The 72,089-nt window shown below is 36.7% G+C and overlaps 1 protein-coding gene and 1 long non-coding RNA gene across 9 annotated transcripts; both read right to left on the bottom strand.

Moving 5' to 3' along the window:
* Window positions 1-41,708: 41,708 nt before the first annotated feature.
* LOC145087552 (uncharacterized) lies at window positions 41,709-44,855 on the bottom strand. Of its 8 annotated transcripts, none has more exons than XR_013700836.1 (4): window positions 44,426-44,855; window positions 42,547-44,257; window positions 42,040-42,477; window positions 41,709-41,906 (listed from the first exon to the last, which is right to left on the bottom strand). It is a non-coding gene; the product is annotated as an uncharacterized LOC145087552 (long non-coding RNA). The 8 variants fall into 8 exon arrangements; XR_013700838.1 differs by having other exon boundaries at window positions 43,057-44,257; XR_013700837.1 differs by having other exon boundaries at window positions 42,040-42,155; window positions 42,289-44,257; window positions 44,426-44,854.
* Window positions 44,856-56,114: 11,259 nt separating this feature from the next.
* Window positions 56,115-57,715, bottom strand: LOC145089825 (uncharacterized). Its single transcript, XM_079028219.1, has 5 exons — window positions 57,609-57,715; window positions 57,292-57,544; window positions 57,048-57,227; window positions 56,365-56,520; window positions 56,115-56,282 (listed from the first exon to the last, which is right to left on the bottom strand). Exons 1-5 carry the CDS (start codon window positions 57,713-57,715, stop codon window positions 56,115-56,117), a joined length of 864 nt encoding a protein of 287 aa, XP_078884345.1.
* Between the last annotated feature and the right edge of the window lie 14,374 nt (window positions 57,716-72,089).

The raw sequence follows: 72,089 nt of genomic DNA, 5'->3' as shown, positions 1-72,089 counted from the left end.
GACCTACTGGCCTCACACAACCCAACCTTGAAACTTCCACCAACCCTGCAACACTAGTGTATGCTAGTCATACATAACGTTGGACCCTATATACATCCGAATACTCAGTCCTACTCTAAGCCCACAACCAAACAAGGAATAGGAAATAAAGTTGAATCAAACATTCCCAGGCTATAAGATCTTAATTATGTACAACCGTGATGCATACACTAAGCAACTACAATAATGATGCCAATCTCATATAAGGAAAACCCTAGGCAATCAGGCATCATACAATCAGGCAATTCTATCATGCAATTCCTGAATATCCCTAGCCTCGTACTAGCATGTTGTTCTAACATATCGCATAATCAAATAACTGCATGGTATTTTGGGGTCTACTTACTGGCTCCGATTGATTGTACACTCTGCATCCTCCTTTACTTATTTTGAAAACCATTTAAAAATCATTTTGAAAATATTTCCTTGATTTGAGATTGGATGCACACGAGTGTTCCTCAAATTCACTCAAACCAAGGCTCTGATACCAACTAGTAACAACCATAAAATTCAAGCCAACTTAAAACTTTTTAAAACATTTCAAAACCATTAATCATTACAAATATGTTTTCAAAATAGTTCCATATAAAAGTATCTCAGTGTAACACCCATAAAAATCAAGCAAATTTTAAGCTTTTAAAATGCATTCCAAATTTAATAGTTATTACAAAACAAGTTTCCAAAAGTATTTTATATCAGAGTATCCCAGAACAAAATCATCCAAACAAGGAGCGGTATGATCACGCCTTCGCCTTGCCACAATCCCCTGATGTACCTGAAACAATAAACTGAAACTGTAAGCCCGAAAGCTGAGTGAGTTCCCCCAAAATACCGATACACATACAATCCACATAACCAAGTCAGCAATATCATAACAAACTGAACATCATGTAATGGGTCCACAACTTTACAGACTGGATTACCCCTCCCCGGGACCACAGTGTGAGTTTGGATTGCTTTCGGCCCACAGCTCACATCTGGCTTGCCATCGAGCCTACAATACGAGTCTCCTTCAGCTCGTAACTGGAATGCTCCCGGGTATGTTGGTTTACTGCACGGAGCAGTCTCACCTAAACCCATCCCACAACATATCAACATATAACATAACCACTGAGCATGCAGATAATCATGTAACAACATAGGTAGTCCTACAGATCTACCTAACTGGCATAAACACTAGCATGCAACACTAACTTCATAGTCAACCTACTAACACTGCAAGGATAGCATATCCAATGGGCCGGCCTTGGTGCCTTAGACCCCTTAGCATAGTGAGGATAACTCACCTTGCAAATGTCATCTCGGTAGATAATCTCCAACTCTCGGATCACTGCCACGAACTCCACCACCTATTATCATAATATAACCATACTCGTAAGTTTTCAACCTTTCAAGGTACCCCATAAGTCAACTAGTCAAACCCTGGTCAAAGTAAAAGTCAACAGTCCATGTTGACCCTAACTCGTCGAATATCCTCAGCTACTCACCGATTTCCTTGAGATACTCGTCCACTCGCCGAGTCACCAAAGTGACTCGTCGAGTTCCTAAGGTTCGTGATCGAAACTCTAAGGTCACTCGTCGAGTTTCCTTCTTGCAACTCGACAAGTTCACACGCATCCATCAATTGGGGAATCCTTAACCGACTCGCCGAGTTGTTCATACAACTCGTCGAGTCTACGACAATCTTCATCGTACTCGCCGAGTTGTTCATCCAACTCGTCGGGTTCATGACCATTTTCATATGACTCGTCGAGTCGATTATGCGACTCGCCGAGTCCCTTCAACCCTTTAACCATGCAGACACTTTTTAAGCCATGCCAAGGCCCCAAATTGCAGATCCAACTTCCTTAGGCATGTTTATCACGTAAAGTTGCAAACTTTACGTGCATGCAAGGCTTTAAGACACTAAAATGACAAAACTAAGCTTGCAATGAGGTCACATCCTTGAGGGAAAGCTCATACTAGGCAAAACTGATGACTTTATAAATCTAGAAGCCAAGGGGAGTCCAGATCTGAAGTTACAACTTCAGATCTTGGCTTAAGCACGAGAAACCTTTCTTAAAACCTCATGTACAAAGGGGTTTAGGAGAAAATGGGCCAATGAAAACGATCTAGTACCTTTAAGAGAGTGCTTACTGATGCAGAACTTGAATCCCACAAACTCTTGCTTCAACTAGCTTGTTTTCCCAAGTGACTCATCCCCTAAATCCTTCCTCCAAACTTAAACTCTCCAAAGAACACACACAAACACACACACACACACACTCGATTTAGGGTTAAAGAGAGACAAGAGGCTATAAAAGGGAGGCTGGGGGAGGCCAATGATCCTTTAAATAGGGTGAAATGCCCCGGAATTTAGGGTTTCATCTGCCAGCTCCTACTCGTCGAGTCCCTTCTTGGACTCGAAGAGTAGGTCACTAAAACGCGTGGACCATCCCGCTACTACTCGAAGAGTAGGGCGGCCAACTCGTCGAGTAGCCCCAAAGACCAAAAAGATTCAACATAAATCAATACCTAAGAATCGAGGCGTTACACTCAGAAACAAAGTCATAAAATGTGAGGAGTTGTACGATCACGCCTTTCCCTTCCTGCGATCATCTGAGGTATTTGAAACCAAAACTGAAACTGTAAGCCCAAAGCTTAGTGAGTTCCCCTAAAATACTCATACACACAACAATGTACATATAATCATGAACAACATACTATGGGTCCAGTCAACCATTGGGTTGGAATACCCAAGGCCATCAACCATCTAGTTAGAATGCCAACATACTATGGGTCCAATCATCCTCGGGATGGAATACCCCAGGCCCACAACCAAAAAGTTGGAATTCCCACATACTACGTGTCCAATCATCTTCGGGATGGAATACTCACAACCCACAACCATCGGGTTGGAATGCCCAAGTCTATTGGCTTTCGCACAAAGCAGATAAGCCTCAACCACCAATCAAACATGTGCACATATATCGGCTAATCACATAATAGTCTATAGACAGACAAACCGATCTAACAGATCATAGCAACATATAACATCCTATCTACCAGGATACTGATCTAACATATCATAACAAAATATAACATCATATCTACCAGGATACTGATCTAACGGATCGTAACATTATATAACGTCCTATCCACCACGATACTGATCTAATGGATCATAACAATACTCGAGCATATAACATATCAGTATAGCAATCCAAAAGGCCGACCTTGGTGCCTTAGACCCTTGAGTATAGTGAGCAAAACTCACCTCTCAACTGTAGAATCGAAGTGATGATCTCAAACTCTCGAACCACGACCATGAACTCCACCATCTATATTTACCATAGGACCATTCCAATGAATTTCCAATTTACCAAAATACCCCATAAATCAACTAGTCAACCCTTGGTCAAATTCCCAGTCAATGGTCAAGGTCAACAGTCCATGTTGACCCGACTTGTCGAGTGCAGTTCACTTACTCGTCGAGTCCTTCCTAAACTCGAGAAGTCATGAAATCCCCCGTTGACTCGTCGAGTTTCCCTGCAACTCGCCGAGTTCATGCATGTCTAAATGTCGGGAAAACCCTAACTGACTTGTCGAGTCCATGTAGAAATCCTTGCACGACTATCTTCATCGGACTCGCCGAGTTAGCCATGCAACTCGTCGAGTCCCTTCAGTCCTTTCTCCATCCAGAAAATTTTAAGCTACTACAAAGATCCATATTGCAGATCAAGCTTCCTAAGGCATGTTTATCACGTAAAGTTGCAAACTTTACGTGCATGCAAGGTCTTAAGAGTCAAAACCAAGCTAAAGAAGAGATTCTAGGCAAGGGAAATGCACTACCATTCTAAAGGCTGAAACTTATGATTATAAGGACCAAGATGAGCCTAGATTTGAAGCTGCAACTTCAGATCTTGGTTTATCACCCGAAATGAAACACCAACATGCTAAAACGGCCCCAAAACTAAAATATAGAAGGGTCTAGCTAGAAGGAGATCAAGGTAATGATGTGATACCTTCAAATGATGCTAAACTGGGGTAGACTTCAGTTCCACACACGTTCCTTGCCTCAAACTTCTTGATCTTCAAGCTCTTTGCAACAAGATCTACCTTCCAAGCTTAAAACACACAAATATGGAGAGTAATCATGAATTAGGGTTTCTGGGCTCAAGGGGGTTGTAAGGGAGGCTAAGGACCCTTTAAATAGGGTGTAATATCCTGGAAATGAGGATTTCATCCACCAGCTCCAATTCGTCGAGTCGTGTCCTCCGACTCGTCGAGTTGGCCCCTTAAAACACGCAGCTGATTTCGTTCCTACTCGATGAGTCAGGGCATCCGACTCGTCAAGTAGACTCTTTAAGATGTAAATAAAACTGTAAATTTTTTTATACCTGAGAGTCGGGGTGTTACACTCCGGTTAAATTTTCTTATTTTATATTACTGAATTTGTTTATATCAATGCTTTTAGTTTCAAAATCACCATTAGAGTACAAGACTTTAGTAGTGTGATGTCACTTACGTTATTTGATTGTGACGCAAAGAAACTTTTGGAAAAAACCGCACAAGAGTTGCTTCAAAAGCTTAATGAGGTTATCAATATTAACTTCATTTACATAAAACTAATTTTTACTTTTTGTCTATTGCTTTTTATAACCATTCATTTTTTTTATTTTTTTTATTTTTAGGAGGGTAATATATAGATTTATCCATCTACTTTGAATGTAGTTTTGGATAAAAAATTTACGTTCAAAATTCAAATTTCAAATGATAATTTTAAGAACAAAATTGATGGTTTTGCAATCTCAAAGTTCACTACTGATAATACAAGAACTGGAAAAAAATTAACATCAAACATGTAAAATTCTTTTATGAAGAATACTATAAACAATACACTTATTAAATTTTAGTTTTCAGTTGAGTAACTAACATATTTCTATGTATTACAAATTTAGGCGCTAGAATCCGATTCGTTTAATGTTTTTTCGGCAGAATTCGTATCCCAAGGCACATTAAATTTGAAGGTTTTAAATATAATATAACTAAATCTAATATTTTAAATACTTTAAAATATTATTAACCTTTAGATTGACATACCAATTTCTTTTCTACATTTAGGATACTCTTTCATTGACTGGTGATAACGTCACGCTCGCTTCGAATCTTGATAAAAGTATTGCAACAAATTCACTAAAAAAAGGTTTATGGACACGAAGAATTAAAACACAACCTAGAATATGTTTACGATGTTGATAATCCGACGACATTGTCCTCAACCAAACGATCATCATCATCAATGACAGATCATACTTCTGAAGAAGGCAAGTTAAATCTGTTAATTCTAATGCAAGAAAAATAATATATGATTTTCATGATTTTGTTTAGTTAGTTGGGTGATTTGAGTACTATTGATTTCATATTATGTTTACATGTTATTTCATTTTTCGGTTTGGTTTTTGATGACTTTGTTTAAGACTATTCGTTTTTGGGTTAGAAGTTAGATCATTTAAATACATTTTGGGTTTTATGAAATGTTTAATTATTTATCTATTTTCCTTTTGTCCAATAAAATAAGATTTCTTAACTTTGAAAAAAATCATAAATGGTGAAAATGTTTTTTTTTTAAATAACTACTATAAACTTAAGATTTGGAAAAAAAAAAATGTTAAAGAATTAGATAACATAAAAGTCCAGGTTTCAAATATCCAAAGAATAATTATACCTTGTATGTAGTCTTTTCACTTTTGTTCTATATTGGAATAGTGCAACTAGTGAACCTCACCATGAGGAAGCTAAAATAGGTGGGGGCACATGTTAAATTTTTCTAATGAGGTGAGTTACTATATTGGTTGCAAGCTTAAATTAAAGTACATTGCTACTTTTTGCAAATTGCAAACATGAAATTCCCAAAATTGTAGAAATCAACATGATAAGACCAAAAGATGATATGTTAAAGTGTGATAGCTTAATACAACAAAAAACATGACTGCAACGTTTTAGAAGTTTGAATTTGAAAGCAATACAGTTTTAAGACAATTTAAAGCAATAAGATGTCATTTTAAATCAAAGAGAACGACGTAACTCAATTAAAAAAAACAATTTAAATCATATTCCTTTTACTCTAAAAATGAAAAATAGAAACCTATAATCCACTTAAATTTCAAAGTTTAATGTTTTTTTTATAAGTTTCTAAAACTATAAGTCGGATGCCATAATACACAAAATAAAGTGTGTTTTTTTTTTAAAATCGGCAACATAAGCCTCACACACATTGTGTGTGATTAATATCAAATAATCAAGAAAACAACTTTTTTTTAAGAAATTTAAAGTAACATGCTATAATACAAAGTAGACTTCTATAATTCTATAATCCATGAGAAATTCAAAGTACATTGGTTTTTAATAATTTTTAGAAAATGAAAATATAAGATGCATCAATACACTAACCAACAAAGTACACTGTAAATGAGACTTGTCTAACTGAAGTGGATATAGAATTGACAATCATTATCACAACAAACACGCAACAAAAGTGAATCAGCAAACCTTCTGAAAAACCTCCTGGAGCTTCAGCAAACCAAGACAAAAACATGGTACTCTATTTTTGGATTTTGACTTTTGTTTTATTTTTGTAGACATTTCAATATAATCAATAACATGAAGTCTCTTTATGTTATTTTATCTTTTTTTTTTATTATGCCGGCTTTGTTATAACTTTATATATATTTTTTTATATGTTCATTCACGTTTTACGCAAGTCATAATCTAGTTATGGAATGATCGACTAACAACTTGTGACTCTTATGGTTATATCATTTCTCGTTTTCGTCTATATACACTATTTATTATTATTATTATCATAAAAGACAATATATATATATATATATATATATATATATATATATATATATTTCAAATTAAACCTTAATTAATTTTCTTTTCCAAAAACAACCTTATATTTTTCTATTGGGCAAATGCCATATTAGCTCAACAAACTTGTAATGTTTGTTTTAAAAGATCACCTAACTTTTTTTGTATATTAAGGGGATGAACTCTCGTTTAACCTGTTAAAAAGGTCATTTAACCCAATATAACAAGTTTTAATCTCATTTTAGCCTTATCTCCTCCAACATCCTCTCTATAGTTATGTGTGTCCTCCATTGCAAATTACAAAATAGAATAAAACGGATAACACTACTAATCTAATCAAAGAACAGTCTTTAGAAAAATGCTCATTTGGTGTTAAACTCCCCGTAATTGTTGGTAATTTTCCGTAAAAAGATCTTGATTTGATAGATGGTGGGAAGTTGGAGTTGAGATCACCAACGTTGGTGATGGAATCTGGTAGGTGTTTATGGCGGAGGTGGGTGGCACCAATTTGGGTCTTAAAAAAAAACTCAGAATACTTAATGAAGATGAATAGACCCTACATTTAGGATTATAGGTTTGTCTCATGAATCTCTGTGTGAAATCACCAACTACTTCACATTCGAAAATCTTGAATCTAGAGTGCAAGAATGCAAGGGACGTGTTCGGCAAAATTAGTTATTAGCGGGTAGCTTGTAGCGGGAGTGGGTATGTAACATCCCAAAAATCATGACTAAAAATTTCTTTAAAAAACATTACTAAACCATAGCATTAAATCATTTCAACATACTAAAAGGGTTATATGACAAATCAGAGTATTTTTCCCAAAACACTTATTCATTTTATCAGAGTAAACATCCCAGGCTAAACTTCTTGGTGTGTGCCATGCGATCATCCCGAGCTCTTCATTCCACTATCGGAAACACCTAAAACCAAAACTGAAAACTGTAAGCACGAAGCTTAGTGAGTTCCCCAACGTACCACATACCATACATATCTACTGATCCAAACATGCCATACATAATTCTGAGCACATAACCACATACTAAGCACCCGCCCGCTGCATTGGGCCACGCCCACCATCGGACCCCGTCTGTCATCAGGCCCCGCCTGGCATCAGGTCCCACCTGGCATCGAGCCCCGCTCGGTATACAAATCTGTCTCCCTTAGGCCCCGCCTGTCTCCGGGCCTCCCCCGTTACATGCATACATACAATCGAATGGCATACTAGAACATACATAAACATACTCTAACGGTACCCTGATCTAAGGCCTCGCCTAACTCGGGCCCCACCCCTGTTCTGCTACTGAAGTAGTGGAACCCCGTCCATACTCCTACCAATAATGAGATACGGGCCCCCACCCACACTCACATCCTTCCTATCACGGGCCTCGCCCCTAGTCTGCTCATATCGAGACATGATGTAGCATCTGGTTCTTGGTACGTATTCTTTGTAATTAACTATTTAATATTTGCATTTTTGGCCTTGGACTCGGCGAGTTGAAGGACCAACGCACCGAGTAGAAGCGGGATAAGACGTGGGACTTAAGTGATGGACTCGGTGAGTCGGGTCCCGGACTTGGCGAGTGGGTATTGTTCGGACAAAAACCCTAATCCGAGGGTTTGCACCCTACTTAAGCAATGTTATGACGGCCATATTGTCCCTTATGCTCCCCAAAACATTTCTCATTGAAACCCTAGCTGTTTGTGCTTTGTTGAGGCCATTTTTGGTGTTCTTGTGTGGTTGTTAAGCTTGGAAGGAAAGGAAGGAACTTGGAATTTGAGTTGGGACCAGTAGATCCAGGGATTTTACTTCATTTTCAGCAGCTTCAAGGTATAATGCCCCTGTCTTGACTCATCCATGTGGTTATTCATCTTTAACTTGGGATCTCTTTGGATTTCTAAGTCACATTTCGGATTTGGAAGTGTTGAATGGGTTTTGACTTTAGATCTGGACATTAAGAGGGGTCTCACGGCATAATGGTGCCAACTTTAGGGCCATGAGAGCCCCATGCACATTTTAGGACACTTTATATGGATTTTTGAGCTAAAAACCCCATGCATGTGCATCAAGTTTGGAACTTTACGTATAAAGTGAACATTAGGAGGCCAGATCTATGGTTTTGGTGTGTTAGATCTCATTGAAATCGACTGTATGGAATTGGTCAAGATTGGACTCGGTGAGTACATGAGCGGACTCGACGAGTCCAAGGAAATCTTCTTGTGGATGAAGATGAACTCGACGAGTTGTTCATACAACTCGGCGAGTCAAGGACAGGACCTGTTTATCAGTTGAAGATGAACTCGACGAGTTGTTCATACAACTCGGCGAGTCGGATGAAGATTCATTCGATGTCCATTTAGAAGGAAAACTCGTCGAGTCATTGCCTAACTCAACGAGTGAAAGATCAAATGGAAGGATAGGGACTCGGCGAGTCAGGTCAACGGGTAGTTGACTTTGACTTTGACTTGGTCGGGGTAAAGTAGTCATTTTACCCTAAGGAAAATTAGCAGTGTTTGATGGACTGTTTTGTGGGAATTACAACCGGAGGATTTCTAGAGCAGCAGCAGCAGATAGACAGTTCCCGCGCAGATCAGCAGCTACTTCGAGGTGAGTTACCTTCCAGTAGCGGTGGGTCTACGGCCACAATGTCGGCCCATCAGTAGGAGTTGTATGATTAGATGATTGTCTATGTGATATTCATCTGGGTTTGCTACTACCTGATACGTTTATGTGCTAGTATGATATGATGGTATGTGCTAGTGACAGTAGGGGAGATAGTCCCCAGAGTACCGGTCGATAGGGCCGAAGGGGTAGTTATGCCCATCCATGCTAGATAGAGTATGTGATATGTGTTATGTGGTAGTAGTAGGGGTGAAATAGTCCCCAGTATCCGGTCGAGAGGACCGAAGGGGATACCAGCACCCAGATATGCTAGCCAGTATTCGGTTGAGAGGACCGAAGGGGTAGGTCGGGCACCCATATATGCCTGACAATATATGTATGTTATGTGGTTGTATGGTAGGTGGTATGATGGGGGAACTCACTAAGCTTCGTGCTTATAGTTTTCAGTTTTGGTTTCAGGTACCTTTTCATCGAAGGGGAAGGAGCCGGCGTGGTAGCAGCACATCATACACACACATTGTTTTCCGCTTTACGAGCTTGTTCTGGGACTTGTACTCTGATATTGGGTTGTTTTCATATTTTGGTTCTCAGACACGATGTATGTGATGAAATGGCTTGATTAGACAATGTTTCATTTACAAATGTTTTCCAAAGGATTGATTTTAAAAACGAAAATTTTGGGCGTGAAATTTGAGTCGTTACAAGTTGATATCAGAGCCCTGGTTTGATGGATTCGGACACACCTTAGGGGGTGTCTGAACTCAAATCAAGGGATTAAAGGATTTCGAAAAAGAAAAAGTTTTCTAAAGGATTAAGTAAAGATTTTTAAGAAAGAACGAAGTGTGTGATATGCGCGACTGGCCGAGCTCAAGTAAGTATTCCCCAAGTACCCATACAAGCTTATGTTACGTTTATCAGTTTCAGTAGAACATCATGCTAGAATAGGACCAAGGATCTAGGAGTGATGCCTTACGTTCCTGCTTTATGTGCTTCAGCTTATGAGAATTGCATGCTAGTATTGAGTAGACAACAGTAGGATAGCCTGGTTAGGTTATGCCTGATAGTGTGAGCTTAGCATTGTATGCTAGTGTAGATTAGTCAGTATGAAAACCAGAGTGGTATATGCTTGATTATGTACTCGATGCTCGAATGCTGCTTGCTTTGTGCTTTTAGGAGTTCTAGTTATCTTTACTATCTAGTAAGTGAATATGTTACGTAACATATTGCGAGGATTAAATAATTTCAGAATGGTAGATCTAGCTCTATTGCACAACTCTTGTCTGAGTCCAACCGTTGTAGGGTAGGATCTCTCATTCGAAGAATTATCTAGTCTTAGTAATATGTAATAGTATTCACGAGCTAGTTAGGGGAAGATAGCAGAGACTTCTTATGCAGTTGATGGCGGAGAGTGGGCTGGTGATTACCCTAGGGCAAGCCTAGGATGAGATTAGTAAGATATCGGTAGTAGTAGTAGAAGGGACCTGGTGGAGTCAAGGCAGTCCTTGAAGAAGGTACAGATAGATGTTGAAGGTAGTATGGGCCCATACTACTGAAAGCAGAGGATCCGTACCCGAACTAAGGAAGGCTGAGATAAGACCAGGGAACCTATGGTAGATGTGATCCCTCAAGAGGTATCAGTATCACTAACGGTTGTTATTATGTATTGCAGAATGGTGGTACTACATTCGAGGCCAGCAGTTGGCAGCTCAGGAGAGGGATCGGGTTCAGGATCAGGTTTCGAACCAGTAGATGAGGGGCTACGTGAGTTCATAGCGTCAGAGATCACCAGAGGTATCCTTGAGTCGACCCCCATCATCTTCGGGTCGATCAAGGAAGGGATAGTTGAGTTGATGGAGGATCGCCTCAGGGCGTTCAGGAGTGACCTGACATCTGGCCAGTCAGGATCTTGCACACTATCCTTCAAGGACTTCAGGAGCAGTGGTGCGCCGGATTTTCATGGGGCAAAGGACCCCATAGCTGCCAGGCGATGGATTGCAGACATCGAGTCTGCACAGTTGACTAGCTTCTACCCCGAGGGGTCGAAGGTGAGGTTTGCAGCAGGGTGTTTGAGAGACAGAGCTAGAGACTGGTGGGAGTCTGTTGGGGACTCATTGGGAGCCTCAGCTGTTGAGGCTATGACATGGCCATACTTTGTGACCCGGTTTCGAGCGGAGTTTGCCCCTGCGGTGGAGCTCCAACAGTTAGCTAGAGAGTTTCTGGATATGAGGCAGACGACGAAGACTATGGCGGAGATCAACGCCAAGTTCCGGGAGAGGGCGTTGTTGGTTCCCCAGTACGCGGGTGATGAGGATATAAGGAGGACTCGCTATCATGACATGCTACAAGCTGATATTCGGGAGCATGTCAGTTTTTCCGCTTGCCCTACTCTGGAGTCCGTGATCGCTAAGGCAAGAGAAAGGGAGATCGACCTGGAGCACATCCGGAAGAGGAAGGTTGAGGAGGGACATGTTACGGGGGCTTCGGGGAAGAAGCCCAAGGGACCAGATGCAGAGCCGAAAGGCCAACAGGGGCGAGGCCGCTGCAAGAAATGCGGCAAGACGCACGAGGGAGCGTGCAAGTTGGGATCGTCAGGCTGCTATAAGTGCGGCAAGACGGGGCATTTCAGCAGGGATTGTACCACCCCTGCACCTATGATACATACGTCAGAGTTGTTGTGTTTCCATTGCAACCAGAGGGGCCACAAGAAGGCCAATTGCCCCCAGTTGGCAGCAGCAGCGCCAGTGAAGACGCCAGCCCCAGCGACCCTACGAATTACTGATGGCCGGCAGGGCAAGGCGGAGGCTCCAATGGTGAGGAGTCGGGTATTTCAGCTGACTACCGAGGAGGCACGTGCTGCACCCAATGTGGTGACGGGTATGATTCTTTCCCTCTATTTTATTTATATGATGTTATGATGTTGATATGTTCTCTGTGTATATGCGTTTAGGATCGTTCCATGTGAACGGTATCCCAATTCAGGTGTTGTTTGACTCGGGTGCCACCCGATCGTTTGTTTCTCTTGCGCTTAGCAAGAGGTTCACTGAGTCTTCGGGCATGTTGGATTGCCCTTTAGAGGTAGAGATTGCCGATGATCGGTCAGTGCGAGCATCAACAGTGTTCAGAGATTGCGTTCTGAGGTTATTTGAGGAGCGCTACTTGGTGGATTTGGTTCCCATTCCGTTGCGTGGGAACAAGGTGATTATAGGCATGGATTGGTTAAGCCCCAATGGGGCAGTGATCGATTGCGCGCAGCAGTTAGTGCGGATTAGGACCCCAAGTGGGGGAGAGCTGGTGATTCAGGGTGAGAGGCCACAGGGAGGACCAGCCCTATGTTCAGCAGCGAGAGCTAGGCGTTACCTCCAGTAGGGTTGCGCAGGTTATGTCGTGTATGTTATGGATACCCGGGAGGCGGGTAGGGCGATGGTGGGCGAGGTGCCCGTAGTACGAGAGTTCGCGGACGTATTCCCCGAGGAGCTGCCTGGGATACCTCCGGAGTGACAGATGGAGTTCAGGATCAAACTAGTGTAACATCCGGATACCCAGGTATCCTATTTTTGTCCTTTTATTTTTGGGAATTGTGAGGAGACTCGGCGAGTTGGTGTCTAAACTCGACGAGTATGGTCGCGTATTCGTATGCGAGTTCACAGCTGGACTCGGCGAGTTCATGAGTGAACTCGGGGAGTCCATGCAGTTTAATGAAACCCTAATTTCCAGGGTTTGGGACCTATTTAAAGGCTCTTCGGGCCGTCATTTGCGGCCACCAACCCCCAGAAAGAAACCCTAATAGATCTAGAGCGTTTGTGAGGAAGGAGAGGCCATTCTTGATCCTTTTGTGGGTGTTTTTGCAAGTAGGAGGTGACCAAGGCAAGAGGGGGCTGAAGGAGATGCGATTTTGGCGACTTTTGAGTTCATAAAGATTGTATTGAGGTATTTTTCTTGGACCTTCTTCAGTTTTGGAGTTGATTCTTAGTGTTAGGGTTTTCTAACCCTTTTAGAGGTTGAATAAGTGGAGCATTTGTTCCCTTCTCGTGTTTATGTCTTGGATCTGGACCCAAAGAGGTCCAGAGACCTTAACCCTTGGAGCTTTATGAGTCATTTTGGGAGCCATGAGCTTGGGATGTCATTTTTGGGGCTAAATCACCAAGTTAGACCATTTTGATGTTGTATGAGTGTCAAGGTCTGAACTTTACGTGATTATCATGCTTGGGAAGGCCAGATCTATGAATGTATGGGACAGATCTAACCTCAGGAGGCCTGTGGAAATTGTGCATGGCATGAACTCGCCAAGTCCGAAGAACAGACTCGGCGAGTAGGATGAGGGTTTCCCGTAAATCACTCAGTGAGTGGACTTGACGAGTTGGAGAATAACTCAGTGAGTCAGGGAGAGTAAGGGGGACTGGAGTTCAAGGCGGAACTCGTCGAGTTGTTCTTGAGACTCAGCGAGTTGAGTCGGGGTGGCCCTACGATTCATGCCAGGTGGAACTCGTCGAGTCAGGGGAAGTACTCGATATGCCAAGAGAGGGACTAAGAGAGTCAGTGGACACGTGTAGACTCGTCGAGTCACCCTAGTGCACTCGACGAGTTGGGTCAAAGTTTGATCGTTGACCTTGTTGACTTTTAGGGTTCAGTACAGTTGTATTTATGAGAGTATTACTTTATGCGATTAGGCGGAGGCTAGATCACATTTCTTCCGAGTCAGATATTTACCGAGACACCGAGATAAGTCATCTCACTATACGTTACCTAGAGTGGTATTATGCGTGGACCAGAGGGTCTTATGTGTTATGTATGAGATTATGTCCTATGTGTTATATGTATGTTGTATGTTCTTATAGACCGGACCGAAGGGTCCAACGATACAGACCGGGCCGTAGGGCAACGAGCTATGACCGGACCAGAGGGTCCAACGAGCTACGGGACTAGAGGGTCCCGCTGAGACACATCGACCGGAGGGTCGTATTGTAGCCTCGAGTGGCGTATGTGTTGTATACTGTATTTTGGGGAACTCACAAAGCATTTATGCTTATAGTTGTTGTGTTATGTGTTTCAGGTACTAGTGATGAGCGTGGGAAGGTGTCGGCATGATTTGTACACTCGCACATTGGAGTTTATATATATTCTGATCTTGGGGTTTTGTACTGATACAATGTTGATACAATGTTTTTAAAATGATTGTGAATGATATTTTATGGGTTTTTCAAAAGTGAAAAATTGTTCAAATTTTTACGGTGTTACAAGTTGGTATCAGAGCCGTGGTTTGAGGGATTCGGATGCATCTTCGGGCATATCTGAACTCAAACTGAGGATTTGAGGAAAATTTTGATAATGAAGTAAAATTTTAGAAAAGAGTAAAAAGAGTTTTGAGACAAACAGAGCAGAGTCGTGTGTACGATCAGCCAACGCCCAAACGGTGAATCCCCAAAAGTACCCTTACATTATGTGTTATGAGATATGTTATGTTACATTATGCATGCTAGAGTAGGCTAGGTATACATATTAGGACTAGAGTGGCTTGATTTGCGATGCCTTAGTCTAGGAGATTTCTGCTGCTGAAATGCTTTGAGAGCAAGTAGATAGCAGTTAGGAGCTCATGAGAGTAGAGTACTCATAATCCAGGATCCAAGGAGGAGGACTTGGAGTGAATGCTCATGCGGTGTGGTCAGTAGTATTGGGCCCGTACTACTGAAGCCACCGGATCAGTGGGCATTCCAAGTAAGAATCTTTTGGACAACGGAGGACGAGTAGGGTTGCATCATCGGGTATGAGTATGCTCGATCAGGTCTCTGATAATTATTGTTGTATTTCAGAGGCATCATGGTTGGGACTCGACACACACCTGAGAGCAGTGGTGTCAGCGACGAGGAGATCCGTCGATTGATTCACAAGGAGGTGCCTGCTGCCATCCGGGATGAGATTCCTGAGATGTTTGGGGACATCAAGACCACATTGATTGAGACTTTTGATGAGCGGTATGCAGCGCTGACTGATGCTGCTGCAACTGCAGCTACTGCTGTTGTTGCTGCTGCCAGACCTCAGGGAGGTGACTCGTTGTTGTTTCGGGAGTTCAACAACACGAAGCCACCAGAGTTCGATGGGACGCAGGACCCGATTGCCGCTATGAGATGGATCTCTGACATCGAGGGATGTTTCTATACGTGTTCTTGTCCAGAGCACTTGAGGGTTCGGTTTTCCCTGAACCAGCTCCGCTTGGGAGCGAAGAATTGGTGGAAGTTCGTGACGACAAACTTCACTTTGGCTGAGATTTCTGAGGTGAACTGGGAGAGGTTCACCACTATGTTCAGAGAGGAGTATGTGTTGGATTAGTGTCTAAGTCCATAACTATTTTGGTATGTACTTGACCCGATGGTGCATGGTCCTTTTGGGTTGCCTTCACCAAAGCAACTTGATAGGATGAATTATGGAGAGAAAGGATTAAATATGATTTATTAATATATTATGAGAATAATATATTAATGGAGAAATCATATTGTTTAATTAATATTAGTCAAGAATTAATTGGTAATTAGTTTTGTGGCTAAAAGAGTTTAATTAAACTTAAGGGACTAGAACTGTCAATTGTATGATAGTTGAATATTGAGCTAATGGACTCCATATTAAAGGAGCGGACGAATTCTATGGGGAAACCCATTAGAAATCGTCCTAGGCCTTTAAGGAAGGAGTCCATGGGTTGCTTAGGGCCTAAGCATCCAAATTAGGGTTTCCTTGTTTGATAACCCTAATAGCTTCACTATATAAAAATCCCTAGAGCACCAAAAACGGGTGGAAGGAACTCCTTAGGGTTTTGGACGATTTTGGGCAGCCTCCTTCTCTTCTCCTCTTCATCCTCTTGCTCTTGATGTTTGTGAACCATTAGAGGAGTGACATTTGTGACTCTAAGCTTTCTAAAGTCAATACAAGAAGGATTTGAGATTGTTATTGCTACATAACAATCAAGGTATGATCTAAACCCTAATTTATATGTTATATTGATCATCATATACTAGATCTAGGGTTTAAAGTCTTGGATGAATTGCATGTACAATAGAGAAACCTAGATCCAAGCATTGGGGTTTGTATGAGCACATAGGATGTTCTTATGGCTAAAATTCATCAGTATGTTCCCCCGGATGAGCGGAACGGTTGATTCAGGAGTTCTTGACCCTCAAACAGGGTACTGATTCTGTGGCAGTGATCACCAGGAAGTTTCGTGAGAGGGCGATGTTTTGCCCTGAGCAGGTGTCATCTGAGCAGGCTCGTATGAGCCGTTATCTGAGTGTGCTGAGGAGAGACATTCGGGAGTTTGTGGCGAACTCGACTTACCGGACATTTGCTGAGCTCCAAGTAAATGCTCGGAAGAGGGAGATTGAATTGGAGACTCAGGCCAGGGAGGAGGCCGAGTCACAGAGGGCGGATCGGCGACCGACTCAGTCTCAGCCGGCAGCCAAGCGGGCTAGACCCGCTGATTCGAGATCTGGGGGCGTGAAGGGCCGCACTTGTAGGAAGTGCGGTAAGAGTCATGAGGGGTCGTGCAGGGCTGGTGTATGCTACAAGTGTGGGAAGGAGGGGCATATCGCGAGGGATTGACCCAAGGGATTTTTGGTTTGCTTTCATTGCAACCAGACCGGCCATCGGAAGGCCGAGTGCCCTCAGCTTCTTCAGGGGTCAGCGCTGGGATCTGCGCCTGCTGCTAGGGCTACCGAGGTTTGGCCGGTGAAGGCCGAGGCCCCGAAGGCTCGTGGGAGAGCATTTCAGTTGACTGCGGAGGAGGTCCGTGCGGCGCCCGATGTTGTGGCTGGTATGTATTCTCTTTTCATCTTTTATTTAAGTTGAGTTTTTATGCTTATATGATGATGTGCGTAGGTACTTTTCTTGTGAGTTCTGTGCCTGCTTTGGTATTATTTGACTCGGGTGCGAGTCGGTCGTTTGTTTCCATAGCATTTAGTCAGCACATTAGTATCTATCGAGAGGCGTTGGATCGGCCTCTGCGAGTTTCCATAGCTGATGAGCGAGCAGTGTATGCTTCAGATGTGATTCGAGGATGTGTCCTTGAGATTTTCGGTGTGGAGTTTCCGATAGATCTGGTTCCGATCGCGATGGGGGATGTGTGTGTTATAGTGGGTATGGATTGGTTGAGCCGATATGGAGCGGTGATAGACTGCGAGTGTCAATTGGTGACGATTCGAGACCCTAGTGGGGGAGTTCTTACGGTGTACGACGAGGGTACACGTGCGGGATCAACATTTTGCTCGGCCGCCAGAGCGAGACAGAGTCTACAGCAGGGCTGTAAGGGATTTGTGGCATATGTGATGGATGCGAGGGCTGATTCAGAGAGACCGAAGTCAGTGGATGAGGTCCCGATAGTGCGTGAGTTTCCGGATGTGTTTCTAGAGGAGTTGTTGGGTGTGCCTCCGGAGAGGCAAGTAGAGTTCGGTATTGAATTGGTTCCGGGAGCTGCGCCTATCGCCAAGGCGCCTTATCGCCTCGCGCCTCCGGAGATGCAGGAGTTATCCTCGCAGCTCCAGGAGCTGCTGGGGAAGGGGTTTATCAGGCCGAGCAGTTCGCCATGGGGGGCGCCTATTCTTTTTGTCAAAAACAAGGATGGTTCGCACCGGATGTGCATTGATTATCGGGAATTGAACAATTTAACGGTCAAGAACCGTTACCCATTGCCGAGGATCGATGATTTGTTCGATCAGTTGCAGGGAGCATCTTGGTTCTCCAAGATCGATTTGAGGTCTGGGTATCATCAGGTGAGGGTGCGGGAGGAGGACGTCCAAAAGACAGCATTCCGGACTCGTTATGGGCATTACGAGTTCGTGGTGATGCCTTTCGGACTCACCAACGCACCGGCGGTGTTCATGGATCTCATGAACAGAGTGTGCAGACCGATGTTGGATCGCTCAGTGATCGTGTTCATCGACGACATATTGGTGTATTCGAGATCCAGATAGCAGCATGAGGAGCATTTGAGGGATATCCTCAGAGTTCTGAGAGCGGAGAGGCTTTATGCCAAGTTCTCCAAATGTGAGTTCTGGCTACGAGAGGTTCAATTTTTGGGGCATCTCGTTAACTAGAATGGGATATTGGTTGATCTGGCCAAGATTGAGGCGATTATGAGGTGGAAGGTGCCGAGATCACCCACCGAGATCAGGAGCTTTCTGGGTTTGGCCGGCTATTATCGGAGATTTATTAAGAATTTCTTCAAGATCGCTGTGCCACTCACCAAGTTGACCCGGAAGGGTGCTGCGTTTTCTTGGGGTCCTGAGCATCAGACCTCGTTCGAGACACTTCGCCAGAAATTATGCGAGGCCCCAGTATTAGCCCTTCCGGAAGGGATGGAGGATTTTGTAGTATATTGTGATGCATCGATATTCAGATTGGGAGCGGTGCTTATGTAGAGGGGGCATGTGATAGCATATGCATCGAGGCAGCTTAAGCCTCATGAGTCAAGATATCTCAATCATGATTTGGAACTGGGAGCGGTAGTGTTCGCCCTCAAGATCTGGCGACATTATCTGTATGGGGTTCGGTGTACGATATACATGGACCACAAGAGCTTGAAGTATTTGATGGATCAGCCCAACCTGAATATGCGCCAGAGGAGGTGGTTGGACGTGGTCAAGGATTATGATTGTGAGATCCTGTACCACCCGGGCAAGGCTAATGTTGTAGCCGATGCACTGAGCCGAAGGGCGGAGGGTGCCCCATTGCGGGATGTTTGTTTGAGATTGACAGTGATGACCCCGGTGTTGGATGCTATCCGTGGGGCCCAGGATGAGGCTGTGAGGCCAGAAAGCCAGAAGAGAGAGCGAGTTGTCGGGCTGGTATCGGAATTCGTTACCGATGGCCGGGGGCTTATGACATTTCAGGGTCGGATATGGGTACCGTCCATGGGCGGAACGCGTACCATTTTGATGGAAGAGGCTCATCGATCAAAATTCTCGATCCATCCTGGGGCCACTAAGATGTATTTGGACCTGAAAAAGGAATATTGGTGGCCCTGTATGAAGAGGGATGTCGCATGGTTTGTAGAGAGATGCTTGACCTGTCGCAGGGTTAAGGTCGAGCACCAGCGTCCACATGGTAAGTTGCATCCATTAGAGATTCCCGAGTGGAAATGGGAACAGATTACCATGGATTTCATCACCAAATTGCCAAGGACCGCGAGGGGTGTCGATGCAATTTGGGTGATTGTGGACAGGTTGACGAAGAGTGCTCACTTCCTGGCCATCAGTGAGAGCTCTTCTGCGGAGAGGTTGGCAGAGATGTACGTGAGAGAGGTGGTATCGCGACATGGAGTGTCGATCTCGATGGTCTCAGATCGAGATGTACATTTCACTTCTAGATTCTGGAAGAAGTTTCATGAGGAATTGGGTACGAAACTGCATTTTAGTACCGCATACCACCCACAGACTGACGGGCAGAGTGAGCGGACGATTCAGATGCTCGAGGACATGCTCCGAGCATGTGTGTTGGATTTCGGCGGGAGTTGGGACACGTATTTGCCCTTGGCAGAGTTTTCTTACAACAACAGCCATCATTCGAGCATTGGCATGCCGCCCTTTGAGCTGTTGTATGGGAGGAGGTGCCGGACCCCTATTTGCTGGGGAGAAGTAGGCCAGCATGTGATGGGTAGTACCGAGATTGTGCTTCAGACGTCAGAGTAGATCCAGCAGGTCAGACAGAGGTTGTTGACCGCTCAGAGTCGTCAGAAGAGTTATGCGGACAAACGTCGGTCCGAGTTGGAGTTTCAGGTCGGCGACTTCGTGCTCCTGAAGGTCTCTCCTTGGAAAGGAGTGATTCGATTTAGGAAGAGGGGCAAGTTGGGGCCCCGATATATTGGTCCTTTCAGGGTGATCGCGAGGGTTGGCAGGGTAGTCTACTGTTTGGAGTTACCAGCAGAGTTGGGTCAGATTCATGACACTTTCCACGTGTCGTAGCTGCGAAAGTGTATAGTCGACGAGTCGGCAGTGGTGCCATTAGAAGATATTCAGGTGGATGCGAGCCTGAATTATGTTGAGAGACCGGTAGCAATTAGGGATCGGAAGGTCAAGGTTTTGAGGAACAAGGAGGTGCCTCTGGTTCAGGTCCAGTGGCAGCATCGGAAAGGGTCAGAGTTGACTTGGGAACCGAAGCGTGAGATGCGGGAGCAGCATCCAGAGTTGTTTGCAGAGTCAAACTTCAAGGGCGAAGTCTGATTCTAGTGGGGGAGAATTGTAACATCCGGATACCCAGGTATCCTATTTTTGTTCTTTTATTTTTGGGAATTGTGAGGAGACTCGGCGAGTTGGTGTCTAAACTCGCTGAGTATGGTCGCGGATTCGTATGTGAGTTCACAGTTGGACTCGGCGAGTTCACATTGTTTAATGAAATCCTAATTTCCAGGGTTCGATATATATTTAAAGTCCCTTAGGGCCGTCATTTGCAGCCACCAACCCCCAGAAAGAAACCCTAAGAGATCTAGAGCGTTTGTGAGGAAGGAGATGCCATTCTTGATCCTTTTGTGGGTGTTTTTGCAAGAAGGAGGTGACCAAGGCAAGAGGAGGCTGAAGGAGGTGCGATTTTGGTGACTTTTGAGTTCATAGAGATTGTATTGAGGTATTTTTCTCGGACCTTCTTCAGTTTTGGGGTTGATTCTTAGTGTTAGGGTTTTCTAACCCTTTTAGAGGTTGAATAAGTGGAGCACTTGGTCCCTTCTCGAGTTTATGTCTTGGATCTGGAGCAAAGAGGTCCAGAGACCTTAACCCTTGGAGCTTTATGAGTCATTTTGGGAGCCATGATCTTGGGATGTCATTTTTGGGGCTAAATCACCAAGTTAGACCATTTTGATGTTGTATGAGTGTCAAGGTCTGAACTTTACGTGATTATCATGCTTGGGAAGGCCAGATCTATGAATGTATGGGACAGATCTGACCTCAGGAGGCCTGTGGAGTTTGTGCATGGCATGAACTCGCCAAGTCCAAAGAACAGACTCGGCGAGTAGGATGAGGGTTTCCCGTAAATCACTCAGTGAGTGAACTTGCCGAGTTGGAGAATAACTCGGTGAGTCAGGGAGAGTCAGGGGGACTGGAGTTCAAGGCAGAACTCGCCGATTTGTTCTTGAGACTCAGCGAGTTGAATCGGGGTGGCCCCGTGATTCATGCCAGGTGGAACTCGTCGAGTCAGGGGAAGTACTCGACGTGCCAAGAGAGGGACTAAAAGAGTCAGTGGAAATGTGTAGACTCGCCGAGTCGCCCTAGTGCACTCGACGAGTCGGGTCAAAGTTTGACCGTTGACATTGTTGAATTTTAGGGTTGAGTATAGTTGTATTTATTAGAGTATTACTTTATATGATTAGGCGGAGGCTAGATCACATTTCTTCCGAGTCAGATATTTACCGAGACACCGAGGTGAGTCTTCTCACTATACGTTACCTAGAGTGGTATTATGTGTGGACCAGAGGGTCTTATGTGTTATGTATGAGATTATGTGCTATGTGTTATATGTATGTTGTATGTTCTTATAGACCGGATCGAAGGGTCCAACGATACAGACCGGGCCGTAGGGCCCAACGAGCTATGACCGGACCAGAGGGTCCAACGAGCTACGGGACTGGAGGGTCCCGCTGAGACACATCGACCGGAGGGTCGTATTGTAGCCTCGAGTGGCGTATGTGTTGTATGCGGTATTTTGGGGAACTCACTAAGCATTTATGCTTATAGTTGTTGTGTTATGTGTTTCAGGTACTAGTGATGAGCTGGAAGGCGCCAGCATGATTCGTACACACACACATTGGAGTTTATATATATTCTGATCTTGGGGTTTTGTACCGATACAATGTTGATACAATGTTTTTAAAATGATTGTGAATGATATTTTATGGGTTTTCAAAAGTGAAAAATTGTTCAAATTTTTACGGTGTTACACGTATTCCCTGGTGCGGCTCCGATAGCCAAGGCACCATATCGGTTGGCTCCTCCCGAGATGCAGGAGTTGTCTACGCAGCTGCAGGAGCTGCTAGACAAGGGATTTATCAGGCCAAGTAGTTCGCCTTGGGGAGCCCCGATTCTGTTTGTGAAGAAGAAGGACGGGTCGCATCGTATGTGTATAGACTATAGGGCGCTGGATAAGGTAACGGTGAAGAACCGTTACCCACTCCCGAGGATTGACGACCTCTTTGACCAGCTTCAGAGAGCATCTTGGTTCTCCAAGATTAATTTGCGTTCAGGGTATCATTAGATGAGGGTTAAAGAGGAGGATGTGTAGAAGACGACGTTCTGGACGCGTTATGGCCATTATGAGTTCGTGGTGATGCCTTTCGGGCTCACCAATGCTCCTGCCGCGTTCATGGATCTTATGAACCGCATGTGTAGACCGATGTTAGACCGGTCTGTGATAGTGTTTATTGATGATATCTTGGTTTATTCCAAGACGCGAGAGCAGCACGAGGAGCATCTACGAGAAGTTCTGGAGACTTTGAGGAGGGAGAACTTGTATGCTATGTTCTCCAAGTGTGAGTTCTGGTTGCGCGAGGTGCAGTTCCTCAGATACCTCGTCAACTAGAACGGGATCTCACGGGACCCGGCCAAGGTAGAGGCCGTGATGATATGGGAAGTTCTGAAGTCTCCATCTGAGATTCGGAGTTTCCTAGGATTAGCAGGCTATTATCGGAGATTCATTCAGGATTTCTCCAAGATAGTCGTACCCCTGACATGGCTGACAAAGAAAGTCGTGGTCTTTCGATGGGGGCCTGATCAGCAGGCAGCGTTCGAGACACTGAGACAGAAATTATGTGAGGCGCCAATCTTAGCCCTGCCAAAGGGCTTGGAGGATTTTGTGGTGTACTGTGATGCGTCCATCTCAGGGTTGGGCGCAATGCTGATGCAGAGAGGGCATGTCATCGCCTACACGTCGAGGCAGCTGAAGCCTCACAAGGCGAATTACCCGACGCATGATTTGGAGTTGGGGGCTGTTGTGTTCGCCCTCAAGATTTGGCGTCATTACCTCTATGGGGTTCGTTGTACCATCTACACGGACCATCAGAGTTTGAGGTACCTCATGGATCAGCCGAATCTGAACATGAGGCAGCGTCGGTGGTTGGACGTGGTGAAGGATTATGACTGTGAGATCCTTTACCACCCGGGGAAGGCCAATGTGGTGGCCGATGCACTTAGCCGCAAGGCAGCGCCGATCAGAGATGTGTGCATGAGGATGACAGTGGTGACTCCGTTGTTAGAGCAGATTCGGGAGGCTCAGCAGGAGGCTATAAAGGAGGAACATCGGAAGAGCGAGTGTATAGTGGGTCAGGTTTCCTCCTTCGATTATGATAGCTGAGGGTTATTGACACTACACCGCAGGGTGTGGGTACCTTATCACGGGGGTCTGCGCTAGGTCCTGATGGAGGAGGCGCACAAATCCCGATTCTCCATACATCCCGGGGTGACGAAGATGTATATGGATCTTCGTCTAGACTATTTGTGGCCTTGCATGAAGCGGGATGTGGCATGGTACATGGAGCACTGCTTGACCTGCAGGAAGGTCAAGGCCGAGCATCATAGACCACACGACAAGACGCAACCATTGGATATTCCGCTGTGGAAATGGGAGGATATTACGGTGGATTTTATCACCAAACTTCCCAGGACCGCGTGGGGAGTGGATTCGATCTAGGTCATCGTCGATCGACTAACCAAGAGCGCCCACTTTATCCCAATTCTGGAGAGTATCTCGGCTGAGAAATTTGCAAATATCTATATCAGGGAGGTGGTGGCGCGGCACGGGGTGCTAGTTTCGGTGATTTCAGATAGGGATGTGCGGTTCACTTCCAGGTTATGGAAGAAATTTCACGACGAGCTGGGTACTCTTCTGCATTTCAGCACCGCCTTTCACCCGCAGACGGATGGCCAGAGCGAGCGGACCATCCAGACTCTAGAGGACATGTTGTGGGCATGTGTTTTAAACTTCGGAGGTAGCTGGGATACTTACCTTTTGTTGGCGGAGTTCTCGTATAATAATAGCTATCATGCGAGTATCGATCGTCCTCCCTTCGAGATGTTGTATGGGAGGAGGTGCAGGACCCCGATATGTTGGGGTGAGGTTGGCCAGAGGGTCATGGCGAGCACCGAAGTAGTGCTCAAGACGACAGAGAAGATTCAACAGGTCCAGAGCAGGCTTCAGACTGCTCAGAGTCGGCAGAACAATTATGCCGATAAGTGTCGTTCAAACTTGGAGTTCCAGGTCGGAGATATGGTTCTCCTGAAGGTGTCACCTTGGAAATGCGTCATCCGATTCAGGAAACAGGGCAAGTTGGCCCGAAGGTACATTGGACCATTCAGGGTTGTAGCCCGGGTGGGCAAGGTAGCGTACAGGCTAGATCTGCCAGCCGAACTCAGTCAGATCCACAACACCTTCCACGTCTCCCAGCTGCGGAAGTGCCTGGTGGACGACTCAACGGTGGTACCCCTAGAGGAGATTCAGGTTGATGACAACTTGAACTACATTGAGAGGCCAGTGGCAATCCTCGACCGGAAGTCAAAGGATTTGAGGAACAAGAGAGTGGAACTTGTGAAGGTGAAATGGCAGCACCGGAAGGGGTCGGAGTGGACTTGGGAGCCGATGGAAGAGATGATGGAGCACTACCCCGAGCTGTTTCAGGAGCGAGCAGCAGACTTCGAGGACGAAGTCTAAAATAAGTGGGGGAGATTTGTAGCACCTGGTTCTTGGTACGTATTCTTTGTAATTAACTCTTTTAATATTTGCATTTTTGGCCTTGGACTCGGCAAGTTGAAGGACCAACTCGCCGAGTAGAAGCGGGATAAGACGCGAGACTTAAGTGATGGACTCGGAGAGTGGGTACTGTTCGGACAAAAACCCCAATCCGAGGGTTTGCACCCTATTTAAGCAATGTTATGACGACCATATTGTCCCTTATGCTCCCCAAAACACTTTTCATTGAAACCCTATCCGTTTGTGCTTTGTTGAGGCCATTTTTGTTGTTCTTGTGTGGTTGTTAAGCTTGGAAGGAAGGACGGAGCTTGGAAATTGAGTTGGGACCAGTAGATCCAGGGATTTTACTTCATTTTCAGCAGCTTCTAGGTATAATTCCCCTGTCTTGACTCATCCATGTGGTTATTCATCTTTAACTTGGGATCTCTTTGGATTTCTAAGTCACATTTCGGATTTGGAAGTGTTGAGTGGGTTTTGACTTCAGATCTGGACCTTAAGAGGGGTCTCATGGCATAAAGGGGCCAACTTTAGGGCCATGAGAGCCCCATGCACATTGTAGGACACTTTATATGGATTTTTGAGCTAAAAACCCCATGCATGTGCATCAAGTTTGGAACTTTACGTATAAAGTGAACATCAGGAGGCCAGATCTATGGTTTTGGTGTGTTAGATCTCATTGAAATTGACTGTATGGAATTGGTCAAGATTGGACTTGACGAGTGCATGAGCGGACTCGGCGAGTCCAAGGCAATCTTCTTATGGATGAAGATGAACTCGACAAGTTGTTCATACAACTCGGCGAGTCAAGGACAAGACCTGTTTATCAGTTGAAGATGAACTCGAAGAGTTGTTCATAAAACTCAGTGAGTCGGATGAAGATTCGGTCGATGTCCATTTAGAAGGAAAAATCATCGAGTCATCGCCTAACTCGACGAGTAGAGACAAGTGTAAGATCAAATGGAAGGATAGGGACTCGGCAAGTTGGCAAGCCAACTCGGCGAGTCAGGTCAACGGGTAGTTGATTTTGACTTTGACTTGGTCGAGGGTAAAGTAGTCATTTTACCCTAAGGATAGTTAGCAGGTTTTGATGGACTGTTTTGTGGGAATTACAGCCGGAGGATTTCTGGAGCAGCAGCAGCAGATAGACAGTTCCCGCGCAGATCAGCAGCTACTTCGAGGTGAGTTACCTTCCAGTAGCGGTGGGTCTACGGCTACAATGTTGGCCCATCAGTAGGAGTTGTATGATTAGATGATTGTCTATGTGATATTCATCTGGGTTTGCTACTACCTGATATGTTTATGTGCGAGTATGATATGATGCTATGTGCTAGTGATAGTAGGGGAGATAATCCCCAGAGTACCGGTCGATAGGGTCGAAGGGGTAGTTATGCCCAACCATGCTAGATAGAGTATGTGATATGTGTTATGTGGTAGTAGTAGGGGGTGAAATAGTCCCCAATATCCGGTCGAGAGGAACGAAGGGGAGACCATCACCCAGATATGTTAGCCATCATCCAGTCGAGAGGACCGAAGGGGAGGCCAGCACCCAGATATGCTAGCCAGTATCCGGTCGAGAGGACCGAAGGGGTAGGTCGGGCACCCAGATATGCCTGACAATATATGTATGTTATGTGGTTGTATGGTATGTGGTATGATGGGGGAACTCACTAAGCTTCGTGCTTACAGTTTTCAGTTTTGGTTTCAGGTACCTCTTCATCGAAATGGAAGGAGCCGGTGCGGTAGCGGCACATCATACACACACATTGTTTTCCGCTTTACGAGCTTGTTCTGGGACTTGTACTCTGATATTGGGTTGTTTTCATATTTTGGTTCTCAGACACGATGTATGTGATGAAATGGCTTGATTAGACAATGTTTCATTTACAAATGTTTTCCAAAGGATTGATTTTAAAAACGAAATTTTTGGGCGTGAAATTTGGATCGTTACACATGGAACCCCATCAATACTCAGCTAGTAATGAGATACGGGACCTCTCCCACACTCACCTCCCTACCAGGCACATACTTGTATCATAGAGACACAAGTATAATCTAACGCACTGCATAAGAATCTTCCTCGGGAATACCCCGGCATCGGACCCCCGACCCGGGAACATACTATTATCTAACGTACTTCGGGCTTACCCCGACATCGGACCCTCGATCCAGATCCTTTCATACCGACACATGTAAGAATCACAAAGACCTCTAGCATCCTAACATTTCTCGGGCCTCGCTCGGCATCAGGTCGTAACCCGAAACATATATCAATAAGTGCCTAGGGCTAACCCTCGGGTCTTCATTTTATACATAAACATAAACATGAACATAATCGTAATGGGACGACATTGTGGCCGTAGACCCATGCACACAGTGAGGAGACTCACCTGCACTGCTAAACTCTGCTGATAACCCTCTGGCGGCTATCCGACAACTCCCCAAAATGTTGCTCCTCTAGCTCCCCGAGCTACTAATTCCAATAACAACACTTAGCCTAACTATCCTCAAGAAGCCAACTAAGTCAACTCTGGTCAAGGTCCTTCTCAAGGTCAAAGTCAACGGCCAGAGTCAACTTCCAGTTGACTTAACTTGCCGAGTTGTTCTACCAACTCGTTGAGTACATGCTCCTCAAATCCCAAAACAACCTCGACTCTACTCGTCGAGTCTAGCAACAACTCGACAGATTCTCCTTCAACTAACATTCGTGACCATCTTTAACCGAATCGCCGAGTTGTAGAACAACTCGTTGAGTCCATCTTCATAAGCTAAGGAGATTGCCTTGGACTCGCCAAGTTCCTCCTTGAACTCGTCGAGTATGATGTAATTCATGACCATTATGGACTCAGACTGGCTGACTCCCTTTCCAATCTCAACTCATACCCTTAACAGAAGGGTTTTGGGGCAAGAACTGGCCTGACTCGCCGATTCCCACAACTGACTCGCCGAGTCTCTCTATTTCCAACACTATTCAGACGATTTTAGACAAACTCAAGGCATCCAAAACATAGATCTAGACCCAACCATCTCCTAACCATGCAAAGCTACCGCCTTTTTCCTCCATTCATGGCCTTTTGAGCTAAAAAGGCCAAAAGAACACTTCATATTCTTGCATGGAGATTCCTATGGCATAAAGCTTGCACCTATATGCTATAACAGCCCTTAATAGTGCTAGATCTGAAAACACAAGCTCTTGGGACGTCCATTCCTCTCATGCTACGGTTCTTGTAACACCCGGATTCCCAGGTATGATATTTTGTTCCTTTATTTTTGGGTTTTGTGGGGGAACTCGGCGAGTTGGCGTCTAGACTCGCCGAGTATGGTCACGGATTCGTATGCGAGTTCACAGTTGGACTCAGCGAGTTCATGAGTGGACTCGACGAGTCCATGTTGTTTAATGAAACCCTAATTTCCAGGGTTTGAGACCTATTTAAAGGGTCTTATGGCCGTCATTTGCGGACACCAACCCCCAGAGAGAAACCCTAAAGAGATCTAGAGTGTTTGTGAGGAAGGAGAGGCAAATCTTGAGCTTTTGTGGGTGTTTTTGCAAGAAGGAAGTGTTCAAGGCAAGAGGAGGCTGAAGGAGGTGAAATTTTGGTGGTTCTTGAGCACTTAGAGACTGTATTGAGGTATTATTCTCGGACCTTCTACAATTTTGGTGTTGATCCTTTAAGTTAGGGTTTTCTAACCCTTTTAGAGATGGTTTAAGTAGAGCATTTGGTCCCTTCTCGAGTTTGTGTTCTGGATCTGGACCCAAAGAGGTCCAAAGGCCTTAACCCTTGGAGCTTTATGAGTCCTTTTGGGAGCCATGGGTTAGGAATCTCATTTTTGGGGCTAAATCACCATTTTGGAACATTTAGATGTTATATGAGTGCCAAGGTCCGAACTTTACGTGATTATCATGCTTGGGGAGGCCAGATCTATGATTGTATGGAAAAGATCTGACCTCAGAAGTTGTTTTGAGTTTGTGCTTGGCATGAACTCGCCGAGTCCGAAGAACAGACTCGGCGAGTAGTATGAAGGTTTCCCGTTAATCACTCTGTGAGTGGACTTGTCGAGTTGGGGAATAACTCGGTGAGTCAGGGGGACTGAGTTCAAGTTGGAACTCGCCGAGTTGTTCTTGAGACTCGGTGAGTTGAGTCGGGGTGGCCCCGCGATTCATGCCAGGTGGAACTCGTCGAGTCAGGGGAAGTACTCGACGTGCCAAGAGAGGGTCTAAGAGAGTCAGTGGACACGTGTAGACTCGCCGAGTCACCCTAGTACACTCGCCGAGTCGGGTCAAAGTTTGACCGTTGACCTTGTTGACTTTTAGGGTTGAGTACAGTTGTACTTATGAGTGTATTACTTTATGTGATTAGGCGGAGGCTAGATCACACTTCTTCCGAGTCAGATATTTACCGCGACATCGAGGTGAGTCTTCTCACTATACGTTACCTAGAGTGGTACTATGCGATGACCAGAGGGTCTTATGTGTTATGTATGAGATTATGTGCTATGTGATATTTGTATGTTGTATGATGATATAAACCGGACCGGAGGGTCCAACGAGCTATGACCGGACCAAAGGGTCCAACGAGCTACGGGACTGGAGGGTCCCGCTGAGACACATCGACCGGAGGGTCGTATTATAGTCTCGAGTGGCATATGTGATGTATGTGGTATTTTGGGGAACTCACTAAGCATTTATGCTTACAGTTGTTGTGTTATGTGTTTCAAGTACTAGTGATGAGCGCGGAAAGGCGCCGACATGATTCGTACACACACTTGTGGAGTTTATGTTCGAGATTCTAGGGAGATGTTTTGTAATGATAACATTGATACAATTTGTTTGACACTATTTTATGAGTAAATGAATGTTTTAAAAATGAAAAATTGTTTTGAAAATTTACGTCGTTACAGTTCTTGGACTAAAAACCCCCCAAAATGAAACAGAAGAGAGATCTACATGCATAATGATCAAGGTGGAAACTTTCTTACCAGAAAATAGAAGAGAATGCAAGAGGTTTCTGGATCTACTATTCTCTTCTTGAACCCCCCCAAGGCTTCACCTTCTTCTTCAAGCTTCACAACACTCAAGAATGCTCACAAAGGCTCACAAACTCATGGGAGGCACTAGGGCTTCGTTCTGGAGTTGAGAGAGCATCAAAGAGGCCGATGAAGGGTTATAATGTTCTTTAAATAGGGTACAAGACCCGCATTTAGGGTTTTCCCCAAACCTGACTAACTCGCCGAGTCAGTCCTCTGACTCGGCGAGTAGGTCACTTAACTCGCGACCCTATCCGCGCTCCTACTCGTCGAGTAACTCCATCTACTCGACAAGCCCCTTCCTTAATTTGAGGTTTTCTTTCCTTTATAGACCTCTTGAATCCAGGGTGTTACAGGGTAGCTTGTAGCTTGTAGTGTTTTGTTAAACGCTACATGAAGTATCATTTGGATTTAGAGCGTTTTGTTTAAACTAAACGCTACAAGTTTGTAGTGTCGAACAAGGCTTTCTGTTCAAAACGGAGCGTTTTGTCAAACACTTGAAGCTAGAAGCTCCCAAACACTCTGTGTCGAAGACGCCCAAGTTGTCACCTCCATTTGATTTGAGTTATACATATAAGTGAAACCATGAACTATCTTTGGTGGGGAACCCAAAAATCAAAACCAGGAAAATGAATCCAAAGAAATTAAGAACAATGCCCCTTTTGAAATCATGAAACTTTTTATACGATTCCAAACAAAACCCAAGAAAAACATATAATTCGATGCTCTAATTATGTTTATAGCAATTTCAGGAGCCATTACCCATGTTATTGATCTAATATGATACCCATAAAATGATGAACTTCATAAATTTCAGCGAAAATGTTGACCATCAACACCATAAAATCGACCGGTGCTTTAAACTAGAAAATGATAGACATATGAAGAGAGTATAAAAAGAACCAACCAAACAACAAAAATCCCCAAAAGAATCGAACTCGAAACACATAACATGTGGATGAATCAAAGCGGATTTGTGACATTTGAGGACTTTACTGCTAGAATCCATGGCGGAAATGCCCACAACTTTCCGATTCAGAGGAAGAATGAATGACTCTCTTGTAGAGGTACGAGGTCGAAAACTTAAGACCACCGAATTTCATGATGTTTGTAAATTGACGGATCAGATTCATGATTTTTCTAATCTTTCCCATCATGAGTAGCAGTTGAGATCGACATAAATCAACTGATGTTGATCAAGAAGGGTAGATATGGTGGTCTTAAATGGTGACATAAATCAAGTATTTTAGTTTACAGGCTTACCCAGTATGATATTAGCCCAAGTTCGATGGGCTAATATGATATTTTCCCTTTTCTATTTTTCCAATTTGGGTTTCTTATGTATTAGCATGTTTACAGTAATTTTGGTTTTAGAAAGTTTTTTTTTTCATAAAAAACGCTTAACTTTTTTTCCGAAAAAATTGTCAAATGTAAGGGTTTTTCCGAAAGAAAAAATTTGTATATAATCGGAAGATTATTGGTAAACCTACTAAAATTACCAAATCTAAAAAAATAAAAAGGTTCAAGGTTTATTTAAAAAAAAGTTAGATGTTTAATCCGAAAAACCTCAATATATGAGGTCTATTATTATTATTATTATTGTTATTATTATTATTATTCAAAAGTTTCCAAATAGTCCCATTCACTTAGATCATAAAAGATATTCGTGTCTACCAAGTAGTAATTGCTATTTATTTGTTTTACCTATCCAACTCCAATCATATGCATCGATTGCTTCTGAAGTCAATATGCAAAAAGAAATAGACATAGACATATGACCCGACCTGCAATAACTTCTTAAAAACTCGAACTTAATATGACTCTATTTTAGTAATGGTGATCTTAGTCAGAGCTTATGAATTTGAGTATGCCGAGTTTCTACAAAATAGCGTACGATTAATAATTATATAGTCATGATCTGGCCTTTTGAATATTTCTTTGTAACTCAAAGATGGTTTATTATATACTTTATTTGTATCATATAGGAACATAATCAAAGTTATGAGCAAAAAACAAGACTCAAAATTTTAAAATTGTGCTTGTGTTTACCTATGGGTTAATCTGAAAGGAAAATGACTTGTGAGAGTAATTATCTTTTTGTGTTGTTCATGTTTAGGTAATTTTATTTTTTTTATACATTTGACCATTTAATTTGCTAAATATGTTCAGATATTACCATTACACGTGATAATGGTAATATGTGAACACATTTAACAAGTTAAATGGTCAAATGTGTATAAAAAAAGAAAGTTATCTAAATGTGAACAATTTTTTTTACAAATTTCTTAAGATTTTTTTTTTTTTTAATAATTTATTACAATTTTTTTATGATATTTTTTTCCTATAGGTTTTTCTAATACAATGCTTTAAACTTTGCTTATAATTTTGTTTTTTTTTTTACATTTTTTATACCTTCATATAATTTTAATACGAGTGCTTCTAAACCAAATATTTTATAAATGTTTTAAATTTTTTTTGCAAGTTTTTAACTTGTTTTTTTATATTTTCATATAATTTTTTTTATAACTTTCATATATTTATTTCTAAACTTTTTTTTACAACATTTTTAAAGTGTTTCACAAATTTTGTATGACCTTTAATATTTTTTATCACATTTTAAAATACGTTCGCTAAATACTATTTTAAAACATTGTATTAAAAAAATTAAAAGACTATAAACTTCTAATTAAAAAAGTATTAAAGTTGTAATAATTTTAAAACATTTACATTTTATATATATATATATATATATATATATATATATATATATATATATATATATATTGTTTTTTATTTGCTAAGTTATATTTACTTTTTATTTTTTAAAAGACTCCACACTTACTGTTATATATTTAATTTATTTAATTTTATTGTTAGATATTGTTTACTTTAAAAATTTATATATGCTTAAAAACAAAAAAAAAATATAAGAGGCTATATAAAATATTCACAAAACAAAAAAATATTTATTAATTTACAAGTAAAGTTTAAAATTAATCAATATTTAATTAATATTTAGAAAATTATGGATATTTTAAAAATAATGTTTGAAAAAACTAATACAAATAAATATAAAAATAAAATCGATATTAAAAGTGGGAAAATGACTTATTGAATAATTAATTTTTCGTATTGTTTACATGTAGATAACTTTCTTTTCTTGTATATATTTAATTATTTAACTTGTTAGTTTGTTCACATATTACCATTGTTACCTGTTATAGCCGGCGACAATGAAAATATGTAAACACATATAACAAGTTAAATGGTGAGATATATACAAAAATAAAAAAGTTACCTAAATATAAATAAAACGACGAAGATAATTATACTGATAAGTCATGATCTTAAAACTCACCTTTTCAAGCTTCATAACTAACAAAACAGAGGAAACTTACAACTTTTTATCAAGATCCGAACACTATCTAATCAACAAAAATATAATGGTGACACCAAAATGTAGCTGGCGGCAATTGTAGTACATGGTCAGGGTCATAGTATTTGACTTGAAAAAGTTTTCTTCAAGAAAGATGATTTGTACCAAAAGAACGTCTTTTCTAATCCTTTTGGTGAGATATAAACATCATGGAGGTTTATCGTCTTACTTGTAAGCATCTCTTGTTTTAAAGGTTTCACTGTTATAGTTAAGATATGTTATAGAAAGAAATCAACAGGACATAAGTGTAATATCTAAAATTTAGATACACATGATATTGTTTATCATCCTCAACTAATAGTAATTAATAATTTATAAAGTTAAATTGTTAACATCAAATTAACAAGAAATAATAATAAATAAATAAATAAACTAACTATAATGATGATGTCAAAAAATGAGGATGACATGATGAATGGAGGGGTATATGGGGCATCTAATGATTAGCCATCACTTTATTATATGCATGTTACACCCTACATTGGCAGCTAAGTTGTGATTGGACCATATCCATATTTCACTTTTCCCCTTTTTTTTCTTTCCAAATGAATATATTATTTTCACTTCCACATAGTAACGAAAGTAGATAATGCAAGATCTTAATTCGATTCAAATATGACAAATCCACTTTCTTTACAATAAAAAACATGAATATTTTAGAAGTTTTGTTGTCTGGTTTCTGATATAGTAGTTACAATCTATATGGACATATTAAAGATAAAATATAGTATTAAGACTTACAAGTATAGTATAAAAATGTATGAATCAATTTGACCACATAACAATTTTCTCGTGTTTTTTTCTCTTTGTAAACGGCAGAAATATATCGAAAAAAACCTAGCAACGTGTTAGGCAAAGCATGAGAATTACATTGTTTATGACCTGAATTGGGTTTTAAAGCCGACATAGCCAATTAATCTTTAACTTTGTATTCTTATTATAAACCTAAAAATTCCAATGTGTCACTAAATAAAATATTATGGTCTTCTTTTTCTTTGTCCGTTTCAAATATCATATTGTTATGAAACTTCCAAATCGTCCAATATGTCTTAAGAATCACTGCATCAAGACGTTTGTTCTGCAAAATAGTTAGCCTTAGTTGATTTATCCAAACAATATACTCAGTCTCAGTGTAGTTGGTGAGGTTTGACATGTCAATAGCCCACAAACTGAAAAAGAACAAGCGAAGAACTTATGCTCCAATGTTTCAATGGCCGAATCATAAGTCGCACAAAAGAGGGAATCCAAGCCTATGCCCCGTTTGTCAAGATTCAACTTGACTTGAAGTTTGTCCAATTTTATTCTCCATGTCAAAATATTAACTTTAATGGGGACAAAGTTATTCCTTCTAGTAGGTAAATCATCAAGAAGAAGCATGTTTTTTATCAATCAACGTCTTGTCTTGCGTAAAAGACCATGTACTCCCCACTAATATGTAACTCCTTCCTCCACCTATAGTTGATTCATTTGGCTCAAAGTATCGTCAAAGGTCAACCTAGATTTGTGATGGATTGTCTAACTATTGTCTAAAAACGCAAAAGGCAACCAGATAATAAATTGATTCTAACCAAAGTACGATCGGTAAAATTATATGATCGGTAACATTATAAATTTTATAGAGGTGAAGCATCAAAACCGGCGATTATTGTGGATTCCATAAAAGCTATAGTATTTACGTGGAGAAAGTATAGAAGTCAAATAGATGAAAAAATGGTGTGGAATAAGCGGTGTGTTTCACCATTAAATTGTATATAGCATATGCTTTCTTTTCTCTTTTGGATGTAACTTCTGGCCCCTAGTATCTTGCTTGGGTGTTTTTTCAATAAAATTGTCGGTTCAAAAAAAAAAACATTATAAATTTTAATTTTTTATTTTGATCATTTTTTTATCAAATTTATCTTTTGTCATTATCACATAAAATTTTAACCTTTTTATTCATTTATCTTCCTTAATATATATATATATATATATATATATATATATATATATATATATATATATATATATATATATATATATTGTAACGTCCCAAAAATACGAGCCAAAAATTTCATTTTTAAAACATATACTTAGCAAAACATTAGAAATAAAACATTCACCGAACATGTCCTTTCACAAAAGATATCGCGTGTCTGGAAAAATATTTTATAAAACATAATAATGTCAGAGTACAAATCCCTAGGAAGATCTCATAGTGCGGAATACAAAGCATGTATGTGATGTGCCGCTACCGCGCCAGCTCCTTCCCCTTCGAAGAAGAGGTACCTGAAACCAAAACTAAAAACTTTAAGCACGAAGCTTAGCGAGTTCCCCCACTGTACCACATAACACATATATATTGTCAGGCATATCTGGGTGCCCGACCTACCCCTTCGGTCCTCTCGACCGGATACTGGTTAGCATATCTGGGTGCTGGCCTCCCCTTCGGTCCTTTCGACCGGATACCGACTAGCATATCTGGGTGCTGGTCTCCCCTTCGGTCCTCTCGACCGGATACTGACTAGCATATCTGGGTGCTGGTCTCCCCTTCGGTCCTCTCGACCGGATACTGGGGACTATTTCACCCCCTACTACTACCACATAACACATATCACATAATCTATCTAGCATGGTTGGGCACGACCGCCCCTTCGGCCCTATTGACCGGTAATCTGGGGACTATCTCCCCTTACTGTCACTAGCACATAACATCATATCATACTAGCACATAAACATATCACAGGTAGTAGCAACCTTAGATGAATATCAAAGAGACAATCATCTATCATACAACTCCTACTGGTGGGCCGACATTATGGCCTTAGACCCACCGCTACTGGAAGGTAACACACCTCAAAGTAGCTGCTGATCTGCATGGGAACTGACTGTCTTCTGCTGCTGCTGCTGCCCCGGAAATCCTCCGGCTATAATTCCCACAAAACACTCAGTCAAATACTGCTAACCGACCTCAGGGTAAAATGACCATTTACCCCTAACCAAGCCAAGAGTCAAAGTCAAAGTCAACTTCCAGTTGACCCGACTCGCCGAGTTGGCTTGCCAACTCGCCAAGTCCCTATCCATTCGATTGACCATAATCCCGTCTCTACTCGTCGAGTTAGGCATTGACTCGACGGTTTTTCCTTCTAAACCAAAGTCCAATAGTTCTTCATCCTACTCGCTGAATTGTATGAACAACTCGTCGAGTTCATCTTCATCCGACGAACATTCTATGCTGAGACTCACCGAGTTGTATGAACAACTCGCCGAGTCAGTTCTTGAGACAAGAAGATTGCCTTGAACTCGCCGAGTTTCTTCATGAGTGAGTCTGGCTTCCGACCCACTGAGTCACACCCCATGACTCACTACTCCATTCAGCAAACACGAAAAAGGGGAAAACCCGGGGACTCGCGACTCGACTCGCCGAGTCCGATGAACGACTCGCCGAGTCTACCACATGCAACTACTATATACTCGATTTAGCTTGGATCCAGCTCATTCCATACATAGATCTGGGTTCTTAGGGCTTGATTAACACGTATAGTTTCCAACTTTACGTGTAAATAAACACCAATGAAGGTTTTAGGGCTCAAAATGCACTAAAAGAGTAGATCTAGGGCTTTCATGCAATATGGCTTCATAAAGGCAGTGGATCCGAGCTCCTGGAGCTCAATCATGCCTAGATCTAAAGGTTAATCAGCTTATCACAGACTCTAATTCATATCCAAGCTTGGGAAATGGCTCAAGAAGGACTTTAATGGAGCTTTAAGGAACTATAAGCATGAAAAGAGAGGGAAACTGAGTTATACCTCAAGGAATCACTGAAATAACACCAAGATGTCTGGCCTCCTTCTTCTCTTATTGATCTACTCTCCTTTTTCTCTCAAAATCTTCAAGAAAACACACCAAAGCACTTCAATCTCACAAGGAACAAGGTTTGGACGATATAGGGAGCTCTGAGGGTGAAGGGGGCGAGCTTGGGGGCGCATAAGATGATTTAAATAGGGTGCAAACCCTTGAAATTAGGGTTTCATCAGACAACGGGAACTCGCCGAGTCGCCAACTTAAACGTGTTCCATATCCCGTCTCTACTCGCCGAGTCGGGCCTACAACTTGCCGAGTCCGAGGCTAAAAATGCAAAACACTTAGATAAATTTTACATACCAGGAACCAGGTGCTACACACACACACACACACACACACACATATATATATATATATATATATATATATATATATATATATATATATATAATCAAACACCAAGTTTTTAACATCTTTGTTCATAATCCTATATACCTATTAAAAATATTTATTCAAAATAAAACAGAATAAACTCACTTTTTCATTAAAAGGCGAATTGCGAGATTGGAACTTGCAATATAACAATCAAAGAAACATTTATGTCAACATAATAACTTCAATTTATTATAATAGATAGGATATTTAACATTTATGTTAAGACCTATGTCACAGGCTCACAGCAAGATATTCGAAAAGCTGAAATACCAACCAACTTATCAGGTTCGTTTTTTTGTGGGTTTATAAAAGTGGTGATGCATGCTAAAGAGATGCTAAGACATGTCATATCAGATTCTTTTCTTCCACCTAATCTTTTGTCATAGAAAATACTCCATCCGTCCCAAATTGATAGTTCATTTTTTACTTTTAAAGTCTTTTTTCTTTAACTTTGACCGTAAATATTTTTATTTGTGTTATATATTACTTAATAAAACTTATAACATTGAAAAAATATTTAAAATATAATTCATTCATATATTTTGCATCAAATATTATCTATCAAAAACAAAAATATTTAAGTTCAAAATTGAAAAAAAACTTCAAAAACAAAAATAGACTATCAATTTGAGACAGATGTAGTATATATACTTGGATTTTGAGAAAAAATTTAAAACAAAAATACAAATAAAAGATAACAAATCATACCCTTCTCATTTTAGAAAAAATAAAATAAAAAAAGAAAGCAAATACAAAAAACCGGCACTCCCTTTAACCTTAAAAATAACATGGGCCTGGCTTTGACCTTCCAAAACCACGTTTCAAAAGGCCTATTGACGGAAATAGTAACGCTAGATGAGTAGATGGTCGCACTTTTTTCTATTCTTGAAAGGCTTGCAACTTGCAAGTAAGACATGACCCAATACCCACTGGTAAAAAATTTAGAAACAATTTATATTATTAATAAGACTTAAGTTTGTTTAACACTGTATTGATTATTTAAAATTAATATTAATATATATTTATAAAAAAGTATATACATTTGAATAGATGTTAAAAAGAAACACAATGAATAATTTAAATTACAATGCTATATAAAAAATAAAGTATAAAATATGTAATAAAAAAAAATAAAAAACACAATTGTTTGAAAGACACATACAATAATAAGAACAATGGCAAAGAAAATATAAAGACAAATTAAATTATCATTATGTTCATGAAGTACTAATAATAAGAACAACAAACAGAGATTGAAATATAAAGTTATATCGTTGGCTCATGAATGACTAAAATAAGAGAAAATGGATTAATGGTCATTTTTGTTGAGTGAAAATTACCATTATGTCCCTGAAGTACTAATAATAAAAACAACAATCACAAACTCAATTAATGCGATACAAACATTACGAATGTACTATAATAAATAAAAACATTACAAAATTGATAAATTTGAGAAGGTATGTTGAGAGTTTGGGATTTACATTTTCAATGAGGTGATAGTAGATAAAAAAAGCTTATGCAACATCTAATTGGAAATTACCATTATGTCCTGTAGTATTAATAATATAAAAACAAAGTCAATAATGCAATAAAGTATATTCAAACATTCAAACAAAGAAAATAAAATAGAAAGACACATAAAAAAAATAAACTATATGTCCCTGTACATTAATTACCATTATTTTCCTGGACTACTAAAATAAAGCATATTCGAACATTAAAACAGATAAAATACAAACACCCTCTAGAATCAGTGTATGTTTGTGTTTATAAACAATTAATGTTAAATGAAAATCACAAAATTCTTACCGTATTATAGTTTACAAAATACAAATAAAGTTTTATTTGGAAATATATAATTTGATTTTTATTATAACAAACTTTTCACATTTATATTTTCTATCTTAAAATAATTTTGATTAAACAGTTTTTATCCTTCATAGTTTTAAATTTAAATTATTGGTAATTCAAATTACAATTTTGATCCCTAACTATATTTTAAAGATACATTTTTTACCCGTTACATAATTCTTTTTATAGTTTTTATTTTTATTAATATTAACTTTTTATTTAAACGATAATTAATACGTTTAAGATACATTTTCAAACTTCATTTTGTATGCCTCAGCCGTACATAAATTTTTTAGCTTCGAAACCTTATTTTATAATTTTATGATTCACTTTGTAACGAAGTTTTTCACCGCAACACGCGTAAATTTCTCCCAATAACTTTATCAATGTTGAGATGTGTTTTTCAACATATAAGGCTTCCGCAACATCGTGCAGATGGTCCAAACCCTAGTTCTAATTAAAACAATGATTTTTTTATTATAAGGATAGAAGTCTTGTGCTTACGTGGCAAACGAACTCATGGCAATTCAAGTATTTACGTGGCTTATGACATGATAAAGAGTAACTGGTTTATCACTTCAAAATCGATAAAAAAAAAAAAACATTTTAAACTTGAAAAACTACATCTTATACCCCTAGAGAGCTAGGAAATAACTTTGAGGACCTTTTAAACATTGATGAGCAACAGTAATATTAACACTATCTTTTTTAGTTACATTTTTTATGTCACTAGGGTTAACATCGTTAGTCATTTACCGTTTAATCCATATAAAATCACTCTTTTATCTTGTTTTGCTTCAACTACTTTAATAACTAAGTTATTATATATATATATATATATATATATATATATATATATATATATATATATATATATATATATATATATATATATATATATATATATATATATACTAGCTGTTTACCCGCGCCAAGCAACAGGTGCGAATAGTTTTTCAGAAATTAATTTCCATACGCGATTAGTTCTTTTACGCAAATAATTTATTACATCTAAACAATTATCAATAAAAACGATGTTAGCATAAACGAAATCAATAAGAATTAAAAATGAAACGTTGGACACTTCTATTTGTTTGTCTAATCTAGCGTCATACTTTCATTCCGATTCATTTTTTTTAATTTAAGTTTTTTTTCTTATTAAAAAAAAGTTAGAATTAGAAATGAAAAATAGATGTTATAAAAATAAATGAAAGTACTTTGTTATTTCTTGCATTTAGCATAATCAAAAGGTAAATGCAAGATATAACAATGTACTTCCCTTTGTTTGTCTCATTTAGCATACTATTTTCATTTCAAATTATTAATTGTTATAAAAAAAAATTATGCAACATATGCATACTAATTATATAATTTATTTTTCACCAATAAAATGCTTAAAAAGGAAAACCAGTCAAAGTACATTTAAAATTTCTTACAGTTAGCACCTAATTGGGCTAAATGCAAAAAATAGAAATGTACTTTCATTTGTTTCTAGAACATAACATATTTTTTCCATTTCTATTTTTTTATTTTATTCTAATTTTTCCTTATTAAACCATCATATTTCAAAAGTACCATGCTATAATGGGAAAGATATTGAAAGTATAGTCCCTATAAAAGAAATGAAAGCAATAAGCACAATCAAAACCAACACCAATCAACAAACAAATCACAAGGAAGAAGCTAAGAAAGGACCAAGGGCAAAATGGTCAACCACCAAAAAAGCACAAAAATATGATAATAGATAGGTCAACACAGTCTTCCAAGAAGTGTAGGATAGCAAACCACAAATTTTATCGACAACTTAACATTACACTATTCAGAATGATTTAAACTTAAATCAAGTAAATTTAAGAATTGTAATTAGATAGCGAACCACTCCAAAAATGGTACAGAGATAACAAATACGATACATGGAAATAATCATCTGAGAAGCAACTCAAAACTATTAAAAATATATGATAGAAATAACAACATACTTGCATTTATTTGTCTATTTTTAACATCATAGTTTACACTCTTTCTGTTATAGTAAGAAAACAAAAAAACAAAATCCTAAATTCAGTCTTTTTCATGTTTTCTTGCTGGAATTCCTAATTAGGTTCACTCATCGGGATGGCTTTCTTGGTCATATCTGAACCATGATAGGTCGAACATCTAAATTGAAAAAGGGAAAATAAGATAACATTGTCAATATCACAATTACTATCAACTCCTATCACAAAATGAACAACACTTCTAACCAATGTACTTTGAAAAATAAAGGAAATGGATGTTTACTGGAGGAGACCTGTGAAACAGATCAAAACATGAAGTAGAAATGTAGAATATGAATCCCTCTTTCGTTGCTTCAAGTCCACTACCTATTTGTAAATTTCATGAGTCATTGTCTCCAGGTTACTGATCCTACAGAAAACTTTTGTTAATAAAAAGGTAGTAAGATGGATTCCCAAATGAACCCATATTAAAGATAAAAATATTCAAATTGAAAACCCAAAACAGTTAAATGACAAATTTGGTTACAATTTAGAAACTATACATTTGTATCATTTGTTCCAAATTGTTATCATTATCACATTCTCCTTCTACATCAAGGAAAAAGAAAGATCAAGTGAAAGAAGAAATACTATTTTTAGGATTATCATAGCATTCTAGAAGTCAAGTCAACAACCAAATCCTCTTCTCCTTTGGACAAAAGCAACTGAAATCCCTTGGCCTCTAATGCCACCTGAGTCAAATAGAGTGGGTAGTTTCTCATACATCGGTAAATCAAATAAACATGAAAAATAGTTATTACATCATTAATTCGGTGGTTTATAGCCTATCTGATCTTTATATATTCCAGTTCCATCAGCATAGCCTCGATATCAACAATCATATGATCAAAAAGTGAAGCAGCCAGAAAGAAGCAAAATCAATAAGAAAGTGAGCTTTAAAACACATATCAGGAATCAAATCTGTTCTTTAAGAAGCTTCAACTTCAAAGATCAAATTTTAGAGTTACAACATACACAAAAATCAAGGCTTCTTTTAAGCCTTTAAAGATCACATTTTTAATAGTTTCGAGAAAATATAAAGAATTCGAGGAGATTTGAAGCTAAATATTAGTTTCTTTGACTTTATAAATTCAAAATGAAAATGTAATATTCAATCTCCCATGGAGACACCATTTTCCTGTCTCACATTGGATGTTGGTTCATCCCTGTAGGCTTGAAATTGTCAAGAAGAGGTTTGAAACTTTGACCTTTTTAGTTTCCTAAGTTGTTTTAATAACCAAATAGATAAACTGAAATCAAGAAGTATCAACCTTCATCAATCTCTATTTAGAAGAGAGCTAAGGAGATATGTCCTCAACTCCATATATTGTGCCTGTAAACCTAGTCAAATAAAGGAAAAATGTAAAAAAAGGTTAACTATTGGATAAAAGGTATAAATTTATTGGTGCACTGGAAAGAAAAAACCACAAAAATACAAACATAAATATATCTCATGATGTGGAAAGATGTATTAAAACTAAAAAAATTTCGGAATCATAGGGACCATTTTTGAAACTTACTCATGTATTAATGATTTGAAGTTATGAACATCGTATATAATTCTAGATAAAAAATAAAAATTCAACTAAGAAGAAAAGAGCAAAAGCAATTTATAACTTGTTCCCTATTGATTTTTTTTTTGTCAAAACTTGAGGCATATGTAATTCTATACATCATTATTAAAATTTGTACATTTTTTAAATCACAACTTTATTAACTTGCAAATAAAAAAGGTAAAGATCGACATTTCTCAAGAAATGAGTATTCTATTGGAAGCATCTAATAAAGTAACTCCTCTTGGTGGTTCACAAACAGAACGTAAGCAATGAAAAGCATCTAGTTTGTTATCGTCTAAAAGTATCGGCGAATATATGGAACTTATATACCTTTCCAATACTGTATAGTAAAAAATGTGAAATATGCAAGAAAAAATAAACTAACAGTTGTAGACCCCATCTTCATGTTTCTCTATTTCCTTCAACTTTTCTCATATCTGAAAGAGGTCTCCAGTAGCATGTTCGATGTCAACATTTATGATTATGTGGGTCTGAATACATGGGTTGAGTGAACAAATACATGGGTCGAGTGAACAGAAAAGGGGTAAGGGTTTAAAGGGAACATACTTTGGCACATTGATTATGTTTGTCTAAAAACAGAGGCTAGGATTTTGCTGGGTTGTGATGGCGGTGGTCCTTTTGATCGAAATAACATCCAGTCCATCAAAACTACAAAAAAATGAAATCTTTACCTACAAACCAGGGAAAACAAAAAAAAATCATAAAAAGTCAGATCATTTGTATATATCCAACATGTGTCTTCATTTGCATATGAAAAACTTAAAAAAAAAAAATAGAACTGTGAATCAAACACCCACAATTTTCCTCAGATACGCAAATATAAAAAGAGGAATATCGAACAAAAGGGTGAACTAAACCCTAGCTTCCAGACAATCAAAATCAACCGGATCTCCACCTATATTTTAGAAAAATACATACACAGAAAATTAGACAAATACACATGCAAATACATACACATATGATCACGAATAAACACACACACACACACACACAGTATTTCACAAAAAAATTTGAAGAAATATGCTCAGAATGTTGCCATTGAAAGGGAGGAAAGAAAAATTACCTATTTGACTTCAAATCGCCGGAAAACTTCAATCATCAGTATTCAAATATGCCATTTCAAGAAACTTACCACCAACCTACGTTTGAATAGAGAGAGAGAGAGAGAGAGAGAGAGAGAGAGAGAGAGAGAACGCTAGAGAGAGAGAGGGGGTTAGGTTTCAAGTGGGTCAAACAACGATGGTGCAATGGTCTTGACTGGTTCAAGGTGTGTGCTCCTGGTATGGTGTGAGACTTTGGAGCTGGTGTGCCTGGCGGCTAATTAGGCTTAGAGAGAAGGAGAGATGGTTGAGAAAAAGGGGGAGCATCTTATAGAGAGGAAAATTTTCAAAATTTTAAACTGAAAATAGCGTGAGATCCAGAAAAAGAAGGGAGAAAAGATTTGATATATATGAGAATCAGTTTATTTAGGTAACTATAGATCCGAGATTAAAGGGGGACCGAGTGAAAAACATTATGGCTGATCGGATAAAAATTTTGTGCATAAATTCACTGTACAAAATCGTATATGGGTCGTGCTAAATGCTTTTTAATATATATATATATATATATATATATATATATATATATATATATATATATATATATATATATATATATATATATATATATATAGGGAAGAGTTATATGGAAAATGAATCATTAGGGCAACACATATTTGAACCAATGAAAACATGACAACACATCACTTCTACAATAACTTCCACAATACATTACTTGTGAAGAAATAAATGGACACGTGTCATTTGATTATTGGTTCCGGTAGATGTTGTCCTAGTTATTTGTTTTTCATAAAACTCATTCCTATATATATAGGTAGAGGTTCATTTGAGACCACCTATATTTTGTGAGACATGGGGACCAAATGTTAGCCTTTCATCAAATTTGATCTTGTGGCTTATAAAAAAACAGGTTAACACTAATTAATCTAAACGATTAGTTAATTAGGGGCAAATTAGTCACTAAGTTAAATATAATATCACTACCAGATCTGATACTCAATTAGCGTCATATTCACGTCGTCCTCAAGAACATCTTCACCTACTTCGTTTCTTCTACCAAAACTATCACTCTTATGTCATCAATATTCCATAATCTTCTCTTGTAATCGATCTTCAATCTCCTTAAATATTCACTTATTTCAACCATATCATCATTTGATTTTGAGATTGATTGATCGAAGAATGATCTTATCCTATCTAAATCATAGCTTCTAAATTCATGATTTTTGTGTTTTTCGAGTTCATCTTCTTCATTCTTCTACATCTGCAATTGATAATCAGATTGATTGGGGTTGAAATTCATCTATCGACATCTGGGGGTTGATTTTCATCTATCGACATCTAGGGGTGATCACCAGATAGAGGTTATTTTCAACAATATACTTCATCAAATCACATATATCACCGTCAAAATCTAATCGATTTTTAGCACCATAATCATCCACTTTCAACAAAGAGGGTTAGTTTTTCTTCGTTGATCTTTAATTTCAACAATTCTTCATCAAATCACAATCGTTTAGCAGTTTTACATCTATTTTGAGCACTTTCTAGATTCAATTTCTATTTATCAGATTTATGATTGTTACAATTTGTCAAGGTTTGACTTTGAGCACTTTTAAGGTTTGATTTTCAACACTTTTCAAGCAATGTGTTTTGTAAAATTGACAAGGTATGTGCAAAGTAATTATTGTTATTCAACAAATTCACTTAAACTATACATGCATTTTACATGTTTGATGAAAGTCCTGAATGAAAAAAGAGTCAAATGTATCACCCCTTCTCATGACTAAATTCTTCTTTAAGAATATGAGTATATTTCCAAAATATGAGTCATAATTAGTGAAAAATAATGCATTGTTGACTTTGTTCTTATAATAATTGATATCATTATTATGTTTAATATTTTTCATTTTTCTTTTATCTGATCTTTTATAGAAAACAATCTTTAATACAATGACATGGTTTTGTTTAAATCTTATTTTGTAATGAAATTCTTCTGATTATATTAATCGTATATCATTACCCATATGGCATTACATTGTGTGAGTATCTATCAAAGATTCATCATAATTAAGGAAATCACTAGTTCAATATGGACATGAAACATTGTGTATTATTCTTATAGAATATTGTACATACATACAGTAACATCAATTATGATTGTATATATGTATAATTCAAGGATTAATCATAATAAATATAAACATTCAGGAATTAAAGGTAATGTTTTCTATACATGCATATTATCCTGATTATAATTATGATATACTATCACTCATATTTCATTGCATGGTGTTATTATCTGGTAGTTATTCATCATAATGAAGAAAATCTGCATGCAATAAGGAATAAGGGTTGTGGAACCAAAAGATGGTTAACCATTATCCTGGAGAAGACTACCATTCAAGGTCAACAGAAATCAAGATCATGCAAAATATGTGGCGTGTAAGGTCATGATACAAGGAAATCTTTAACAATGAACAAAATTTTCAAGGAATAGTTTGCACAATGCTGTCTATATATATTTTTATTTTTTCATACTAGAATAATTGAACAATGTTGTGTACATTTAATTACATTATGTTTTTATTTTTTCGACATCTAATTAGAATTTGACAAAAAAAAATTATGCTCCAAAGTGAGTTTCCCATTTAATTTCACAAATGTATCCGTAAATGTTGATTTTAAGAACTTTGATCATTCTCCTCCATTTCACCATCTTCGGTTTCAACCGTTTTTGATGTCCATTGCTTTTGAGTTTCTTCAACTCCAACTTGCGCTTTTTCATTTTCTGGCTCATTGGTACTTCAAAAAATAGTACCCGAAAACAAGTTATCGAACTTCTTTGCCAATTCCATGTTCTATTTTCATTTGGAAACATCGATATACAATTAGAAACAATTTCTTCCATATTCTCTTTTTCTACAAAAACTTTCTTGAAGACCTTTTCAAACATTTCTTCATGTTCCTGAAAAACAATAAGGCCCTAGAATTATAAGTATAACTTATTAAATGAAATCATAATATTCAGTTGAATAATAAGTTATGAAGGAACATGCGATATATTATATCAGAATAGTAGAATATCAATTATGAACCATAAGCATGTCATATCAGAATATCTAGAATTACAGAAAATAGCAACATACTTTAACCTTTCTACTACTATAAACAATGTACTTTACTTATTACTCATTATAGCAACATACTTTCAATTCCTAACCAATCTAAGCAATATGTAACTTGAACCTTGTAATGTGATAATAAGTGTTAGATTACATCTTGATATTATCAGTTAAAAATGAGTTCTCCATATGAGGTTTACCAAGTTTAATTAGATACTCACATTCAGCCTACGATTGCTAAATGACAACAGAACAAATGATTTGACAGTTTTTTAAAATATTTGGAATAAATAATTTAAAACAAATTTCCTTAGAATATTGAGAATAATTAACCTAATTATAGAGATAACCGGTTTAAAGGTATGATATTTACATCTTCCGTCGATTAGCCATATAGGCATCAATTTTTAGAAAATTCATTGTCAATTTCTCCATTACAGATATCTATTTTCTATATTTTATATCACAACATCGGTTTCCAACAATTCAACATCACATAATTTTGCTATTACTAAAGGATTATCAAGAAGGTTGATTTTTAGCAACGCATTATTAAAATGGGAATGAACAAGATACTAACTCTAATATACTAAAACAGAAATGCTAGAATATTCTACTAAAAGCTAATATATAAAAAATAATTCCTAGAATATTTTACTACACAAATCAAAGTGACTAGAATAATATGATATATAAAATCAGAATGACTAAAATATTGTACTAAACCTCAATGTTCTAAAATTCATCATCAGTTTCTCTATTATAGACATTGATAAGGAATTTCGATATTTCAACATTAATTTTCAACAATTCATCTTGAATTTCTCTACCAGTAAAGGATTATCATAAATGATTGATTACCTTTAGATTCTATATAATTTCATATTAGAACATTGATTTTTAGCAATTCATCATCAAATAATTTTGTTATTACTAAAGGATTATAAGCAAGGTTCAATTTTGAACAATTTAATAATTTATCATAAACTTTGTTGTTACATATGATTATCAACTCATCGGTAATCGGTTTTCAGCAATTCATGATAAAAATAGGAATGAGCATGATACTAAACAGAATGGCTAGACTATTACATAAGGAATTTCAAGATTTCAACATTTATTTTCTGCAATTCGTCATCAATTCCGAATTAGAATATTACACCATATACTAGAATATCACACCTTATAATATAATTTCATAATATTACGCATTAATATCCTAATATTATACATAATTTCGTAATATTATACATTAAAATTAGAAAAAAAAATATGTTAATTATTTCGATTTCCTATAAATCATTCTAGATATTCGCATTCCATTATAAGTTTTAAATTTAGAATATTACATATATTATTAATATCTTATATAATATAAGTTTACTTTACACAGTAGAACCTAATTTTAGAATATTACACTTTAATATCAGATCACACACAATTTCATAATATTAAATATTAACAATATAATATTTAATGTTGAACATCTAGAATAACTAGAATTATAACACAACAACGAGTGTTAAAAAAAGCCTAAATTTAGTTTCCAAGCTATAACATTATTCTTTATGAATATAACTTATTAAAAGATATCATAATAATTAGAATAATTAAATTAAAAAATAAATCATAATAAGTATAATATCAAGCAATTAGATGAAACCAGAATATTCATAATAATCAACTCAGGGCCGGTCTATTGATTTTCAATGCCCGGGGCGAGATTCTAAATTAATGCCTTTATTTATTAAAAAATATCAAAAATGAAATAAATTTTATACTCAACCCAAAACAAGGTTATACAAACTAACAAACAAAAGCATACATAAAACTCAAACCAAAACAAGGTTATACAAACTAACAAATAAAAGAATACACAAAATTCATCTAAATCGATGTCTCTTTGCATTTGCTCAAATCTACATCTCAATTGAGTTTTAGTCATAGCTACTATAATAATAAAATAATCAGTTCTAAAATTTTCTTAAGATGATTGTTATTCTTTTTTGGTATCTGGAACTTTATCAAATTTATTTTTCTACTATAAATACGTTTGATAGGAAATTTTGGTTCAACTCCAATATTTTCTGCAATCCGTATATCCTCAACTTGAAGTTAACAATCTGTATCCACAACCTAAACAAAAAAATAATATCTTTTAGATTTTCAGAAATAAATTAACAGTATATTATTCAAAATAAAAAACACATCACTTTTCAACATCATAATTTACATATCAAATTTAATTTCTTATTATATACATCAGATTATTTAGTTTTCAGAAAGCCATATTATTATTCAGAAAAAAATACATCGGATTTTCAAAAATTAATCAGAATTGAAAAACCAACCACTTTATCAGACTATATACATCTAGTTCAGAAAAATCAAAATAAGAATTCACATGTCACTATATCAGATTTTCAGAAATTGACATAACTTAATTCAGAAATTGACATAACTTATCACATTCAGCAATAAATATAACTTATCAAAATCAAAAATTGTCAAATTGACATAACTTATCAGATTTCAAATTATATAAAAACAATCAAAGTTACTTTGATAATAAATCAGAGTAGTAATAGAAGAAAAAAAAATACCTATAAAACTAATGAAGCTTAGTGTAGATTGCAACCTTCATGGCTCGATTGATAATTTCACTTCTCCACTGGAGATTCAGGATTTTTGAAACTGAAATTTCATAAATTTTAACTAGTAAGCTATACAAGAAAAATGAAATTTTATAAATTTTAATCTGTAATCACTATCATATTTTCAAAATTTCAATTAGGTTAAGCTAGAAATTTGAAATACAAGAAAAAACTCACTGGATTAGGACTTTAGGATGATGAAATCATTCAATCACAGTATTGCACCTTTGAAACTTCACTTTTAACACAACAGATTTAGAGCAATAGATAAACTATTACAGATTTAGAGTGGTAGAGGAGAGGACGATTCAAGATTTAGAAAGAAAGAAAGAAGAACATAGGAGAAGCGATGTTGAAGGGATGAGACAGTAGAGCGATCGATAGAGGACTAGATCTTGATTATAAATTCTAATCTTCATCTCCATTCTCTATAAGGGATGCCTCGTGTTCTTCATCTTCAATTATTAGGCGTATATTTAGATCGAAGAGTCACCATGCAAAATTGATTTTAATTGGCGCTAATTAGGTCTCCATTGGCTGCCCTTGACGTCTGGACGGATTTGTTACTAGACTAGCCGATTAGATATGGCCCAAATATACAATAACAATATAACATGCTTTGAAAAATTGATGCCCACTAGAATTTGATGTCTTGGGTCGTGGCCCAGCTCGCCCTGGGCTTCGGCCGGCCCTGAATCAACTTAAAACAAATAAGCTTTTAAAAATTTAAATATTCTAATTGTAATATTATAGTTCTATTCAGGCTACCAGTCAAACTATAAAATTATTTTGTAAAAATATTCTATATATACATTTTTTATTTTTAAAATATTCTAATTTTATACATGTTAACAATTAGCCTATAATATTATTATGTAAGAACAATCTGAATCAGAAATTTAAAAAAATTCTAAACAACACATAAAAATCATTTTTTTATAACAAACAACACATAAAAATCATTTTTTTATAACAAACAACACATAACATTACCAAGTACACTTCATTACAAAAATGCCCAGAAACAAGCCAATGATAACATAAGCCAAAAACATGGATAAATGGTGAGTAGACATATCGTTCCTTTCAATATAAAAGCAAATTCCTTTGCATCATACTTGTTGCTTTTCATTTCTGTGACAAAATGTGTGAAGTTATCAGGGAGATTTACATCATCTTGGACTTCTACAGAGTTCACTTGATTAAGAAGATTGTAAAGTTCACTAACAAGCCTCTGTTTTGATTAACAGATTATGTTACAAACTATCTTAAACAAGTTTAGAACAACAAACATCAATCACTCGTAACATTATCAACTAATTGATTCTAGTATAGAGTAATATATATTGTTTTTAAACTATTGTACTTATTGTAAAGTATCTTAAGTTAACAATAAATTTCAAACAATTACAGCAAGCTAAAACATTAATAAGTAAATATCCTTTTATAAAATATCTTAAGTTAACAACAAACATTATCACTTAGAACAACATCATAACAATCAAAATAAACCTAATTGCAGTAAATAAATTTTATAAAAAAACTATAAACCTACCTACAATAAACAAGTTTATTGATAACTTTGACTATAATAAAGTTATGTAAGACATTTGGTATCAAAGATTTTAAAATTCTAAAATTGATTGCTAACCCTAGTTACAGTAAATTGGATCAAATACTAACCATAGGTGTAGTAAACAAGTAAATTACTATAGTACATAATTTCACAATAGTGTTTTATAAATCATCATATAATATCCAGCATCAGAATCGAAATCGGAATTATAAAAACAAACTAAACAAGATATTAGTGTCATCTAACCTGATTGTTGAACTATATGATCAAAATCGGAATCAACATATTCAAAATCAGATGTATCCGAGCTTTGATTTGTGGTATAATGAAATTGTGGTTTTCAGTTGGAGAATCATAATCAGTTTCTTCGGGTTATTCTTGAGAGATTTGAAACAAAATTTTAATGCGAATGAACTTTGAATTGATGAAAGAAAAATGTAATCATGATTTAGAATATGAATCAGAACACTAAAATCAAAATGAGAATGAATCATAACCGATTCTTAGGGTTTTTGAAGAAACCTTTCATAATCAAAAATCGATTCAGTGATTTTAGGGGGAGCAATGTGAAGCAGAATCAAAATGAAAGGAGATCGAATCCAGGTAAGTTCTTAGATCAAGATTGCAGATCAGGAAAAAGGATGGTTTTTAGGGTTTGTCGGAGGGTGAGAGTTTTCTGGTGCGTGAAGAATGAATGAATATGTTTGACTCACGATTGCAGATCAATTAAAAACAAAGTTACGATACTACCCCTCTGTGTCTTTCATTAATCCCAAAGTTTAATAGAATTTCAAAAATGCCACCGCCTCTATATTTTTCTAATTTGATTTAATTTCATACATAGATCATGGTAGATGAATGGTCCAGATTTTGTCCCCATGTCTCACAAAATATCATTGTCTCACATGAACTAAAACCTATATATATATATATATATATATATATATATATATATATATATATATATATATATATATATATATATATATATATATATATATAGAGAGAGAGAGAGAGAGAGAGGTTCATGTGAGACGACCTAATTTTGTGAGACGGCCTAATTTTGTGAGACCGTGAGACGCATTTATTTATTTATTTTTATTATTTTTAGTTAATTCAAGTTCCGAAAATAATATTTAGAAAAAGAATTTTTGGATTTTTCCATTTATTTTGCATTTTAAAATTATTTTTTAGAATATGTACAGTGTAATATTCTATTAGAATATTTCACGTATTTTTTAAAAAAATGGATTTTTTTTATTTTTTTATTTTTTATTTTTTTAGTTAATTCAAGTTCTGAAAATAATATTTAAAAAAAGAATTTTAGATTTTTCCATTTATTTTGCATTTTAAAATTATTTTTTAGAATATATCAGTGTAATATTCTATTAGAATATTTCACGTATTTTTAAAAAAAAACGAGATTTTTTTTATTTTTTTAGTTAATTCAAGTTCTAAAAATAATATTTAAAAAAAAGAATTTTTAGATTTTTCCATTTATTTTGCATTTTAAAATAATTTTTTAGAATATGTCAGTGTAATATTCTATTAGAATATTTCATGTATTTTTCAAAAAATAATGAGATTTTTTTATTATTTTTAGTTAATTGAAGTTCCGAAAATAATATTTAAAAAAAGAATTTTTGGATTTTTCCATTTATTTTGCATTTTAAAATTATTTTTAGATTTGGTCTTACGGTCTCACAAAATTAGAATGGTCTCAAATGAACCTAAACCTATATATATATATATATATATATATATATATATATATATATATATATATATATATATATATATATATATATATATATATATATATAGGTTTTATAGAAAACAAAAAACCTTAAAAAAAACCTAAAAATACATAAAAAAAAATGCATAAAAATAATACTTAGAGATCACAAATCTTTTTTTTTTGACTTTATATTCTTAAAAATCACAACTTTTTACATAATTTCGCTGAAAATTTTTTGAAAAAAAAACCAAAAATTAAAAAAATTAAAAAAAATTAAAAAAATAAAAATCATTTTTTTTAAAAAAAATTTCAGCGAATTTATATAAAAAGTTGTGATTTTTAAGAAAGTAAAATAAAAAAAAAAATTGTGATCTCTAAGTATTTTTTTATGTAGTTTTATGATTTTTAGGGTTTTTTTTGTTTTCCTTATAACCCTTCCCTATATATATATATATATATATATATATATATATATATATATATATATATATATCTTTAGAGGTTTTTGTTCTATTTCGTATTCAATGCCCTGGTATTATTTTATTTAGTTTTTTATGATTCTATAGAAGATCATCCATAATCTACAATTTAATGGAAAAGTTAAATCAGAGTCGGTTCAAAAGATATAATTGGCCTAGGACGAAAAAAATGGGCCCCTAAAGTCATAAATATAATAAAAAAAATAAATTAAAAAAAACATATTGTTATAAAATCCATTATTAGTATTAAAAAACACAAATATGGTTAAAACATTACAAAAAAAATTAATTTAAATAAAAATATTTCTCATGACATTTTTAGATAATTTATTTTTTATGTATATAATTATATCATATACTCTACGAATTTTAGGCCCTTAGAGAAACATGAGCTCTGGGTGATCGCCCGGGTTGTCTACCATCAGGTTTGGGCCTGAGTTAAATGAGATTGCATATCATTGACATTCAATAGATTAAATTTACCCTACCATTATGGGATGTCATGATGAATGATCCAATGAATTAAATTAGCCCTGCCATTATAGTATGTCATATTGACATTCAATGGATATGAAGTTAATTGTCATGGAACTCTTCAATATGAAAAAAGAAAACCTTTTAATTATTAAATATATGTTTCATTACATTTTATAGAGTTTAATGCATTGTAGAAAAAATTTGATAGAATTGAACGGATAGTAGAATAATTATATGTCAATTCATTAAACTCTAATGAGATCAATGTATTATAGATGCACAAAAAAGCATGAGTTTTCTCTATATTATCATCAAACATTTTTTAGCATTTATGACCTATAGGTATGGGTATTTTTAGTGGATGAAACATATAAATCAACATTAGTATCAGAATCTATCAAGGCTTAATTAGGAGTGAAAAATAACCAATAGATAGAGCATAAATTTAGGTCACATATTACCCTCAAGATCAAATCTTGAGTTGTACCATCATTTATAGTTTAGTTTATCTTGTGACCAAACATACATTTTTTATGTCGTTAATATTGTTATCTACTTTTTTTTTCATGTTTACCAGTTTCCTCATAGTGATCTTGTTTCATCACTCCTTGTCAAGAGCTCAACCATCTGTCGCATATTTGTCATCCATATATGTTGATGATATGATTATTATTAGTAATAATTTTTATGCAACTGAAGCATTAACATCTAAATTAGCATCTTGTTCAAGATGAAGGACCTAAATTTGTTTAGATAGTTTTCGGGTTTAAAATTATTTTCTATCCAAAAAGGTTATCTTATTTCCCTATGTAATGTGTATCGTAAATATTGTTAGCCAATTCTTGCATCTCCCACTACACTTCAATAGGTATCTTTCTTTGGCACTCTATATCATCTTTGGGGTACCATGTTTCAAAGCATACTACTACCTCCATATCTTGCTTGGAATTGTATGGATACTTTTATGCATATGATGGTCTTGATCCTACTGACCGATCTTGTCCATATGCATGTTCCCCTGAATCATCACACCCCCGTGTATTGTGACAATAGAAGTAATATATTCTAATTAATTGTTAATGAGCACACAAATCATTTTAAGATAGATTGTCACTTTAGTGTCATTGATCGGCTAAAGCTTGGGACAATTACCTTATATATATAGTGTATGTTCCTTCTTCCATGCAACTTGCGGACCTACCAAGTATTGTTAATTTGATTTTTCATTTTTGTTTTCCTTGTAAATTAACAAACTATCTTAGCTTTTTCGGTTCATATTGTGCGTTTGAGGGAGAATGTTAGAATAATGAGAGCATCATTTTGTTTAATGAACATATCTAAGGGTAGATTGGGTAGTTTCAAATGTGTATTTTACTTTTACTTTAACTTTTAGGTTAATTCTCCTTTTCTTGTAGTATTGTACACAAAATTTCAATTGAGTTGCCATGGTAACATCTTCCCAAAGCATTGCATAATTATCTTCATCTTTTTCAATTTAGTGGATAATTATCATTCTAAACTTAACTATAACAACACCATAATTAGTGAGCTAAGACCAAAATATAGCACCCCACTACACATTCATACAAATCTTCAAAAATCAATAAACCAACGACCTCGGGATACATTTATGTTGCATCAATCAGTAGTCAACTCTAAGATATCTCTCATATGGTGTTCCGGTAAGAGACTTCTTGACATCCTCCCAGTTTTTAATATGTTCTGATAAGGGTCCATTATGTATCTTTACCTGTCGGCTACTTAACTCCATTCGGGGTAGATCCAGAAAGTCTTCTACTTGTATCAGTTTCTATAACAATAATAAAGTTGACTCAAGAAGAGTTCCAAGATCAACACATGGAGATTTAGAGATAGAACAAGTATCTACTTACATAAGGGTTCTTGACGAGATCTTCATAATACACTATGATGTGCCTTGTACTATTGAAGTACTCAAGCGCCTTCATAGCAGTTGATTCCATCTCACCCAAATCTGATTTCAATGAACTTACGTTGATTGTGGGTTTGAATTTTGACAATGTCAAAGCCTAAACATAATGAAAACCATAACATGATCATGAATGCATATGATGAATATCACAAGTAGGTATTTGGTGTGTCCTTAGGGTGTGTTTGTTTCATGGATTCCAACAAAATTTGATGGACTTGGTATTCATTTTTTGTTGCTAAATGACGTAATTCACTTCTATCAAGGATTCTTTCATTCATGTATGAAAATTTTCATCATTCCTTTTTATTTAGTAGAAGACTGAAATACTGATTTTTATTAGAGTATCCAGTTTTATTAAATTTCATTCAATTGTTCTGCCAACCAAATGTGCAACAGATCACAATTCCTTGCAGTTTCGATTCATTTGAAAATTTTAATTTATTTTAATAGGATTTTTTGAACAAACCACTCAATATTACTCATCTGCAACAGATTCGATCCATCACAAAAATTAGACTAGCAACGAACTTTTGTTCAAAAAAAATAGCAACATATTCATCCATAAATATACCCGATTTTCCAATAACGAGATTCCTTACTGAAAAACATAAAAGTGTTATGTACCTCTTTGGGCGAGTGTACATGAGATACATGCATGCCATTTAGAAGCTTCGCATGTTTATCAAATGAATTGGCAAGGATAGAAACCAATCTACATAGCATATTTCTTCTCAGGAAGAAAATGACAGAAACGCCCCTCTTAGCAAAGTAATGAAGAATCTCTTTACGGTGTTCCATCAAACCCTGCATCATCAAGATTGTTTTTTGATAACATCAAATTATGATAAATACAAAGATCAAAGATTACCTGATTAAGCATCCATTTGAATCCGATCGCTGTTGAACAACCGTTCTTGGATGAACGAGTAATCAAATCCAAACTATAAACCCTATCGAGGGTATTAATAATCGATGAAAGATTTTGTCTTCTATTTTTCTGACCGAATATCTCGCCATTCGAGCTTATATTCATATGATTGTTCAATAGGGTTTCAAACCAACCGCTTCCTGATCTTTGCATCGAAATAATGACAAACAAACGCACGGGGTTTCTAGTAAACCTACAAAAGGTATTTATATATTTATATACACACCAAATATTAGAAAAAAGTATAAAGATTATACCAATTAAAAGGTTTGGGTTTCGGGTAATGCAAGTAAGTGTTTGAAGACTGATCAAGGACATTGTTATAATGGGACGTCTTGATTACTTGAAACTCTACATGTTCCATCTTTTTTCTGTTGTGTATGTGATTTGAATACATAGAATATGCATAAACATAGAATATCGTTGCACATATTAACACCAACAACTTCAGTCCCCGTAAATACTTTTTTGGACGTCTGAGAATAATGGTATCCTGTTAAATATTCATGATAAATGATCACTTGTTTTGATTATCAAGCGTTAAAAGAGTAAATAAACCTTCTATGATAAATAGTTAGGAGATGAAATAACCAAAATCACTAATCAAAATCACAAAACAAGCATTAATCGAAATACCTTGCAAAACAAGTTGACGAATTTAGCCATTGTAATGATAGCCAGACACTGTGTACATTAATTTATAGAAAATTACAGATTATCGTCTTCTTAAACATGTTTAGTTTGTTGGTGAAGTTATGCTTTCGATTAGACATATGAGAGAGATTAGGATAGATGAAGCCTGTACAAAGATTAATAAATTTTCCATACTAAATCTAGTAGGTCTCCCACCTAAAATTAGGATTGTATTCTATAAGTTTGTTAAAAATTCATTATTTGAGTTTTCTTGGTTGTTGGAAGATTAGATGATATCAATACTCATTACAAGATAATAAATGAAATCAGTTTGACTTTTTTACATAAGTTTTAAAAGGAAATTTGGTCTTTTGGTTTGCTACAAATCATATACTGTCCCGTGTTAGAGAGTCATTTGCATGTTAATGACCCAAATACGTAATTCCAATAAGAACAAATTAAGTGAAGAAACCCATATAGCGATTTCAAAGGCATATGTAATGCCGGCAAATTCGAGCTAAATGTTTAAAATATAATAATTATTATTATACATTTTATCGAACAATTAAAATCGTTAAATAGAATAATTGTTCTTCGTACGCGTTCCAAGCTAATATATATATATATATATATATATATATATATATATATATATATATATATATATATATATATATATATATATATATATATATATACTATTTGTAGAAAACCTTAAAATAAAATTTACCGTTAAGCGAAAAAATAAAGCGTAAAAATAATATTATTTAGGATAAATAATCTAAACGAAAGTCATAGAAACCGTAACCATGAGCACCAGGATATAAATAACGCTTAGATCTAACTTTTTATAAACAAGTTATAATTTTTTGAAGTTTCGCATTCGCCACGATAGAATGTATGTGTCATAAAAAGTGAGATAGAGATCAATTGCTCTTTAGACAAAACATTCTAAATAAAAGTTGTTATACTCTAGGATACGAAACTGACGATATAAATAATGTCGAAAATGGAGCTCGTAAGCGAAAGATACGAAAGAAACTTGGTCCTTAAGGTTGATATGTAGCGTCTTTCGCAGTGTAATATTTACAAATTTGTAAATTTAAAATAGAACGAGAATTAGCTGACGGAGTCTAAATGAATGTTCTAGTATTTCTCGATACAAAGTTGGGGATATAAAGAACATAAAAATGAAGCAAGCTCATACGCGAAAGATACAAAGCAAACTTAGCGCTTAAGCTTGAGGCGCGATGCTTATAAATACAAATCCGATTTTGGTTCATTCTTGCTCAATTTTTCTCCAAATTCTCTCTAATATATCTTTCATTCCATGTCCGATTTTTTCTTAAGTTCATATAATACTTTAGTGAGGTTCTACGTCAAAGAGACCGACAAAAATAAGTTTTGGAGTCAAAGTTAAGTCTGCAACTTTCCAAGATTTTCGCTAAACAACATATAAGTTGAGTTATGCTTATCGTAATTTAAGTATAATTTATATTTGTGTTCATAATCGTTATTATGAACTTATAAATAAGATTAATCAGTAATACTAGTCGTTATATTGATCGATGTACTTACATAAGTGATATGTAGGCTAGATCTATAAGGTGTTTAATGTGGATTACGAACATACCTTTGTTACTATCGTACCTAGTTGTTCCTTATTAGCTATAGCCTATATTCTTTTGGGATTATTTATAAATATGATAAAAACATTATAGCAATTAAACTTTATAAAAATGAACGAATACTAAAGCTTAATAATATTTGTATTTAGGTCATTTTTGGTGAAATCTGAAGAGTCAGTAAAAGAGCTGATTTTCCCGTGAATCTTACACCTACATCAGGTGATTTTATAATTACTTTCATGAACACAATTTAAAACAAGTAGCTATTAAAAAGTATTAAATATATGTTGAAAGTTTATATGTGAATTAAATATTTATTATCTGGAATATTTGATAAATGTATATTTGATTACGAACATACCTTTGTTACTATCGTACCTAGTTGTTCCTTATTAGCTATAGCCAATATTCTTTTGGGATTATTTATAAATATGATAAAAACATTATAGCAATTAAAATTTATAAAAATGAACGAATACTAAAGCTTAATAATATTTGTATTTAGGTCATTTTTGGTGAAATCTGAAGAGTCAGTAAAAGAGCTGATTTTCCCGTGAATCTTACACCTACATCAGGTGATTTTATAATTACTTTCATGAACACAATTTAAAACAAGTAGCTATTAAAAAGTATTAAATATATGTTGAAAGTTTATATGTGAATTAAATATTTATTATCTGGAATATTTGACAAATGTATATTTGATTACATATACTGTGTGAACCGGATACGATTATTTATGTGTTGAAAATGTTTATATGATATTATTACATGATAATCTTAAAAATAAGTAATATTACTTAATATATATATATATATATATATATATATATATATATATAGAGAGAGAGAGAGAGAGAGAGAGAGAGAGCTAGGTTCAAATGTTTCTAATAATTATTGTGTTCCTAAATGCATCAATCAAAAATCAGCAAATGATTAAATAATTAATTAAACCAAAAAGGGTATTTTTGGTTTTTTCAATTGCAATTAATGAGATCATTTAATAAAATCCTTGCAATTAAGGAAACAAAAAAAATTTGCTAACCAAATCTGTCTCTTTTATACCCATCGACACAAGTTTCTCTCTCCCATTCTTCGTCTAAACGTCAACCTTGACCCGATCCCTAAACCTTCAATTGTCGACCACAAAACCTCAACGGTCATCTTTACTGCTGATATTCCGCTAGTCGCTTCCATCACTCGCCTCCGCCATGTTTGAGTTTTTGTCTTGTGAACAAAGAGATTGTTGCGTTATCCACACTATCTCGACGACATAATCATGAAAACAGGTATAATCGTGCTTAATTCTTAAGTATTATTTTGTCATATATTGAATTAATTCTTTGAATTTTATAATATATGTTTGACCGATACAGATGAATGTATTTAAATTCATTAAAATACAGAGGTCTAATATTATGTCAATCCTATTAGCTATGCCATCCAATATTAACTTTTGCATCTCAACAAAAATAATGAAGATACTTTCTAACTAATGGTTTAATAAAATAACAATTAAAATACTTTAGTTGAGGTAATTGTTTAATGTATACAACCAATTAAGGTCAAAAATTTTAACAAAATTCAACTTTTTTTTTATTCACAGTGAAATTTTTTATTCCAATAACATGATGATTTAATTTGCTTATGATTAGTTATTTCATACTCTTGATAATAAAAAATCTTTAGAAATATTCAAAACCATTCTTGGAGAATTTTTACGGTATCATTCTTGCAGAATAAACATGTTTCTTGATAGTTATTAGACTCTAAGTGATATTACGCCCGTGTTTCTAGGCTAGGCATTAATATTGACATAATGGTCTAGGTTAACCTTTGTAACTCATTTAGAAGAAATGAAAATGAAATATGTGAATTTTATGTGAATTATGTGTTTTATGCTTAATTATTAGGATTTAATTAATTAAGAATAAAAATGAACGTCAAAAATAAATATTAGATAAAGCCGATATCTTTACATAAAGTTGTAGTGGTTGAAATAAGGATTTTGGGGATATAAAGAATACCAAAATCCGAGTTATAACGAAGAAGTTATGACCTGTCGAAGTTTCACGATAAACCGACACGATGCCGGATGTCGTAAAAAGTGAGTTTTTGATAAACTACTTTTTAGCCTTAGTAATCTAAACGAAAGTCGTAGTATTCATTAAACCGAGAAGTTCGATAAAAAGAACGCCCAAATCTGACTTCGTATGAGGAAGTTATGATTTTTCGAAGTTTCAACTTAGCAGTAGACAACTAAAAACTCGAATGTTAGATCGAGTGATTTTTAGCCGACACAACCTAAATAAGAATTGAAGGTCTCTTCATTAGTAGCACAACGGTAAAAAGTCTGACGAAAACGGACGTCGGATAAAGAAGTTATGAATTTTTAACGGATTTCCTGTCCCGGTCTGTTAAAAATAATAATATAAACATTAAAATCAAAATTAGCCAACGAAGTCTAAACGGAAGTTGTAGAGCGTAATTTTAGCTACGCGTGCATATAAAGAACGTAAAAAACAGAGCTCGTATGCGAAAGTTATGGATTTTAGAAGTTTTTGCACAAAAATCGAGAAAATTCACATAGTCACGCTTTTGCCACGTGTCCTCGCCTCGCATGTGCCACGTGTCCGAAATTCTGATGAGTCACCTCGCATGCGAGACTGCCCAGTGTCGCCCCATGTCCTCTTCTGATTCGACCGAAGCTGAGGTCCAATATCCATCCGACGCGCCTCGCTTCTGAATCCGCCTCGTGTCACAACCGCTCGCATCAGAAGCGCGGTCCAATCAGGAGCCTCCAACGAGACCTTCGCAAACGCAGCCCACGTGCGAGCCTTCCCCTGCGATCCCTCAGATCTGCGACGCGTGTTTCCTTCTCATCCGTCCGATCAGAAGCTCCACCCTATTAATAGAAGGCTGCGAGCCTTCCCGGGTAACTTTGGAAATTTGGCACTTTTCACCCTAAATCTCATATTTCTTTCATATTAGCATCCCCCAAAGCCCCGATATCAATTATAAGCCCCGGAATACTCCACAAAGTGCCCGAGAAGCCCGGAAAATTTATCTTTTCGGTTTCGAAGCCCGACCCTCGCAGAGCCCGGTTTCTCAATAAAACTCCCGGTTTTGTTAGAAACGATCGTTTTAGGAAACGAATTGCTGCCCGGTTTTCATTAAATCAAGTGAGTGTGTAGTTACTTTCACCTTACACATAGATATGAAGTATTTTACATAAAATACATGTTGTGTGAATATATATTGTTTGTTTATTTGAGATGGGTGCTGAAGGAATGATTTATACATGTTTTTAAATAATTTAAACTATATATCTATTTTTATCTACGAAAAATGTTGGGTAAAACATGGGTAGATGAAATAGTGGGTATGATGAAAGGTGAGTTGGATAAAGGAGATGATCAATAATATTGATCATGAGTTGAGGGTGAGTGGTGAAATTTGAGAGAATCACTTACTCAAAATGTTGGCCCCCGTCATTCAGCAGAGTATGGATGACAACCATTGACTATTCTAGACAATCTTTGGAACACTAGCAGGCCCGCAACCTGTAGGTGTAATGAACTATATGTTCATTTGTTGTACTCTAAAACCCATTGACATGTATTGCAGGAGAGAATACCTGTAAATAATACTGTCGATAAATTAGAGCTTTGGACTTAGCACATGTTGAATAAACCTTGGCAGCTATGGAATTAGTGCCCGTTGTATAAATCCCGGTGATGAGGTGATTTTGTGTCTATTCCTTGGGATGAATCCTTAGGAAGGAGTGATAGTTGATTCTTAGGGTAAACCCTTAAGAAATAAATAAAATAATGGGGTTTGGGGTAATTCGGTTGAGTGATTGATGTTTAAACATAATAAATTTATGTATTGTGGGTTGAAAACCCTATATGCTCACCAGGCTTCCAAGCCTGACCCACTCAGCTGTTTATATTACAGTTAGAGGACCCCGAGCATAGTCGGATGATGATGATGAGTGATTTTGGATTATAGGCTAGTAGTTATAAATAACTGTTGTAAGGCTTATAATGTCTTGTTTATGCTTTTGATCTGTATCGGAACATGACATCCCGATGTTTTGATATAAAAAGGAAATGATATATTTCTTAAAGAAAGGTTTTGACAAACTTTTATTATATTTTGTTTTGGGGACCAATTCCGCAACATCTTTTATAAAGATTTCTCTGATTTGATTTTAAAAAGCATAAATTAAATCGGTCTTTTCTAGCCGAGAAATTAGGGGATGTCACAGTTGGTATCAGAGCATTAGTTTAAGCGAACTAAGAAATTGTAGGATTTCTAGACTTAAACTTAGAATGCTAAGTGATGATTGTGAGATGAGTGTCTACCATAATTTAGACACGAGCACTAGTTTATTTTAGGAAGGATGCCTAAAATGCTTTTATGTGCTAAATGTTTTGTGTTATAGCTATAATGATGCTATTATTTGTTCGGATCTATGGTCTGTTGCCGACCGGATCTGGAAAGCTTATGTGTGTAGGATTCTAAACGTATGACTACGATATTGGAACTAACATATAAACGTTTCGAAGACTTAACATCTAGCGAAAATGAAGATCTAAATTCACCTACGATTGGTGTATAGATCGCAATGGCGAGTACTCAAAGTGGGTTCGGAAGTGATAATCCACAGCCTGAGCCAATCACGATGACTGGAGTGCAGGCAATGGTACATACGATGTTAGGTGAACAGATGGAAGAAACAAAACATTTACTTCAACAAAGTAAGGATGAACTTATTGTGCCAGTATGTTAGGCATCTGTTTTTGAAGCAACTATTAGGGTTGCTAAGCCTATTGAAGAAATGATCAATGACAGAACTGCCAACAAAGTTGAAGTTGGCAAGAAGAGGAAATTTGAGGGGTCTTCAAGGCCCAACAAGAGCAACATATCCTTAAAGTCTGGAAAAAGAAGAGATAAAGGAAAATGGTGCGGGAAGTGCAAAAATAAACACTCTGGGAATTGTGACGGGAAGGTGAAGTGCTTTAAGTGTGGAGAAATAGGGCATTACGCCAATAAGTGTACAATTCCCAAGGAGGTGTGCTACGGATGTAAAGAAGAAGGCCATATTTCTAAGAATTGTCCGAAGAATAATGAAGTAACAAGGCCAAGTGCACCACCAACGCTAAAGGAATTTTAGGATATCCTTGACGAAGCAATTAATAACACTAGGAAGTAGAAGTAAAGACTTGATACCCGAAGATCAAGTTACGAAGTAGTAATGTGAATAGTAACAAGTGGTTTAGCCTATGAGAGGCATAGTATAGGGTAAACTTGAACCTTTGTATAATCGTTTCAAGGAAATAAAATAAACCCTGGTTTTGTTGTCTGATGAATAGAATGGTTGGTGTAATTTTTAAAGTTGTCCCAATCATCTGGAATTTCCATCACCAACCAAGTTGAAGTAGAGTTGATCATTGAAGATACGCATGAAAGAAGTCCTAGTAGAGTCTAAGAAAATTTTATGATTAATTGGACACATTTGTATGTGTTAAATTGTTTTGTGATTTTAGGACTTGGGGACTGCGAGACAGTACTTGGGACGAGTATGGGTATGTGTGAATAGTAGTAGAGGTCTATACTACTGGAAGCACAGGACTCACACTTGGATCAGGGAAAGTCACAAGGTTACCAAGAAGCTATAATTTGATTCCGTCTTGTTCTAGTTTGTCGTTACCATCGTTTCGGTAATGACTAAGAAGATGATTGTTATTCCGACCTTAGAGATCATATCAAATTGAGTCCGAATACGATGAGTTTATTATGTGGTTCAGAGAACCAAGTTCGATGTAACATTTGACTTAAGCCAGAAGATTGAAATGAAAGATGATCAAAGCGATCAATAGAAGTATCACACTCATTATTAAAGAAGTTGGTAGTTAGAAATGATACATGTTGAACTGTGATTGTATCACATTAGAACATGAAGGAAGGTATAATTTGTTCTGAAATTTGTCCCTAGGAGATCTGAGTCTAAGTAGTGCAGTATAGAATGAGAGATCACTAGAACATGACCCATCGGTTTGTTACAATAAATGAAGGAAAGTACTTATTCCAAGAAGAAGAAGGAGTCCTCAATAAGGATTTATTTTGTAACTCGAAGGTTACGATTGAAGGTCCTATGAAGATCTGAAGCTTTTTAGGATTAGCTGGATATTATCGCAGATTTATCCAAGGCTTTTCTTCAACCGCGACTCCATTGATAGCTTTGACCCACAAAGGAGCTGTCTATACTTGGAATGAGAAGCATAGGAAGCTTTGAGAAGTTAAAGAAGACGTCGTGTGAAGCACCGACTCTTTCATCACCTGACGGAGTTGATGACTTCATAGTTTAAAGTGATGCCTCTGGAGTTGGGTTAGGTTGTGTTCTGACCCAAAGGGATAAAGTGATAGTGTGGGCATTGAGGCAATTGAAAGAGCATGAAAAGAACTACCCCACTCATGATCTGGAGTTGGCAGCGGCAGTATTCGCCCTAAAGATAGGGAGGCACTATCTTTATGGTACTAAATGCAAACTTTTCACTGATTATAAGAGTCTTCAATATCTCTTTAATCGGAAGGAATTGAACATGAGGCAACATCGCTGGCTAGAATTACTCAAGGACTACGACTGTGAGATACTTTACCACCCTAGTAAAGCAAATGTTGTTGATGATGCTCTCAGTTGGAAGGTAAGTCTTGAAAAGAAAAGGGCCAAGAGCGTTGAGAATTAAAGTTGTCTTGACAATTGTGAAAAGTATAAAGAAAGCTCAAGAGGAAGCTTTAGAGAAAAATGACCGAAAGAAGGAATGTTTGGGATAAAACGTTGGTGTTTGATACAAACGATCAAGGACTGGAGGTATTCAAAGATAGGATTTGGGTACCTAGGATGGGAGGAGTAAGAGGTCTTCTGATGGAAAAAGCTCACAAGACCATATACTCGATTCATCCCGGCAATACAAAAATGTATAGGGATCTAAAACCCTATTACTGGTAGCCGACAATGAAGCTCGAAGTTGCTAAAGTATGTGGCTGAGTGTGTAACTTATGCTAGGGTTAAGGCACACCATCAAAAACCATATGGGAGTTTAGATCCTTTACCTGTACCCATGGGTAAATGGGAAGGTATCACTAAGGATTCTGTGACTAAATTGCCCAAAACAAGGAACGGTCACGACATGATTTGGGTGGTCGTTGATCGCTTCACTAAGAGTGCGCATTTCATAGCAGCCAACGAGAAATGGTTTATGGATAAACTTGTGAATTCTTATGTGAAGGAAAGTGTGAGGCTTCACGGTGTTTCGTTAACGATTGTATCCGATCGTGACAGCCATCTTACCTCAAGGTTTTGAGGAGTCTATAAGAGGAATTGGATACCAAGTTGTGTTTAAATACAACTTACCATCCGCAAACCGATGGTCAGAGCGAATGAACGATTCAAACATTGGAGGATATGCTGAGAGCATGTACCCTAGAATTTCAAGGTAACTGGGATGAACACTTACCTCTAGTAGAATTCACCTATAATAATAGTTTCCACTCAAGCGTTAAGATGGCACCTTATCACGCTTTGTATGAGGAAAAGTGTCAGATGCCATCATGTTTGATGGAAGCTGAGGAAAAGCAGTTTATGGGACTTGAAATAGTCCATTAGATTGCTGAAAAGTTGTAAGTGATTAGGGAAAAAGATGTTAGCTGCTCAAAAGAGCTATGCTGACAAGAAAATACAACCGATATCATTCGAAGTTGGAGATTCGGTTTTACTTAAAGTATCGTCGTGGAAGGGACTTATAAGATTTGGCAGAAGAGGAAAGTTGAGTCCAAGGTTTATTGGACCATTTAAAGTTCTTCAGAGGATCGGGAATCAAGCTTACAAGTTAGAATTACTGGAAGAACTAGAGAGTATTCATAACACCTTTCATGTGTGTTATTTGAGAAAGTTCACGGGAGGTGTGCCCGACATAATTCCTATTTCTGAATTAAGGTTGGACGAGAACAAGAGGTTAATTGGAGAACCTGAGGCAATCATTAACCGTAAGACTAAGAAGTTGTAACGTAAGATAGTCGATTTAGTTCCTGTATGTTGGAAACATATAAATGGGCCAAATCCCACCTGGGAAACGGAGAGTGACATAGTGAGTCGCTACCCGTAGTTGTTTGTCGTTGTGTAATTCTAGGGACATAATCATCCTAAGGGGAGAGAGTTGTAACGCTCGTGTTTCTAGGCTAGGCATTAATATTGACATAAAGGTCTAGGTTAACCTTTGTAACTCATTTAGAAGAAATGAAAATGAATTCTGTGAATTTTATGTGAATTATGTGTTTTATACTTAATTATTAGGATTTAATTAATTAAAAATAAAAATGAGCGTCAAAAATAAATATTAGATAAAGCCGATATCTTTACATAAAGTTGTAGTGGTTGAAATAAGGATTTTGGGGATATAAAGAATACCAAAATCCGAGTTATAACGAAGAAGTTATGACCTGTCGAAGTTTCACGATAAACCGACACGATGTCGGATGTCGTAAAAAGTGAGTTTTTGATAAACTACTTTTTAGCCTTAGTAATCTAAACGAAAGTCGTAGTATTCATTAAACCGAGAAGTTCGATAAAAAGAACGCCCAAATCTGACTTCGTATGAGGAAGTTATGATTTTTCGAAGTTTCAGCTTAGCATTAGACAACTAAAAATTCGAATTTTAGATCGAGTGATTTTTAGCCGACACAACCTAAACGAGAATTGAAGGTCTCTTCATTAGTAGCACAACAGTAAAAAGTCTGACGAAAACGGACGTCGGATGAAGAAGTTATGAATTTTTAACGGATTTCCTGTCCCGGTCTGTTAAAAATAATAATATAAAAATTAAAGTCAAAATTAGCTGACGAAGTCTAAACAGAAGTTGTAGAGCGTAATTTTAGCTACGTGTTCATATAAAGAACGTAAAAAACAGAGCTCGTATGCGAAAGTTATGGATTTTAGAAGTTTTTGCACAAAAATCGAGAAAATTCACATAGTCACGCTTTTGCCACGTGTCCTCGCCTCGCATGTGCCACGTGTCCGAAATTCTGATGAGTCACCTCGCATGCGAGACTGCCCAGTGTCGCCCCATGTCCTCTTCTGATTCGACCGAAGCTGAGGTCCAATAGCCATCCGACGCGCCTCGCTTCTGAATCCGCCTCGTGTCACAACCGCTCGCATCAGAAGCGCGGTCCAATCAGGAGCCTCCAACGAGACCTTCGCAAACGCAGCCCACGTGCGAGCCTTCCCCTGCGAGCCCTCGGATCTTCGACGCGTGTTTCCTTCTCATCCGTCCGATCAGAAGCTCCACCCTATAAATAGAAGGTTGCGAGCCTTCCCGGGGCACTTTGGAAATTTTGCATTTTTCACCCTAAATCTCACATTTCTTTCATATTAGCATCCCCTATAGCCCCAATATCAATTATAAGCCCCGGAATACTCCACGAAGTGCCCGAGAAGCCCGGAAAATTTATCTTTTCGGTTTCGAAGCCTGACCCTCGCAGAGCCCGGTTTCTCAATAAAACTCCCGATTTTGTTAGAAACGATCGTTTTAGGAAACGAATTGCTGCCCGGTTTTCATTAAATCAAGTGAGTGTGTAGTTACTTTCACCTTACACATAGATATGAAGTATTTTACATAAAATACGTGTTGTGTGAATATATATTGTTTGTTTATTTGAGATGGGTGCTGAAGGAATGATTTATACATGTTTTTAAATAATTTAAACTATATATCTATTTTTATCTACGAAAAATGTTGGGTAATCCAAGGTCGCATAGTAGATGAAATAGTGGGTATGATGAAAGGTGATTTGGATAAAGGAGATGATCAATAATATTGATCATGAGTTGAGGTGAGTGGTGAAATTTGAGAGAATCACTTACCCAAAATGTTGGCCCCCGTCATTCAGCAGAGTATGGATGACAACCATTGACTATTCTAGACAGTCTATGGAACACTAGCAAGCCCGCAACCTGTAGGTGTAATGAACTATATGTTCATTTGTTGTACTCTAAAAACCCATTGACATGTATTGCAAGAGAGAATACCTGTATCGGAACATGACATCCCGAGGTTTTGATATAAAAAGGAAATGATATATTTCTTAAAGAAAGGTTTTGACAAACTTTTATCATATTTTGTTTTGGGGACTAATTCCGCAACATCTTTTATAAAGATTTCTCTAATTTGATTTTAAAAAGCATAAATTAAATCGGTCTTTTCTGGCCGAGAAATTAGGGGTTGTCACATCTTCCTACTTATTTTTCCCTTACGAAGATGGTTTATATATTCTAATTGTTTTTTTTTCTTAGTCACCTTTTGAGTTAACATGATCTTTTCATGCATTTATATTTCAAATGTTTTGTTCGTTGAGTATATTCTTGATAATACAAATTCTTTAAGAATATTCAAAACCATTCTACAAGAATAGTTTATTCGGTAAGAATATTATTGTTGTATTCTGATAGAATTGAAGTTAATTATTTATATGTTTAAGGTGCAGTTGTTACAAGTGTATCACTACAAAATATTTGACAATGAATTTGTGATAGAAATGGTTTGAAGACCTGATGGGAAAGGCTTGAAGAATGAAATGAAAAATGATCACACTCACTGTTTAAGAATGTTGTTATTTTTTACGAATTACACTTTTTATTCTTTGAGAATGTTGTTATTATTCAATGAATCACAATCATACAATGTAATTATTTAGTATATTATTAGTTCAAGAATCGATTTTGTGTATTCTTTCAGAATGTATTTACTAGTTTATGGTTGACATTTTGTCATTCTGACAGAATAAAATCGAAAAATATATTTACTAGTTTATGGTTGGCATTCTATCATTCTGAAAGAATAAAATCGGATTTTTAAATTTGAATTAATTTATAATATTCAGATTTAAAAAAAACAAAGGAATTAATTATCCCTAAAATCCGAAAAATTCCTTTTTTAATATCGGTTAATTGACTAAAAAGCCCTTATGCTGAAATTTGTGTGATTATATGGTATATGTTATCCTATTCTAATATTATAGACCCTCAAATCATGACATTTGATTCTATTCCATCCGGTGGTCCACATCTGTGCATTCTGACACACAATAGTTAGTAAAAACAAAATAACCTAAGCATATATATATATATATATATATATATATATATATATATATATATATATATATATATATATATATATGATACTCTGTGTTAAGTATACACACTAAATTATGACAGTGTTGTTTAAACAAAGTTAGTATTAAAAGTTGATTTCGGGGATTTTAATATTCTCTAAGTTTAAAATTAAGACATATAAAGGAAGATTAGTTCCACTTAAATTGGATAAAAGTGTAGTCGTATACTGTATTGCGATAATATGGTAGAAACCGGAAAATGGTTTTGTAAGTTGATTATAAGTATTATATTATTGCCTAATAATGAAATAAGACTAATAAATGATGCTTAGTTCAATTAAGTTTGGATTTTGAGTAGCATCATATTAAGGGTGTGTGCCATATGAACAGATAAAACTTTGTTCTATAACACTATCAGGTGTCGATGTACGAATTACATACTAGAGTAAGATATAGTATTCCATTGGACAACCAGATATGGTGGGTCCGATGACAACACTTGATTATTCTAAATGGTGTTATGAATTATGTTGATAGTGTGGACTTATAACCCATAGGCGTAGATGAAATGCGATACCATAATCAACAAATACTTTGATGGCTTAAATTGCCTTAATGACTTACACCAGCCAAGGAATCCCCTAGTTGTGTAGTCAAACCATATTGCTCTAAATGATTCACCATAGGATTTAATTCTTCCTGGTAATCATGGACTAGGATTTGTGAGAATCAGTTGGGTATGTATGGCTGTAATGTTTTATAGATATCTAAGTTATGGGATATATCTATATTATTTGGTAATAATTGGGTTTGGAGGTTTGATCATTATAAATTATTATCATAATAATATCGTGGGATTGAAAAACCTATATGTCTCACCAGTTTTACCAACCTGACCCACTCAAATTATATGCATCACAGGTAACAGGCTAAAGTTTTTGGAACTTGATTAGGATAACGAGTGATTAAGAGACAAACCACAATAGAGTTTAGGACAGTTAGGTATTTATACTGTAACATATGTTGTGTATTGACTATGATGTCCTTTAGATTTTTTATTTTTGTATTTTGAAACATCTTTACTCAAGATATTTTAATAAAACGAGGCAGTTTTCGCAAAAAACATTTAATTGTACTGGGATTTCCTCAAACAAAGAGATTATGATTGCTAACCTTGATTTGGAAAAGGAAAATTTTATGTATACATGATTCTAAACATTTAATTACTTTTTTAGAATTGCCATGTAACATTTTTGAAGAAATAAGGAGACTTATGGTAGTTAACATCAGTAACGTCGTAAA

This window comes from Lactuca serriola, chromosome 2 (genome assembly GCF_051521515.1).
Source record: "Lactuca serriola cultivar US96UC23 chromosome 2, Lser_US96UC23_V15, whole genome shotgun sequence".
Classification (NCBI taxonomy): Eukaryota; Viridiplantae; Streptophyta; class Magnoliopsida; order Asterales; family Asteraceae; genus Lactuca; species Lactuca serriola.
Note: the sequence above shows the minus strand (reverse complement) of the source record. Positions and strands in the feature narration are given on the sequence as shown.

Excerpts from the sequence above, each read along its gene's own strand:
- LOC145089825 (XM_079028219.1), bottom strand. The coding sequence starts at position 57,715 with ATGGAACATGTAGAGTTTCAAGTAATCAAGACGTCCCATTATAACAAT. Across the intron at positions 57,545-57,608 it reads AAACCCAAACCTTTTAATTG|GTTTACTAGAAACCCCGTGC; the intron begins GTATAATCTTTA and ends TACCTTTTGTAG. Across the intron at positions 56,283-56,364 it reads ATCTCGTCAAGAACCCTTAT|AAACTGATACAAGTAGAAGA; the intron begins GTAAGTAGATAC and ends TTATTGTTATAG.